The sequence below is a fragment of the Cibotium barometz genome, chromosome 12 (assembly GCF_041138505.1).
Source record: "Cibotium barometz isolate CiBa-2024 chromosome 12, ASM4113850v1, whole genome shotgun sequence".
NCBI lineage: Eukaryota > Viridiplantae > Streptophyta > Polypodiopsida > Cyatheales > Cibotiaceae > Cibotium > Cibotium barometz.
In genome coordinates, this window is record NC_141057.1 from 47,424,950 (window position 1) to 47,497,038 (window position 72,089).

The 72,089-nt window shown below is 41.4% G+C and overlaps 1 protein-coding gene across 3 annotated transcripts; it reads left to right on the plus strand.

Annotated features, from left to right (window-relative positions):
• Nucleotides 1–22,603: 22,603 nt before the first annotated feature.
• On the plus strand, nucleotides 22,604–50,458 carry LOC147633503 (uncharacterized). Of its 3 annotated transcripts, XM_086806593.1 has the most exons (19): nucleotides 22,604–22,840; nucleotides 32,582–32,623; nucleotides 32,741–32,811; nucleotides 32,989–33,054; nucleotides 33,224–33,295; nucleotides 33,394–33,466; nucleotides 33,581–33,618; nucleotides 33,720–33,836; nucleotides 34,320–34,439; nucleotides 34,574–34,654; nucleotides 34,822–34,890; nucleotides 34,975–35,052; nucleotides 35,151–35,297; nucleotides 47,057–47,155; nucleotides 47,254–47,322; nucleotides 47,893–47,958; nucleotides 48,054–48,235; nucleotides 48,322–48,647; nucleotides 50,331–50,458. In XM_086806593.1, the coding sequence occupies exons 2-18, from the start codon at nucleotides 32,599–32,601 to the stop codon at nucleotides 48,644–48,646; spliced, it is 1,698 nt and encodes a 565-aa protein (XP_086662719.1). In that variant the 5' UTR covers nucleotides 22,604–22,840; nucleotides 32,582–32,598; the 3' UTR covers nucleotide 48,647; nucleotides 50,331–50,458. The 3 variants fall into 3 exon arrangements, with proteins under 3 accessions (XP_086662719.1, XP_086662718.1, XP_086662720.1); XM_086806592.1 differs by lacking the exon at nucleotides 50,331–50,458 and having other exon boundaries at nucleotides 48,322–48,865; XM_086806594.1 differs by lacking the exons at nucleotides 22,604–22,840; nucleotides 50,331–50,458 and adding an exon at nucleotides 23,006–23,035 and having other exon boundaries at nucleotides 48,322–48,865.
• The last annotated feature ends 21,631 nt before the right edge of the window (nucleotides 50,459–72,089 follow it).

The following is a 72,089-nucleotide window of genomic DNA, read 5'->3' on the forward strand; positions in this document are numbered from 1 at the left end:
CCTATGGACCATAGATGGTCACACACCTAGTCATTGTAGATGTCAAAAGAGCAAGAGAAAAACCAAGAACATAAAGGAAAATGCCGAGATGATGTGTATACTTGAGCAGGGAAATGCATGTACACTAATAGACAATGTGTATACCTGAGCTCACAAGATACAATATTTTAGTGTAATCAATTCTTGACAATGCACGTACACCAATAGACAATGTGTATACCTGAGCTCACAAGATACAATATTTTAGTGTAATCAATTCTTGATTTTCAAGGTATGTGAAATAACCACCGTTAATTACAAGTACTAGAAAGAATTTATTATGATAATTGTCAATAAAGATAATATTGTATATAAGATATCCACCTCTATTATATATTTTTAATATATAATATAAATGGAGTATTTATTTATATATTCAATTAATAGGTATTATGTTTGTTCAATATATATAAACCTTATTAATATGTATTTACATATTTACATAAAATTAATATACTCAATATATATATCTAATTATATTTATAAATTTATGTTTTCACAATATTTATATATAATTAAATTATATTACCACAATGGAAAAATATTCAAATCTAAAATATTTAAATAACTTTATCAAGCTTGCAATTTTGTGAAGTATGTCGAGAATGATAAACGTTCAAAGGAAAAAGTGCGATCATCAAATTCAATGAAATTGGATTAAAATAGAATATGAAATAAATCTAATTACTATATAGAGATGTGGCCCCAATATACAAAATCTGAATCCTAAAAATGATGGGCAAGTAATAACACTCCAAAACACCCAAGAATGAGTGCAACAACTTTGTACCCAGTCGCCCAAGAGTTATGATGACACTACTGCGGTTGGCCAAAAATCAAGTGCACAATCTAAATGTGTTTCTATTCCTCTCTCTTTCTCTCGTTCTCTTTTCTGAAAACCTTACATTTCCTATCTCTTTCTCTCTTCCTCTTCCTCTTAGTGTTGTTGTTTTCCCTTCTCAAGAAACTCTCTCCTCCAAAGATCGAATCAGCCTGCCACTCTCTCCTCCAAAGAACGAGAGGAAGCAACCCACGATAGCTCCAAAAAAGGTTTTTCTTGCATATTGTTTTTCTTTCTGAATTGCCTTATTGCCATGGTTTTTCTTGAAGATTTTTGTTGCTTGATGAATCGCCTTCTTCGTTGTTTGCTTTATGTACTTCTTGCTATTGTTTCTTAAAAAAAAGGGGGCTAGATGCGGCCCGTGCCGGGTGCGGGCCGCTTCCAACCCCCTTTTTTTATATGTTATGCTTGTGTTGATTATGGCAAGAAGGCCATTTCTTGTGCATCATGGCTTGCAATTCTTTTAAAAAAAAAGGGGGCTAGAAGCATCCCGCGCTGCACAGGCCGCTTCTAGCCCCCTTTTTTTATATGTTATGGTTGTGTTAGTTATGGCAAGAAGGCCATTTCTTGTGCATCATGGACTGCAATTCTTTTTTAAAAAAGGGGGGCTGGAAGTGTCCCGCAGCACCGACGCGGGCTGCTTCCAGCCCCCTTTTTAAAAAAAAGAATTGTAGGCCATGATGCATAAGAAATGGCCTTCTTGCCATAACCAACACAACCATAACATAAAAAAAAGGGGGCTGGAAGCAGCCCGCGCCATTTCTTGTGCATCATGGCCATGGTTCTTTAAAAGAAAGGGGGATTGGAAGCTAGAAGCGGCCCACACTGGGGCAGCCCCTTTTTTGGGTTGCTTTTGCTGGCCAAAAATCTCAGAGGTTGTGTTTATTATGATGATGTTGATTATGATTATGATTATGTTGATTATAATGCTCAGAGAAATGTCGTGGGTGATTACGTTGATTATGCATCATGTAAGGTTGTGTTGATTATGATTGCCTTAGCAAGAAGGATGTTTATCATCATGCATGGTTGAGCTACGACCATTTCTTGTGTTGTGTTGATTATGGCAAGAAGGCCATTTCTTGTGCATCATGGCCATGGTTCTTTAAAAAAAGGGGGACTAGAAGCGTCCTCGCACCGTTGGCACAGGCCGCTTCCAACCCCCTTTTTTATGTTGCTCCGAAATGGCCATGGGTCAATGGTGATTGTATGGTTGTGTTGTGTTGGTTGTGATGTTGCCTTTCCTTACCTTGGCCATGATTCTAAAAAAAAGGGGGCTAGAAGTGGCAAGGTAATAAAGGCAACATCACAACCATACGATCACCATTGACCCACGGCCATTTCTGAGCATGGCCAAGGTAATGAAGGCTTCTCTCAAAGGAGGTCATTTTCATGGCCAAGGTAATGAAGGCTTCTCTCAAAGGAGGTCATTTTCATGGCCAAGGTAATGAAGGCTTCTCTCAAAGGAGGTCATTTTCATGGCCATGATGGCCATGTAACCTTTAAAAAAAGGGGCAATGAGCACATTGTTTGAGGTTACATGGCCATGGCAAACAATGAGCCCCTTTTTTTAGGTTACATGGCCACCATCATGGCTAAGGTAATGAAGGCTTATCTTAAAGGAGGTCATTGCCATGTCCATGTAACCTTTAAAAAAAGGGGTTGGAAGCAACCCGCGCCGACGTGGGCCTCTTCGAACACCTTGTTTTAGATTACATGGCCATGGCAATGACCTCCTTTAAGATAAGCCTTCATTACCTTGGCCATCATGGCCATGGCAATGACCACATTGTCTCTGAGGCAATGACCACATTGTCTATGAGTCAATGTTAATCATGAGTGTGTAAGAAATGCATTGGATGTCTTTGCAGGGCAATGGTGTCCAAGAGGAGAAGCCCAATAGGTAGTCCACCAAAGTCTAGTAAGAGAGGAATGGGAGGGAGATCAAAGAGGGTTGAAAAGGAGAGTGGAGTAGATACACAAGAAGATAAGGGGTTGGAAATAGATGATGGGGTTGTTGATGTTCTTGGCTGACGAGGGCTATGATAGGGAGAAGAAAGATGACTTAGTTAGGAGGAAGCGTGAGATGCAGATAGTTCCATTTGTTGTGAGGCCAGATAATTTGAAGGAAGAGGATCCCGAGGATGAGAATAGTTTGTTGATGCAGCAGGGGGAAGGTATATTGCAAAAGACTAGATTGTTCTCATGTTCTATGTGTCCACCCAATCCTTTATGTAGATTGATTCCATATGCAAAAGAAAAAGGTCTTCGTGTGATGACATTTCTGGGTTGAAAGTTTCTTTTGGGCATGAGGGATATGTTGCAGAGAAGGGGGTGTTTATTCAGCAAGGGTGGGATCCGATTTGTGGCAATAAGGGAGAAATTCTCGACTGTCATGGAGAAGCATGTTCGTATACTTTCTACAGTGATTGATCCCACTGCGGTTAGTGAGATTGCACTTTTGTCATGTCTCCAAAGAATGAATTTGTAAGTGATTTATCTCATATGTTTCATTTATCACTTGTTTTGATTTGGTTCTTTCAACAATTGCTCTAAATATACCATTATGTGTGTAGTTTGAACACCCATGCTCTTGTTATGACCTCATTGAGAGATGAGTTGGTCAACACATTAAACATATGTAAGGATGATCAACAAGCCTAATTGCAAGAGCTGCCAGATGAGGATGTTAAGCTTATTTCTCATATTTGGAAGAGATCAACAAAAGGTGAAGAACCTTGGTTTCCTATAACAGAATGTACTTGGGATATTTGGTGTACAATGTGAGTTACAATCTATTTCTTCCTTGATTTCTAGCTATGTAGACTTGCCCTTCATTGTTATGTTTTACAAGAATTGTTGTGTATCGTTAATGCTCGTTGACAATAATAGGTGCAATTAACAAAAGATTTGCATAAGAATCTTGATGTCCTCTACGGGCCACTCTCTTGAAGGAGCTTAAAAAAGTTGGAGCATCCACAAAGACATAACTCATGAGAAAATATAGTGATAGGATGGGGAAGGTATGGATTACTATTGTTACAAATGATGATATTCTAGCTATGTGTGGGGATCTTATTTGATTTCTTTATCATTTTTTTAGTTGCTTAATATATCTAATCTCGCCCTTGGGGATGAGTGGTGGAAGAAGGTCTTGGCTCTAAAGTGGAATAATGATAGCTATGCCACTTGGGAGAAGTTGAACCTTATTGCAATTGCAGATGTGCATGTAGCGACAAAATTTATGTGGTTGGCACTTTTGGAGGCCAACAAGACTACCAAGTCTATGTTTGGTTTGCCAAGAGGCAGCCATGATTACCGAGGGTATGTGATCAAAACTACATAGTGGTGATAATGTTGAATGCATCCATTTGGGTGAAGCTATTGCTTGTAGTGTTTCATGCTTATTATTTTTATTTTTAAGATGGATTTCGGGTGAGGTGGTTTTGGAGAAGATCCTCCAGAGATCAGAGGAGGTTTTCAGTGACATTCTCGACATACCAGGATGCTCCTATTTTGCCTGCTAATTGTCTTTCATTAAGGAGAGGTTATGTTGGAAAAATGTAGACAACTATTTGGTATGGTGAAGTGGATAAAGAGCAAGGAAAGGAGTGAGGACTGAAAGAGCTTAGAAATCTAGATTTGTTACAGATGGCTGCCCAGGGCTGCCTAGAGAGTTGTCTTCAGGTTTGTTTTTAGCTTTGATGCCCTGTAATTTTATATGTGTTCTTTTGGTGTCTTGTTGAAAGGTTGGAGTTACTTTTTCTTTTCTTGTTCTTGTTATTTCCTTGTTATCTTGTTGATTGTTATTGGTGTTTTGAGTAGGTTTCTTGTTATGTTGAAGCACTTGGGTGTCTTTACATATTTTCCACTAATTGCTAGACAATGGCTAGTGATTGATAATATCGACACCACCATGTACCCTAATACGTGAGGTGTCTCACTAAGTGGGGATTAGACTGTTGTTCCATGGTGGATAGATATGCACAAGAGGGAGCTACTTGAGAGAGAGAAGGAGATGTATGAGGACTTTAAGAAGAGTTTTGCACGTGTTGGTGTCGAGGAGAATAGATTTCAGCTACTATCAGGTAACAATTTGTTTTATTTTGTGTTTTGTATTAATGGTGTTTCTTCTTTGGTACTTATGTTTGGTTATGGTGTTGTTTGTGCGTTAAGAATGCACTCAAAAGAAGAAGGCGTTGTTTGTGCATTAGGAATGCACTCAAAAGAAGAAGGATAAGAAGGTGATCAAGGAGATTCAGTTTATTCCTAATTATGTATGGTTTAACTTTCTTGGAATAGCTAGTTCTTTTACTTGCGTGTTGCACTTCACTCTTACATTGGGTGTTTTGTGTGGGTGTTTATATAGATGTTGGTTGAGGTGTAATCGTATAAAAAAGAACTATTTATTTTGTGTTTTTTCCTCCACCTCCCAATGGGTTAGTTGCTTGAGGTCGAGATCATAGATGTATGGTGGTTCAGGGGAGCTACATTGCCATTGGGAGGGATTTGTCTCTAGGTCTCAAGAACCCATACTACACAGAGATCCATGAACATGTTCTAAAGCATGTTGGTGCGGGTGTATGGGCAGAGAAGGAAGATAGACCTGTCTCTTGGGCAGCAGATTTAGTTTTTCTTCATCTTCCATTCGGTGGTGTACATGTTGGTGGTGCACACACTCCTCCTTGGGATATGTTGACAAAGGACCACATTAGGTATAGCTGTGCATTGGCTTCTTCTTCACTATTGGACTCTCGATGGCTCTTGATTGTTACATCTTCTTCGGGTATTGCTATTGAGAAACTATTCTTCATTTATCTTTTCTTGACTGTTTCTTGAATTGCAAATAGAGTTTGGTAGTGTTTCTTTGTTTCGCAGGTTTGGGGATTGGGTTGATTGATAGATATTGTTGAGTTTTCGGCTTGGAAATTTAGCATTGAGTAACCATGGTTCATCACTCACCTTACGGTTATGTAGATATTGTCGGCATGAGGACCGAGGTTTGTTACTTTGCCTATTTTGTAATGATTCTTTGAAATGATAAGGATATAGATTAATGCTTGTTTTGATCAAACAACCTTATGACGTGAATGAATCTTCTTTCAGTGCTCGACATCTATACTCCTCTTTGTGCATCGACTTGGTATGGATCTTCCCCTGTATGTCCCAGATCGCACACCGCTTTTTCTGAGTCTCCACGTGAGCCCTTGGATACTTTGGTGTATCATCACATGCTTGGCACAGTCAAGAGCTATGAGCACAGATGGTTTAGATTTGCGTGGTGCCTTGGAGATGAGCTCCACTTTTGTGGGGTGCTACTTGGAGCTTCTATGACGGCCTCAAGGCATAGTCTTGAAGTTGGGATGTGGGGGACTGCACCCATTCTTAGAGCATGCCTTGCTACTGGGCGGATGTGTATGGCACTTGAGAGGGTCCTGAGAGACTATGTGTCATCTATCCTTGCACATTAGGAGAGGGTGATTGGTGCTTGCCCTAGCCAACAACAATAGTAGGGCAATGATATGGTTGATCCTCTAGCTGGGGGAGAGCCCTTATGACTATTGAGCACCTTCCTTTTTTGACTTTGTATGACTGTAGTTGACCATTTGGGTTGTCTATTTTACTTTTGTGTGCTTTTGTTTATTTTGGCATTTGCGATGGACTCTGGATATGTATTTTTGGCATTTTTTGGGGCTTGCCTTGTTATGTGATGTGGCCTTGGTTTTTAAAATCATCTCTATCTCTTTTTAGCCTTCCGTGCAGTGTGCATATTAGTTAAGTTAGTGCATCTTCCATGCATTGTTGACTTGTTTCAAAAACAAATTAAAGTACTTTGCCAATGTATGCTGAGGCTATGGCTAGACAAATGATGGGGGATGCAAGATATGAGTAGCGGAGTCAAGACCATCACCAACCAACGGTCCATTTTTGTGAATGATGAGTGTAGCACTGTGTGGTAATGTAGCTTTTGTGTTTGAGAGTGTTCTTTTGCCTCTGTTGTTTTGCACATTGCAACCTATATGAACTAAACTTATCTCTCTCTCTCTCTCTCTCTCTCTCTCTCTCTCTCTCTCTCTCTCTCTCTCTCTCTCTCTCTCTCTCTCTCTCTCTCTCTCACACACACACACACACACACACACACACACACACGCACACACGCACACGCACACACATGTGCGCACGCATGTACGCACACACACACACACACACACACACACACACACACACACAAGTTCACTAATCATTTTAATATGAGATACAACGTGCCAAATGCAATGTATATTCTATTGGAAATGATGGGGTTTGCTTGGACTTTGTCTCGCTCGTTCCCACCCACTCGTTGTTTGGGGTGCCTCAGACAAACTCTCTTCCATGCAATCCAATGAGAGGGTTTCTTCACATCCCCATTCCTTCAAAAAGGTTTTAATAGGCTTTGGCCAGGATCTTGTAGATGACAACCAACATAGTTATGGGTCTACGTTGATGTGAAAACTAGTTTAATGAGACCTCTTTTGATTTTGAACTCTAAATACCCTACCTTGATAGCTTTATTAATGATAGAGGTCACATGCTTCTTTAGTTTGGCCAAAATTCAATGAAGAACTCCACTATCATGCCATACCAACCTGGGGTTTTTTGCTTTCCCATCTTTCTCTTGGTCCTTGTATTTGTAATCTAATCTATATTCTCTCCGATGGTGGACCCTTTTTATAGCCCTGTTTCTTAATGACTTTGTTTTAGGAGGATTCCATATGACTCATTCTATTAGAAAAAGACATCCTTTGGCCCCTAGTTCTATTTGTAGTCTCTAATTACTTAACCTTTAATTCTAGTTTTTGAGTAAGCAACACATACATATAACCTTAAAGGATATCCTTTGGTCCCTGGTTTTATTTGAATTTCATTCCTCAACCTTTAATTCTAGCTTTTGAGTAAGCAAATCATACATATAACCTTAGAGGGTTACATCTGTGGGATGGTCCTCGGCTCATTATTTAATTATTTGCTGATGACTGCATGCTTTCTCTTAAAACCACTAACCACAATGATTAGGAAGCTTTATATCTTATAAGCATTTTTTCTTTGGCGTATGGTTCTAAATGTAATATCTTGAAGTTTGGATTGATAAGCATTTTTGAGGATGCTTGATTTGATATTTCTAAATGGGTTTGTTGCTAAGCTATAAAAAAGGTTGGGTTTAAGATATCTTGGTTATCATGTGCTCATAGACGGTTTAATTTCTTTATAAACTCAATGGATTTGGGAAACCATTTTTTATTATCTCATAAAGTGGGATAATAGTCTTTTACCTTTTGTTCTTAACATCTACTCATGCCCTTATTTTAATAATATCATACACCTATTATTTGGTCTCCTTGCATAAACTTCAATTACTAGTAAGTGATTTTCTCTTTAGTCTCCTTGCATAAACTTCGGTTGCTAGTAAGTGTTTTTCTTAGATCTTTGTCCTAGAGGTCAAGTGTTCTTTTAGCTTGATACAAGTTATGCCAGCCTAGAAAAAAAGTTGGTTTGAACATTGTTACGATTAGATACTATGCTACAGCTCGACAAGGGAAGATGGTTAGCAAGATGCTATCACAAAATCAGCCTTGGATCATCATGATAGCTTCTTTACATTCACACTTTTACATTTACTCTATTTGGCAAGTGGAAGGAGGTAGATTGGAAGATAATATTTTTTTTCCTTGGCACCTGTTAAAGGTTTAGGTTTACCTTTCTCTTTTTACCTACTAAAGCAATGTGAGGCTTTATTTCATCTTCTAAATGGAGATGTTCACTATGTTATTCTCCTCCAGCCTTACCATATACTAAGAAAGCTATAAGACTATACAATAAAGGATTGAGGCTATTACAAGGTATTTGGGATGACATAAATACATTGCATGTATGTTCTTTCAAGAAACGGTAGAGACAGGGTGTGCTGGAAAAAGTGCACTCTTTGTCTAAAGATGTTAATTGTTCTTCTTAACGTTGGGTGGAGTTTGATTTGATAGCCCTCGTACGGTCTCACGGATTTGATTAGCTATGGTCTTCTCCTATATCCCTTTAAATGTAAGTGCTTTTTGAGAGTACATATTAGCCCTCGTACGGTCTCACTGATTTGATTAGCTATGGTCTTCTCCTATATCCCTTTAAATGTAAGTGCTTTTTGAGAGTACAGTGTTCTTTTGCTCAAACTTCAGAGGTTAAATGGATCTACATTTTATAAGATTGGTGCACTTGTAGATTTGGCCCTTTGTATTTCTTTCTATGTTTGCTCAGAGATATGGTAGACTTTGTTATGTTATTTAGAAGCATTCGATCCATTGCAATTGTGATGTTTGGATACATTCTTATCCTCAAAGTGCTTTGGGGATGTTTAGGTCTTACGAGGGCAAACATGGTTTTATAGGTTTGTTGATTTTTGAAGAATTAATTGTTATTAGAGACTATTCTTTTTCTCACAACAATAGATATGTTCTTTTTGTGTACACCATTGAGAATTATCTTCTTCTTGCTATTAGCTTCTTGGGCTCAAGAACAAGTTATATTTGAACACTTGGCTTTGTTGTTTTGTTACATGATTATTGTTGTTGGAGCAAACAGTTAAGATGCATTACTTTACGTATGGCTAGAGGAGATGACATAATTTTTTGATTATGTTGTTTGGAGATAGGACACTTAGCTTTGCTTCTCAACTATTTTTCCTCCAATGTGGGATTATTACTAATATTGGGTGAAGTTGCCTCTCTTCTACAATGTGGAGATTCATAGTAAGTTATATTATTTGGTTGATTTTACATTGGGTTCTTCTTTTGGTTCACTGCTATTGGTGTACATAGAGGATGGTAGCTGTCTCAAATTATGTTAAATTGGTTTCCATGGATTTGTTGGGTGGTTGCAAGATGAGGGTACTCACTTTCGTTCACTCTCTCTAAAATTGGGACATCCATGCATCTCGGGCGGAGTACCTCGATCGTGATAGTGCCGCGAATCAAAAGACGACACGTGCCTCCCGAGCCTAAATCGACATATCTCGATCGAGATGCCAACTAATGCCACGCTAGCAGGTCCGGGTTTCCAGGCGTCATCCATGTCACCAATACATGTCACCGCCACCACAATATCTCGATCGAGATATCTATGCCACTCGGATCCACATCAGGGCCACACTGTATCCCCGTAGGCATATTTGACTAGCACATCTCCATTGTCCACGTATCTCGAACGAGAAATGTACATCCAATCGCGACCATTCATTGTTCGAGGTAATCGGATACAATCTCCACCGTCCCCATATCTCGATCGAGATACTGAGTTCAAATCTCAGCCGTCCAAATATCTCGATCGAGATACAGAGATTCAATCTGCACCGTCCGAATATCTCGATCGAGATACGTAGATGCAATATCCACCGTCCAATTATCTCGATCGAGATACTGAAACGCAATCTATACCGTCCATTCACGTACGCTGGAAGATGCGATCTCGGCCGTTTAAATATCTCGATCGAGGTATATAATGAATCTTGACCGTCGAGATACCTTGTCGTGGTAATGCCTTTAAATCGTGGCCGTCCATTTACCTCGAACGAGATAGTAATATCAAATCTCAGCCGTCGATCCTTCCCCAACCCTAGAATTAGGTGTGTATCTTGGCCGTATGTTGCACTAACCCTAATATCCAGAGCGTTAATCTTGCAAACCCTAAATTGCATGATGTTACCGAACCTCGATCGAGGTTATAAAACCGGAAAACTTTTTTTTTTGCCTCATTTTCACAAGTCGTTTTCACTCTCTTGCTCTCTTGATTTGGATTAGTATTAGTGAGCCCATTAGCTTTGTTTTTAGCTTCATTAGTGCTACTTAGCACTAAGCATTAGACCCTTCACATTAGACCCTTCACATTGGACCCTTCACATTTGGCTTAGGTTTTAGCATGGAGGGCCACGAGGAGGGCCACGAGGAGGGCCGCTCATCTATTGCGGACCTCATCGCGGAGATAGACCGCGAGTTAGCGGCTATCCGTAGGAGTGCTAGAGACACTCCGTCTACATTACATATCGTGGCAGACTTGGAGGCGATGCTTGCGTCCCTTCGTAGCCTTCACGATATTGTTTATGTAGATGAGTGGATAGCCCACCATCGCGCTGCTCCTGTGTCACATGGCCTGACATATCGTCAGGTCTGTGATCTTGCTCCTATTAGGGATGGGGCTTTCCTAGATCTTTTCCTCGATAGTCGTGGGATGAGGCCCGGGGCGGGCAAGCCCCTCACTATTTCGCGGTGTTCGCATCCTCGTATGGCGGCACATATCTATAGTCGATATGTTGCCGCATATGGGAGGATGCCGAACAACCACCAGATTCCCATATACTTCGCAAAGCAGTTATATGCGGAGTTTGTCTTAGGGGAGGAGGTCGATTACACCAGCCATCGTCCGGGTGGTGGTGCTGGCCGAGGCCGTCTCCAGGACCAGGGTAGGCGGCCTCCACCAGCCCTTCGTGTAGCACCTACCACAGATCCTTCATTTGTGCCATTGTCGACAGTAGAGGCTCTTGGCACACAGGTCGGCATTGACGTACGGAGTACCACGGAGAGCATCCAGCACGTGGTGCGCCTATTCTCACGATCTATACCGATGACGGATGTGGAGGTATTTACATATATATTACGTCTTAAGTTTTTTTGGTCATTTATCTTCATGTTTATATGTACTTTTCTATATTTTTACATGAGCAGCATGGTTGATTGTGTCACGCAGGTTCCCACACCTACCACTCAGAGGCTCACTCAGGAGTTGGTAAAGGCGAGAGCAGAGATTGACCGCCTCCGAGCTGCATTACAGATGGCAGAGGCAGCTACTGCAGAGGCACAGCATCTGAGAGAGTCCGACATCCAGCAGGTAGGTTTCTCTTGCATGTAAAAGAGTTATAATTAAGGTCCTAAGTTACAAATTTCTTTAAGTAATACCTAATGAGACACTAATCAAATATTTTAATGCTTTACTTTTTTGCGTAGGCTCGGACCGAGGTAGAGAGCTCCAGAGCTGAGGCACAGCATCCTCAGATTATGGAGCAGATTGCCCAGCACAGGGCAGAGCAGCTGATGCTGCATGTTCGAGAGTATCGTAGATCATCGGACGTGACAGTGCCTTACCTACCGTTATATCCACGGCCTGTCACACAGAGGTTTTTCGACGACCTCTCCCGCAGGATGCACCACCCTTCCTACGTGATGCGTGCTGCTGTTTATGTATCGAGGACATTGATAGTACAGGAGGATATGCCCTAGGATGTGGACATATTTTCCACTTGTCTTGCATCACCCAGGAGCTCGTCCGGTTCTCAGCATGCCCATCCTGCTGTGCACGCGTCGACCTAGCGACGTACAGGGTATTGGGCATCGATGATCTTCACCCAGGCCTTGTACGAGTAGATGCCAGGACTGGCAGGCCTGTCGACTTTACATCAGCTATGGACTTGGGACTCGACGCCTTCGACGATAGAGCCCAGGAGCTTGAGGTGCCACCTGAGATAGAGTGGAGCTCACATGAGTTTGACGCTTACCAGAGAGTCCTACATGAGAGCCAGGTGACAGCATATGAGCGCGTGGGTGGTGCTGGCCCTAGTGGCACAGCGGGTGATGGTGCTAGCAGCAGTGCTGCTTCTCATGAGCAGCGTGTCCTTACAGCAGAGGAGCTTACACGAGCAAGGTGGCAGACACGCACCATTGCAGAATATAGATTTTGGGTTTACAGACAGAGGCGTCTTGCATTAGCACGACGTAGAGAGAGAGAGAGGGCCATAGCAGCTTTTGGGACTCGTGAGCTCCCGAGTACACCGGCACCAGCTCACGATCCTACCTTTGAGGCAGACCTCCCCGCAGACATTCGACGACCCCCGCAGCCGGCACAGCCTCCTCGACGTGCATAGCAGCCTCGACGTGCACGTCGACCGGCAGTTAGAGATGACGATTTTGATTGGGTTGCTGTTGATAGTGACTAAACTCAGACTAGCTGGGTTAGCTCACTTACATTGTACTTAGATTTTTGGGCAGTGACTAACCTCAGACTAGCTGGGGTAGCTCATTTTCATTCTGATGTACTTATTTGATGTTTATATCATTATGAGTTTTCTCATTATTGAGTATCATTACATTTTAGTTGATGTTCTTGATTTTATTATATTTTTTAACACTTTGGCTATCATATTGTTTGTTGAAAATCTCCATGCCATCGTACCCAAACATGCTCTGATGGGGACCAAACTTTGCAAGCATGGGGAGGGGACCCACCCCCACATGCTTGCAAAGTTTGGTCACAATCAGAGCATGTTTGGATTGGCAATTGGCGCCCAGTGCGGGTTTTTCAAGTCTCTTGGTGCTTAAGAGGCCATGGAAAATCCGGGCCTTCCCCATACCATCGTACCCAAACATGCTCCGATGGGGACCAAACTTTGCAAGCATGTGGGGGTGGGTCCCCCCCACATGCTTGCAAAGTTTGGTCCCCATCGAAGCATGTTTGGATTGGCAATTGGCGCCCAGTGCGGGTTTTTCAAGTCTCTTGGTGCTTAAGAGGCCATGGAAAATCCGGGCCTTCCCCATACCATCGTACCCAAACATGCTCCGATGGGGACCAAACTTTGCAAGCATGTGGGGGTGGGTCCCCCCCACATGCTTGCAAAGTTTGGTCACAATCAGAGCATGTTTGGATTGGCAATTAGCGCCCAGTGCGGGTTTTTCAAGTCTCTTGGTGCTTAAGAGGCCATGGAAAATCCGGGCCTTCCCCATACCATCGTACCCAAACATGCTCTGATGGGGACCAAACTTTGCAAGCATGGGGAGGGGACCCACCCCCACATGCTTGCAAAGTTTGGTCACAATTAGAGCATGTTTGGATTGGCAATTAGCGCCCAGTGCGGGTTTTTCAAGTCTCTTGGTTCTTAAGAGGCCATGGAAAATCCGGGCCTTCCTCATACCATCGTACCCAAACATGCTCCGATGGGGACCAAACTTTGCAAGCATGTGGGGGTGGGTCCCCCCCACATGCTTGCAAAGTTTGGTCCCCATCAGAGCATGTTTGGATTGGCAATTGGCGCCCAGTGCGGGTTTTTCAAGTCTCTTGGTGCTTAAGAGGCCATGGAAAATCCGGGCCTTCCCCATACCATCGTACCCAAACATGCTCCGATCGGGACCAAACTTTGCAAGCATGTGGGGGTGGGTCCCCCCCACATGCTTGCAAAGTTTGGTCACAATCAGAGCATGTTTGGATTGGCAATTGGCACCCAGTGCGGGTTTTTCAAGTCTCTTGGTGCTTAAGAGGCCATGGAAAATCCGGGCCTTCCCCATACCATCGTACCCAAACATGCTCTGATGGGGACCAAACTTTGCAAGCATGGGGAGGGGACCCACCCCCATATGCTTGCAAAGTTTGGTCACAATTAGAGCATGTTTGAATTGGCAATTAGCGCCCAGTGCGGGTTTTTCAAGTCTCTTGGTTCTTAAGAGGCCATGGAAAATCCGGGCCTTCCTCATACCATCGTACCCAAACATGCTCCGATGGGGACCAAACTTTGCAAGCATGTGGGGGTGGGTCCCCCCCACATGATTGCAAAGTTTGGTCCCCATCAGAGCATGTTTGGATTGGCAATTGGCGCCCAGTGCGGGTTTTTCAAGTCTCTTGGTGCTTAAGAGGCCATGGAAAATCCGGGCCTTCCCCATACCATCGTACCCAAAAATGCTCCGATGGGGACCAAACTTTGCAAGCATGTGGGGGTGGCTCCCCCCCACATTCTTGCAAAGTTTGGTCACAATCAGAGCATGTTTGGATTGGCAATTGGCGCCCAGTGCGGGTTTTTCAAGTCTCTTGGTGCTTAAGAGGCCATGGAAAATCCGGGCCTTCCCCATACCATCGTACCCAAATAGCTCCGATGGGGACCAAACTTTGCAAGCATGTGGGGGTGGGTCCCCCCCACATGCTTGCAAAGTTTGGTCACAATCAGAGCATGTTTGGATTGGCAATTGGCGCCCAGTGCGGGTTTTTCAAGTCTCTTGGTTCTTAAGAGGCCATGGAAAATCCGGGCCTTCCCCATACCATGTACCCAAACATGCTCCGCTGGGGACCAAACTTTGCAAGCATGTGGGGGTGGGTCCCCCCCACATGCTTGCAAAGTTTGGTCACAATCAGAGCATGTTTGGGTACGATGGTATGGGGAAGGCCCGGATTTTCCATGGCCTCTTAAGCACCAAGAGACTTGAAAAACCCGCACTGGGCGCCAATTGCCAATCCAAACATGCTCTGATTGTGACCAAACTTTGCAAGCATGTGGGGGGGACCCACCCCCACATGCTTGCAAAATTTGGTCCCCATCGGAGCATGTTTGGGTACGATGGTATGAGAAAGGCCCGGATTTTCCATGGCCTCTTAAGAACCAAGAGACTTGAAAAACCCGCACTGGGCGCTAATTGCCAATCCAAACATGCTCTGATTGTGACCAAACTTTGCAAGCATGTGGGGGGGACCCACCCCCACATGCTTGCAAAGTTTGGTCCCCATCAGAGCATGTTTGGGTACGATGGTATGGGGAAGGCCCGGATTTTCCATGGCCTCTTAAGCACCAAGAGACTTGAAAAACCCGGACTGGGTGCCAATTGCCAATCCAAACATGCTCTGATTGTGACCAAACTTTGCAAGCATGTGGGGGGGACCCACCCCCACATGCTTGCAAAGTTTGGTCCCGATCGGAGCATGTTTGGGTACGATGGTATGGGGAAGGCCCGGATTTTCCATGGCCTCTTAAGCACCAAGAGACTTGAAAAACCCGCACTGGGCGCCAATTGCCAATCCAAACATGCTCTGATGGGGACCAAACTTTGCAAGCATGTGGGGGGGACCCACCCCCACATGCTTGCAAAGTTTGGTCCCCATCGGAGCATGTTTGGGTACGATGGTATGAGGAAGGCCCGGATTTTCCATGGCCTCTTAAGAACCAAGAGACTTGAAAAACCCGCACTGGGCGCTAATTGCCAATCCAAACATGCTCTAATTGTGACCAAACTTTGCAAGCATGTGGGGGTGGGTCCCCTTCCCATGCCTGCAAGGTTTGGTCCCCATCGGAGCATGTTTGGGTACGATGGTATGGGGAAGGCCCGGATTTTCCATGGCCTCTTAAGCACCAAGAGACTTGAAAAACCCGCACTGGGCGCTAATTGCCAATCCAAACATGCTCCGATGGGGACCAAACTTTGTAAGCATGTGGGGGGGACCCACCCCCACATGCTTGCAAAGTTTGGTCCCCATCGGAGCATGTTTGGGTACGATGGTATGGGGAGATTTTCAACAAACAATATGATAGCCAAAGTGTTAAAAAATATAATAAAATCAAGAACATCAACTAAAATGTAATGATACTCAATAATGAGAAAACTCATAATGATATAAACATCAAATAAGTACATCAAAATGAAAATGAGCTACCCCAGCTAGTCTGAGGTTAGTCACTGCCCAAAAATCTAAGTACAATGTAAGTGAGCTAACCCAGCTAGTTTGAGTTTAGTCACTATCAAGATAGAGATCTAGTCAGCAGCACCCTCTCTAGCTCTCAACTGCTCTAGAATGCTCTCATGGTCATCCACTCGAAGCCGAAAATGAGGGTGAGAACTGTGTTTTCGGCTTTGTACTCGAACAAGAGTGAGCCTGGTAGCAACCACTAGATGAGAGAACTGAAATGCCTCTAACTCCCACTTCCACTGCTGGAACTCAAGACTCCCCCGATGAAGTCGAATCTGCTGGTAGAACCGGCCTGCCACAATCATGTTATGGGCGTCATAAGAAAACCCATGATCATCCACTGTATCCTGGTCAAGCATGCACTTTGGCCTAGTGCAACTCATCAGATAGTAGTCTACTCCCTCGCTATTTCCCTCACTGGCAATAACAGCAAATACATCACCCTCCTGTAGCAAATCTGTCAGGTCATCATAACTGACCATGAACGCAGGACCTGTGTGCTCATCAGACACCACTGGATGTGAAGGATGCTCGGGGGAGAGGAATGTCTGTATCCATGCATCTGCCCATCCTCTCGAGGCACAATGTGACCAATCGCCATCCATACATGCTCCACAGAAGCATGCAAACCGTCGTGTGTAAATCGTGGGGGCCGCCATGCACGTGCTCCTGATGGAATGTAAGCCCAAGGTGCCAGGTACTGTGTCACAATCATGGGAGGCTCTACGGTCAATCACGCCACCATCCACATGCCAAAAAAATCTCCTGACAATCCGAGCATCACGTTTGGGGTACGATGATGCTGCACTCCCACACAAATGTTGGGAGCACCACTCGACTACGTGGCCCGCATCTCTGAACCGCTGAGCATCCTGTCGCAGCTGATGACGCCTCAAGGCACGTTTCACACACGCGCCTGCACCATCATGCTCACCCTTCCCGTGACCAGTCTCAAAGAATGACCAAATCACTGGGATACTAGACTGCACATGCCACCTATAAATCCATAAAAGATAGTCTTAGTTATTGTTTTCTTTAAGATGTTCTAGTGAATTTAGTTTAATTGTAAATGTAAGAAAGCCATAAGTACAACCTGTAGAGCCAATAGAATTGACGTGATGACTTGAACTGTGCGCCACAACCATCCGACCAAACCCATCGCTGGACATGTCTGATCCCACAATCTCCTAAAAAATCGTCATGGTGGAGACGAAAACAGTGTTGCACAAAATGTGCATCATGTGAACGATCATCACTGATATAGAAATGATACTCTCGAATAATGACACGGGTCTCGGGGGTACTCGCTATCCCATCTACATGAGCCTCTGCATGTCGATAGCTAATGTGGACCAAAATAGCAACCTGGTGAGGTAAGCAATACATACGTTTAGGACACAAAAAATCAATTAAGTAATGTAGCTCAAACATAAAACAAATATTACAAAATATAACCATTACCTGCTCTGAGAAGTAATACTCAGATTGTATCTCTTGAAAAGGTGTGAAAGTGTAGTTCTCTGCAAAATCAATCACAGAGACGACCACACCAATAGGAAACTCTGCTAGGCATGCTCGGAACTGACGATCCTGCCACTTGGCACAATGACTGTGCCGTATGTAGGGGTAGATCTGCTCCCTAAATGTGGCTGTGAAGTGACAACGTGGTGTATGTTTGTCCACGAGCTGCAACTTCCTGGACTGTCCACCACTCTGGAGCTGGTGTGTCACATACTCATAACGTTGCCATGCCACTATCTCTTGGTCACTTGCATCAAGATCTACCATCTGTAGATGTGCAAGTAAACCACATGATGTGCAATTGCTCTCCACACAAGGCATCCTATGGAACTGGGCATCCTCCGTGCGTGCACACAAAAGAGAGTGGATGAAATCACGTGGACTACGAGGCAACTCTCTATGCCCACTAAGAGAACGGAACACATCATAAAAAAGTTTGAACTCAACATGGTAGCGACAACAACATGTGTCACGCTGACGTGAGTACCTCACAAACCAAGGCTTACACCCCTCAAATGACCTTTGCCCAATTTTAAGCTCTGGATACGAAGCCACAAACTGAGAATACAACTCAGTTTGGGACATTTCAAGAAAGCAAGCACGGTGCTCAATGAACACTCCTCTTGTCACTCTCTTACGCAAAGCTTTCTTGAAAACTGGCGATGCACGACAATTCTCCTCCCAAAAACTTTCTATCAAGGTTCTAGTGGTTTCATCTAGTAGGCGATCATGCCTAGCTACACGACCACTACTCGCCCACATAGCACCAACCTCATTGGCATCTAAACTTTGTCGCCTAATAGACCCAACTCTAAGTGCGTGTGGTGCTATGGAAAGGATGCGAGATGTGGCACTAACCTTACCCTTCATTTGGGAGCTACTTATGGCTGCCACAATAGCCCGTCGAGCAGCCAAAGCGTCCGCAGAGTTCCTCTTCTTGTTAACTATATAGGAATGACGAACACTTTGTAGCACCGCCATGCCAGCTCTCCTCTCTCTTCGACCTCCAATGTCGAAAAGCGCCCTGCAGTTGGCCATGTTGGACAGATCAATCAAAGCATCAAGCACACATGCCTGTGATGAAGATGTGAGGTCTTTGAAATAGGATTGGAAGATTGCATGGGCACGACGATGTGCCCCTGACTTTGATAGTTCTTTCCTATCCACACGAAGGGCGCCCAAAGGAGGGGGTGGGTTCTTGTAGAAGAGAGGACTCAAGAAGGGCGGGTTCATGTGGATTATCTAAACTAAGGGGTAGTGGGGGGGAAGAGGGCGAAGGGAGAGGAAGTGGAAGAGGAGGAGCAAGGCTTGGATCATCGCCAACGGAAGGTGTTGCTCGTTGACGTGCTCTCCACTCTCTCTTTCTCTCACGAGCTACCCTTCTCCTCTCCTCCTCTGGAACTTGGTGGATGGGGGGGAGTCTAGTCTTATCACGTTTCCGACTCCTACGACTTTGAGAACCCATTCTCAAGGAAGCTAAGAGAGAAAATATTATAAAGGCTCAATGATGGGATAGTACTACAGATAAGTGTGGGATAGTACTAGAGATGTGTGATTATATAGGAAAAATAGGTTATCCACTTCAAATCTCACTGGATTTCCTATCTAAGATTGATTGGATAACTAAGATAAACATAAAGATAATTAAAGATAAACTATTATCCACTTAAAAATAATATTATTTATAATATTTATTAACAAGTCTAAATATTTATCATTACCAGATATATAAATATATCTTTAAAGAAATCTTTTATTTTATAATTATATAACTGCTTTTTTTAAATAAAGTATTTTTTTCAAATTTTATTCAAAGGTTTATTCCACATAAAAAATTTTCAAGAAATATAAAAATAAAAAATTTATTTTTTTTAAAATTAATAATATGATCTTTAATAATATTTTTTTTGATCTAATCCCAAAATATAATCCTTTAAAATTAGTGATTTTAAATTCTTTTATTTAATAAGTTATATATATTTTATTATTTAAATTTCTATATTCTATTTCTCTAAATTACTAAATTAACTTTTCCAAAAATATGTTTTTGAAAAAAGAGGGGAGGTGGGAAGGAGATGCCACGTGTCACAAGCGTGCATGACACGTGGCATTCTCTTGACATGTGGCACTATTATGGTTGATGTGGCAATTCCATGATGTGGCATGCCATGTCACCATGTGCGAGGTGGCATGCAAAGGTGGCAAGATGATGTGGCATTAATGATGACTAGGATGATGAGGTGGGGAGTCAACTAGGTTGACCATGTTGACATGGAGGGTGGAGGTGGCAAGCTGAGGTGGCAAGCTGCTTATGTGGATCCTCTCGATGCTCACGTGGACATAAAGTGGCATGCATATATAAGGTTTAGGCCTACCCAAGCCTCACACATGGAATGAAACCTAAGCTGTGAAGTTTACCAAGCCTAGATTTCCAAACCTAACTAGGATTGGTTTTAGACTTGAAAAGGGAAGAGTGGACACAATATGGGAATTTTCACTTGGGAGGATTGAAAATGGACCTTCCCATACTCAAATCAAGCCAAATTTTTTTTAATAAATTCATGGCAACAAGAGTATTGATCCCTTGAGTTTTTAGATTGAAAGATTCAATATTTAATTTTCTAGAATTAAATTACTATTGATTTAATGGGCCTCTGACAGTCATAATAAATTTTCCAAAGTAAATCTACAAAAATCAAACCGTTAGATTTGTAATTTTATCTTATACCCACATTATACTAATCTTTCCCAATCTAATCATCACTAGATCCATACAATTTGAGCATTTTAAATGGTAGATGTGGTGGGAGGATAAAATAGTATGTTTTTTAACAATTCTAATATCTTTTAAATAATATAGAAAATAGTAGAACACATCAAAAATTACTCGATAAATCAAGTTAAGCTCTATGTTATTTGTATTTGTGATATGCAAAGTGGGAACATCGTATGAGTAATAATGTAAAAGTTATAGGCAATTTACTCACATTCACTATACCTGTCTAAACCTAGGACAGGGCCTGTATACAAACTTGGTTCCCAAAGAAAAGGGGATTTGCAATTATTGGATATTCGATCAGATTATAGTTTTAGGTGCCCAACTTTGCATATGATGTTTCATTAGAAGACCTTGAAGTGAAACTCCTTGGCTAACTATGAGAGATTGGCTATTCTTCTTGAAAAAATGCCTGTTTTTCAGCTAAAGCCAAGGGCGCCCACGACATGAAACTAGATAACCTCATCTTGCAACCACCCTGTTACTCCTAATGCAATGGAGGTGTTGTTGATACAAAAATTGGTTTTTTGCTCTTTTACACATGTCCATTTTAATCGGTTTCTTCTTGAGAATTGCTACTACCCCAATTGCACTTGTTGGGTTTAGAGATAGGGATTTTCTCTTATCTTATATAAAGGCTTTGTACCTTGCAACCTTTGTAGATTTTTATCTTTGTATGATGCACGTGGCATTGTTTCTCATATGTACTCTTATAGAAAAGGCTTTCTCTTAGTCAACTCCCTTTACTAAGAGCCTTTATGCTTGACACTATGTAAACATGTTTTTTAATATAGAAAAGGATTGCTCTTAGTTAACTTTTGTATATAGAATAATTCTTTTTCTCTCTAAAGTCTTTGTAGATTGAAATAGAACTTGATCTCATTATATATATTAGATAGATTTATTATTAGTCCAACTTTTAAAGTCATATGCATCAATAAGCATAACTAATTTTAAAATAAAAGAGATAGGATCTAAAGGGAGAGGGGGTAGTACACACTATTCCCCTGTCTTAAGCATAGAATTCTGAATGTAAGAGATTTATATTGAAGCTAAATGGAACAATGGCTAGGGTTTTAAAGTAGACACTACATGATAAGGGGGCATACAAGCTCATGCAAGAGAATTTTCGCTTGCATATGATGGAGGTGAATATGAATTTTATATAGTAAGGCCAAATCGATATGATTTGCTCCATTGGTAGGTCATATAAGGATATTGAAATGCTTATAATTTCTCAATCTTGCACCTAGGCACACTAGTATGCGTGTAGTTAGGATTTTGGGGGTCCATTTGTAGATCAATCAAAAACTAGTGGAGTCTTTGGATATTCCTTTTTTTTGGGGGTTTTATTTTGGCATGTGGGGGTTTTATTTTGGCATGTGGCACCAATGGCCAACAATTTTGACATTCCATCTTGATTTGCTCCTCCTTTGGACTCTCTGTGTGTGTGTGTGTGTGTGTGTGTGTGTGTGTGTGTGTTAGCATGCAACTTGTTGATGATAAGAGCATACTTTTTAAAAGGTTTAGAAACTAGAGTAGAAGGGCAAGAAGTAGACCAGAAGGCACTGATCACATGCTCCTACACTGGATGAAAAACTTTAAATAATAACACTAACATAGTGTATTTTGTTGGGGGCGTGGATCTAGTCCATCAGCTCAACAACCGTGTAGTTGCTAGGCATTGAACCCGGGTCCCCATCATGGAAGCCAATGGTTCTACCAACTCAACCATGTGAGTGTCCTTATGCAAGGAATCTAGATTGTTGACCCGCTAAGATGTGAGCTCCAATCTTGGCTAATCTGTATGTTGCAAATAACCATATGGAGATGAGTGATGCATTTTCCACTGAAAAACTCTTTACTGAAGGAAATCTTTTGGCAATTCATAAAGGGGATCTTGAAGTGGCACATGCAAAGATCCAAGCAATTTGTTAGGATATTCTATTTGGCAAGCTCTCATTCTTGGTTTGCAAAAAATTAAAAGAAAACCCTAAGTTGAATGGGGATGGGGAGTATTTCTGCTCCAGTGCTGGGCATTTAAATCGTCGTCTTGTTGCGCCCAGGTGAAAAGCAGAGGGGACGATCTCACATTCAACGGTTAGTCGCGCACTTTCAACGGTTCGAGGGCGGTGTCTGTTTGTGTGTGAGAGGTAAGCGGCGTATGTCTTTTTTTCATGCTATTGGGCTCACAGAAGTTCTGCAACTTTGAGCAGAGAATCGTAGCAGAATGGGTTTTCTTTTGTGGTGGGGTGGGGGGGAGGCGGCGCCAGAAACTCCAGCTCCATTTGCAGGCTTTCTGAACCTCGCGTCTCGACGATGTGCATTTTCTTTTTATGTCCCTTGAGGTAATCTGGTTGTTGAACCCTAATCATCCAGTTTCCCCCCCCCCCCCCCCCGGCCAACAGTGCCTTCACCATACCCAGCTTCAAGCCACTCTACTTCATGGTCGCCCATCAGCAATATTTCAACAATGCAGGTTGACACACCACCAGCAAAACTGCTCTTCGCTGCACCATTGCTGATGTGTTGAGAGAAGGAGGAGGGTTTGTTCCAGGATTGCTGACGTGGCCGCCTCATAACGCCCCATGACAGGTGGCCCATTGCTCCTCAGCGTATGGTTATCTTTACTGGCAGGAATGGGTGCCCATTCCCTTCTATATCACTCTCCATCGTGCAAGTGCACATTGCATGAATAGTTGTTGCTAGGAATGTGGAGAAGAGTAAACGAGACAAGCGATTTGGCATATAGAAGACTGACACATAACATAACGAGAAAACAGTTTTACCTCTAATGGTATGAGCAGATTGGGTGGGCCCTTTCAAGATTCTTCCCTTCACAGTTTTACCACTATTGGTATGAGCAGATTGGGTGGGCTCTTTCAAGATTCTTCCATTCACAGAACAGCATGTGCAAGTTTCCTTGCATATGGCTCAGGTGGTGAAGAAAAATAGCGGCTGGGCTGACCTCAAGCAAGGTTTTCTGGTAGGTTGCCTGAGTCCACACAGCATCTTAATTATGGAATCTTTGATTCAGCTTCTCTTGCCAATGCTACTGGTTGTACAAAGCAGGAGTTCTGAACTGATCTCGTTGGCTGGTTGCTTCCGGCTTAGTTTGTGCTTGCTTCTAAGTGCGGGATCTATTGTTTTGGTGCACTTAATTTCTGGGGCTAAAAGGTGGAGAAGAATGTAGGTTGTCAGCTGGGCCAGTGGACAAGCTGCAAAATGTGAGGTTTTGGGCTGCTTTGTTGTGCTCATGGCTGGCCCACATGTGGTTGGCTTCTTCTATGGTATTGTCCACCATGGAAATGTTGTAGCCAGCCTGTCAATCGAAAACTCCACTACTTGTTTTTTTCTGGTTGCCATCTTGCAACCTTGCTGCATCTGTCCCTTGCCCCCTTCTTTTTAGACGGTTTGGGTCACGTGTGGTACATCACATCCTTGGCAATGCACCCTTCAACTACACCTTGTGCCCCATGTAGCATTCTTATAGTTTCTTTCTCCTTGGTATCAGGATGCACAATTTGGTCTGGATGATTGCATCTATCTAGCCAGCAGTTTATCGTCACGTCCTAAATAAATGGGTGAGACTCAATAGTCCCATAAGTCCAGATTCCAGTCTATTGACACTTGGTGTAAACATAGTCCTCTGCCAATAAGGTGTGAGTCCACATGACCCTTGGCATAGATATAAGTTCCCTGCCAAGTAGGCCTCATGTCCACTCCACCACTTGCACTCTGTGCTGGTACTCTGACCACACACCTTGGAGGAGGGATGGCAAGTCCACTCTACCACTTACACTGTGTGTTAGTACTCTGATCACACATCTTGGAGCAAAGATGGGCTCAAGTTCACTCTACCACTTACACTTTGTGTTGGTACTTTGACCACACACCTTGGAGCAAAGGTGGGCTCAAGTGTGTAACATAAGATAAGAATCACTCATAGCATAGTCGTGGTGCTCCATGAACATTTTTGCTACACATAGTTCATAGGCATTTTGGCCACCAATAGTTTTACAAGCGTCTCAGCTGCCAGTAGAAATCCATAGAAGCATCTTTAATCCATGAGTTGTCGTGTGCTTCATGAATCCATATGATAATTATGTATACCATAGATACCCGGCTTTTCAACCATTAAAAATGTTTCCCTGAAACAACTCAAGACAAACAATTCATCCTTTTCTCCTTGTATACACATACAAGGGTAGAGCACTTATCCAAAATGCATATTTGATAAACACAAAACAAATAATAATGAAAAAGTACTTATCTCTTGTTTGTTAAGTTCCTCATGAGTCTAGAAGAGATTTCTTATGGGCTTTGATAGACTAACCCAAATACCAATAAATTGGTTGAAGCACAAAAACGAAGTATGTGCTTTGAAAAAGACTACACGAACTAATATATCCATAAGCCAAACATGCTGCTGCTCATGCTGCTCATGATGCGTGTCTTCTTTCATAATTGGACAGGCTCGCAGTGTTTCAGTACACTTAAAGGCAGTGTTTATATCCAATAGGATCGTCTTCACACAACAGTGAAATAGTCAAAGTTCTGATACCAATGTGACTCGTAGAGGAGTGGGCCGGTAAGTGTTTCTCAAAACACTTGACCATTAATGCAACTAAACACTTAAATTGGCCACAGTCTTAAACATATGCCCCTTAATTCCACAACACTGTAAAGGAGAAATGTGCACATCTGACACCACATAGAAGCTGGAATGGGATGACTCACCCCGCCTCCCTCTTGGAGTATTTTATTACCCAAGGAGAAAAATATCACGTACAAGCTGAGAGGGAGCACATGCTCCAGATTTATCCACATACAACCATTTAAGAAGACAAATGCTCAATGGCTGAAAATCATAACACAATGATTAAATACCCTTGCTTCAATATGTCTTTGTGATGGAAGCCCTTAAAATAGTCCCAGTGCATGCTTTGCGGAAAAGGCAAGTCGGAGTCTACCTTTGTTGCCTCTGACAAGGGCAAAGGCAAAGGCGGAAAAGGGAACTCCAACACCAACACCAACACCAACACCAACACCAACAACAACAACAACAACAACAACAACAACAATAGCAACAGCAACAACAAAAACAAAGGCAAAGGCAAGGGTAAACAGGAATCTAAGGAATCCAAGGTCAAAAGCAATGAATGTGATTACTGTGGCAGGTAAGGTCATACTGAGGCTCGTTGCTTTGCTCGTCGTGATGATTCTCGAGCAGCCAAAGCCAAGTATAAAGCCCAGGATTCTTCTAAAGCATCTGACAAGGACAACACCAAAGATAAATGCAAAGTTTCAGAGGAGGGGTCTGCCAAAGTTGCATACATGCTAGTCACAGATTCATCCACTTCTTCACAGGATTCATTTCTCATGGGTTGGTGATAGTGGTGCTTTTGTCCACATGACCAATCAGGCTCATATCTTGGAGGACTACCAGACTCTCTCTTCTTTAGTTCATATCGGCGAAAACTCTTCGCTTCCTGTCATCACTGGTGTTCGTAATGTTTCTTTGGGTTTTTCTGCCACCTTACATGATGTTCTACATGTACCATGGATTTTAAAAAATCTGTTTTCAGTATACAAAGCTTCTCAGAAGGGACTCGGTGAAACTTGCGGCGGGTGCCCGGGGGACTAGGGCCTTTGACACACTTGTTGATACCATCAATGCATATTAAAACATTTAAACATGGCCACAGCCTTAACACATATCCATCATCACTTTGCATAAAACATAAAGCTGGACAAAACATCCATATATGCTGAAAATGGAGCTTGCACGTGTGACACCGCATAGAGGCCGGAATGGGCCGAACCCCCCCCTTGGAGTATTTTATTACCCAAGGAGAATAATATCATGTACAAGCTTTGAGAGCCTTACTCTCCCCACGGGAGATGCCGGATTATCCATATACAAATGCCATAACACAGCCCAACACGAGGCTACCAAGCTGGAGAACAGGCTGTAGACATGCCGAGCCAACAATATAATCCATATCCCTTCGTGTGGGTACTGATTCTTTCCCAAAAACCACGGGTCTTCATGCAATAGAGTTGGTACAGCAAGTACAACTCTCCATTCAGCCGGTACAATAGGTACAATGGTTGGTACAGTAGGTATAATGGCTGGTATAGTCGGTACGGTGGTTGGTATAGCAGGTATAGCAAATACAAATGTTGGTACAACATGTATAGTGACTAGTATAGTAGGTACAGTGGTTGGTACAGTAAGTACAGAAGTTGGTACAATCAGTACAATGGGTGGTATAGCAAGTACAACAAGTATAAGGACTGGTACAGCTAGTACAATGGTTGGTACAATAGGTACAACTCTCCATTCAGCCGGTACAATAGGTACAATGGTTGGTACAGTAGGAACAATGGCTGGTATAGTCGGTACGGTGGTTGGTACAGCAGGTATAGCAAATACAAATGCTGGTACAACATGTATAGTGACTAGTATAGTAGGTATAGTGGTTGGTACAGTAAGTACAGAAGTTGGTACAATCGGTACAATGGGTGGTATAGCAAGTACAACAAGTACAAGGACTGGTACAGCTAGTACAATGGTTGGTACAACAAGTACAATGGCTAGAAATCATAATAAATGATTAAATACCCTTGCCTTCAGTATTTCTTCGCGATGGAAGCCTCCAAAACAGTCCCCAACAGTCGGTATTCTTCATGGGCAGCCTTCAAGAGAGAGAGAAAGAGAGTAGCCATCATTAGGGCAGCCTGTAACGGTAGTAGAGACTAGTGTGCAGCAAGAGAGCCTCCATTAATGAAGAGAGAGGACTTCAATTTATAGATTTGGGCCTCCCATGAGCTAAAATGGCAAGAGAAGGCTACAATGACAAGTGGAGAGCCACACAATAGCTGAAGTGACAAGTGTGAGGCCACTTGTCTCACTTTGATCCATTTTCTAAGTGTTAGGTCACTTGTCTCACTTTGGTCCACTTTCTTGCCACATGTTCCAATCTAAGAGATGGGTCCTTCCATAAACTTTATCTCTAAAAATATCCCAATTGGTAGACATTCTGTCATAGGCACTTTGCCAACTCTTGGTATCTGCTCAATTCCAGATGTAATGACGCGAACAGAATTTCCATTGGAGTCGGGCCAAAAATAGCAACTCTCCTAAATTTTAGGAGTGTGGTCCTTTGTATTCTAGGATAATCTCCCATTTCCAAAGCTTGTACTTTCCAAATATTTAGACATCCTTGAGTCCACCAGATCCCTTTCATACTGGGAAATGCCCAGGTTGGTGTTGATACCAATGAAACTTGCGGCAGGTACCCGGGGGACTAGGGCCTTTGACACACTTGTTGATACCATCAATGCATATTAAAACATTTAAACATGGCCCACAGACTTAGCACATATCCATCATCACTTTGCATAAAACATAAAGCTGGACAAAACATCCATAAATGCTGAAAATGGAGCTTGCACGTGTGACACCGCATAGAGGCCGGAATGGGCCGTGGTCGTGAGCAGCCCAGGTGCTGGTCGTGAGCATGGGCTGCTATCAGCTTGTTTTAGGCTGGCCGACCAGTAGCCTGGGGCCATATAAAATGGCTCCCTTGTCCCCACACTCCACATTGTAGATCCCAGGGTTTTCTTTGGTGTATATGGCAGAGTTACACAGCTTTTCTCTCTTTCATCTTGTCTTGCTCTCTACAACAATTGTCTTCATTTCTGTTGTGCATTCTGACAGTGACATCCCACGTAGTGGGTTGGGGTTAAATTAAGCTCTCTATATCGGGTAAAATGCCCTTGGTCTCCTCTCATCCCCCACCTTTATTGGTGGTCTCATGGGATGTTCGGGTGTGGGAAGACCTAGCCGGTAAAATGTCCTTGGTCTCCTCTCATCCCCCACCTTTATTGGTGGTCTCATGGGATGTTCTTGTGTGGGAAGACCTAGCCGGTTGATGGTTGCCTTTTGTGTGCTGTGCCTTTGTTTGCTTGGTGCTCTGTGCTTCGTGTTCTTTCATTTTTATGGTGCCCAAATGGGCTGCCCAAGGCTGTCCCTTGGCTTTCCCTTGCCCCTCCTTTGTGTTGTTTGTCTTAATAAACTATGGTTTCACACACAAACCCTAAATCTAACCTATAGACCTAGACTAATGATCTTGGCATCCAACAATGGCGTGTACAACCTTACAGCTTGCAAGTGGGTTACATTTGACTTTTGTGGGACTTGTACGTAAGTCACTTATATATCATGATCATGAGTTCACATTAGGCCGAACATCCATAAAAAGTCTCGAAAGACTGACTTTGATTGGACCCTAGACCTAGATGGTGCCTGGCGACATGTCCCTGGACAAGGGGTCACAAAATGCAAGGCTCACAGAATGTAGTGTTCATACCAAAATGAGTTGTAAGTGTACTTATTAGCTAGAATGACCAACTGGATGAAACGGAGGGTTTCAAAGTGACACTTGTTATATAGATTTAAAACTATTCTCCATGTCACCATTTTCGGCATCTCCAGAATTCATGTGTGGATGGGCTTTGGATGCCCAAAAGATCAAGAATGTACAAGCTTTGGGAATGGGGGATTATCCAGTACAAAGGACCAAGTGTTCGTAGCATGGTCCGGGCAATCAAGACGGTTTCTTGGACACAGAAATGGGCTTTGGAGCTCAAGTGTCAAGTGGAAAGTATGTATATGGCGAACTCTTGAGGATTTGGGAGAGATCGAACAATGAAACAGGTTTCTACATGGTGCTTACATGTATTTCTTATGTGGTGGAACACAAAGAGATTATCTCCTAAATTTTAGGGAAAGTTGCTATTTTTAGCAATCTCTGATGGAATTTCCGTTCGTGTCATTACCTCTGGAATTCGACAAAGATCGAGTATGGACAAAGCGCATTGTGAAATAAGCTATCATCTTGGATATTTTTAGAGCTAAAGATTGTGGAATTGTTGGCCTTCAGATTTGGGACATGTGGCAGATAAGAGGATAAAAGTAAGACAAGTGTCCTCACACTTGTCAATTCAGCTCTACACATGGCATTGTCGCATTTTCTTGCTTATTTGAACATGAGAGAGTTATCTCTTGGGCGAGTTTGAGCTTCAAGCAGGTTTTTGGAGGCTGAAAACTCTGATTTTTCTTCATTTCTCTTCATTTCTAAGCCCACCATAGCCATATCCAGCTTGGGGAAGATGATTTTCACTACTCTACACCATCTTGCACACGCTGGATGGCTGTTTTTCAGCAAAACAGTCCTAAAGCTTGCTGAAATTTCTAGTTTTATGTGATATACAAGTTGTTATACTAGTTTATGCGCTCATGGATGAGCCATATGGGCTGATTAACAGGTTTTGGCGCTCATGGATGTGACATACAGGCTGTTATACAGGTTAATGAGCTCATGAATGAGCCACATGGGCTGGTTTATAGGTTTATGAGTTCATTGATGAGCGACATGGGCTGGTTTACAGATTTATGTGCTCGTGGAAGAGCCATATGGGCTGTCATACAAGTTTATGCGTGTATGGAAGAGCCACGTGGGAGAGTAAGGCCCTCAAAGCTTGTACATGCTATATTTCTTCTTGGATAATGAAATACTCCAAAAAGGGGGGAGGGGCGGGGGTGTGTCGGCCCATTCCGGCCTCTATGCGGTGTTATATGTGCAACTTCTATTTTCAGCTTTGTGGATTGTTTAATGGCTGTGATTAAATGCCGAAATGTTTAGTTATGTTCATGGTCAAGTGATGCACACCCACTCCTGCGCTTTGTGGGCGAGTTACACTGCACCCATTGTTGATGCTTGATAGTGAAGGATGTAGTCATGTTTGAGTCCAAAGGAGACTGATTTGTTGCCGTTGAAGTCGATGCCGTGGCCGTTGGGATAGGAGTAGAAGGGTTAGTTTGATCTGCCATGGTAAAGGAAGTGAAAGGTTAAAGGAATGTAAATAGGGTGGATGAGAAGGGTAGTGCCGAGACAAGGCTTCACGGTGAGGAGGAGGAGGAGGAGGAGGAGGATGTCAAGCTATATGAACCCCTTACTTGCGAGAATACTGCTGATATGAAGGAAGAGTGCTTGTTCTAGGGGACGAAAGCTGCAGCAGTTGTGTTGTGTTAAAGAAAAGTGGGTATTGTACTTTTCTTAAAACAAAAGGCATACGGAGGCTTTTAAAGCCTTTGTCCACCAGTTTTGGTAAAAATCCACCCTATTATGCTTTTCTAAAAAGAAACAGTGTGCCCTGCCCCCCCCCCCCCCGCCCCGACCCGACGCACCTATGCGGCACATGCTGATATACGTCACTGGGCCTGGTCTTCCTCTCTCTCTAACCTTGCCCCTTCTACCGTAACCCATGTCTGCTTTTTCTCACTCTAGATGGGCTCCTTTTTTCCCCTGTGCATGGCTGCCTTTTTTGTGCACTGGCCCACGGCCACCTTGTGTATGCACGCTGGCTGGCCTATGGCCTAGCCCACAGCCACCTTCTGTATGTGTGCTAGCTGGCCTATGGCCTAGCGACAGTGTCATTTATGCGGGCTTGCCTATGGGAAGTCTCTTGTGAGCGTAGCATTTACATGTCCATGGCCGCTTGTTGCGCATGCTGGCCAGCCCATTGCCACATGGCCCAACTCGCCCGATTGCGTGGCCTTGTGGGCTTGGCTTGGGTGGGCCTAGCCACCTTGGCTGGCCCCCCCTAAAGGCAGGCTAAAGCTCTTGTCGTTGCATACCCAGGGTAAAAGGCATCACCCACCACCCCTGCATAGCTCCACCACCCATAAAGCCCTCGTCGCTGCATACCCAGGGTACAAGGCATTGCCCACCGCCCCTGCATATCTCCACCTACTGCACTTGAGCAAAGGTAGAAATCAGAGGCTTCATGGTGGTGGTGCTGTTTCCTTTCTTCTTCTTGCCATGACACAATACCTAGGTCCTATAACCTCCAATTCCTGTGAGTTCCAGAACAAATCTGATGCTAGTGTAAGGTCTCACATGACCTTCCCAAAGAAATCATCTGACGTGGAACCATAGAGAAGCGAGGCTTAAGCCTCACTTCCCATCCATAGAACCACTCCGGACTCACCCCCGAGATGGAGGATATAATAGCTACATCCTGGGCAGAGCTCCCTTGCAGTAAGACCTGGTGTCCCATACCACCAGGCCACACCCTACAGGTGTCGTCGCGGTGAGCACCCCCGATAGGCCATTCGCTGCGAGTCAGACTTGATGATCGCGATAACAACTGAGCCTAGGTTATGCGTATATAGGCCATTGGGCTCTATAACTAGCCCCAGTGCTATCATTAGCTGATAGCCCTATAATCTTTAATAACTATGCCTCCACCTATAAGCCTGCTACGGTGTGGATTGGATTATCTCCTTCTGGGTGCCTAGTATGAACCTGTCCTGGATGTAATAGGTGCACTAGCAACGGTCACGTACAGACTAAGGCTTTGGGCCAAAAAAAACTTTAATCCCCATCCCAATCCCACAACCAAATCCCCCGCCCCCCGCCCCCCACCCCTGCCTCTTCAAATATCAAGTTTTGGGGGAACGCAGGAAATTTTGCCTTGTTTCACAACAGTTTGGTATAGAAATGTTGTGTGTGTTTCGAAGGGCATGAAACACGTTTTTATGTTATCATGAACTCACGCTACCCTTCTCTGTTCCTAGCGTATCCTCACACAACCGCTTTCTCCCTTATATTGAAGCTCACGAGTCACAACTTGGATTATATGATCTCAGCTATGTAGCTTGTAGCTCATAATCAAAATCTATTACATCTGTGGAGTAATGCGTGCAACAGTTTCATTTATTGTCTTGTGAAACATCCGGGGGGCCAGAGTCATGTTTTATTTTTTAGTTCTTTCTGAAACTGTATCCTATGTGATTGTGGGCTTTGTGATTACTTGTTTAGGCTCATAGCTTGCATCAATGGAGAATGGAGTCAATAAACCAGGTATGGGTTGATTAATGCCTGGATTTTGTTTTATTCTGAGGCCATTATCGAGAAGCCGTAGTTATTTATTTTGCAGTATATACCAGTATGAATTAGAGAGATGCTTCATCTTTGCAGCTAAAGTAAAAGGGTCGGAAGTTTTTGTTGGTGGACTTCAACAGTCTGTGAAGGAGGAAATGTTACGCAAGGTAGGCCCACATGTACTTTTGATATATAGCCAATATGATGTAGGTGTTTCAGGTATTCATTGTGTGGTGATGGCTGCATCAATTATGGTTGTTCAAGCCTGTTTATGATTTGGAGTTAAGGAGTTCATAATGCTCGAGCTATTCTTTCCTGGTAACTTCTTATGGGCCGGCCTGCAGGTTTTTCATGAATTTGGGGAGATTGTCGAGGTTCGCATGATGAAAGATCAAAATGGGAACCTTAAGGTGTGGCCATTGATGCAAGAGATGGTGGTTCCAGGCACTCTGCATGTTGGACGATGTGCACGTGCTCCCTTTTCTGCATGACACTGTTGTATTAATTAGATGCTTTTAATGCAAGAACTTTTTGTGGGATCTTGTTTTTATGCCAATGTCATTGGTTGGGTGTGATTAGGGTTATGCCTTTGTGCGTTTTACAACCAAGGAAGCTGCATTGAAGGCTCAGAAGGGAAAACATGGCACGATTGTATGCTCAAATCTCAGATATTGTTGTCCTCGTCTCTTCTCTCAAGTTGGCTAATTCTCATTCTTTCTTATATTGATGACTCTCTTTTTTGATAAAAGCTGCAAGGCAAGAAGCTTCGTGTTTCTCCTTCTACAGATCAAGACAGGATCTTTATTGGAAGTTTAAAGAAAGGTTCTTGTCTTTGAGTCCTCATCTTTGTGTCTCTTTGGAAAGGGGTACAAGTTTGTGTTGTTGGTCTCTTTCTGTAATACATCTAATGTACTAATTGTCAATTGAATCATTCAGAGTGGACACAGGAGGATCTAGAGCCCATGATCCGGCAGGTAATCAGATTAGTTTATGCAATGATCTATGTAGGCAAGGTGTTAGGTTACCATGCCGGGGAATATTTTATTGCTCTGAGATGTGCCACTCTTATCTACAGGCTTTTCAGGATGTTGTATCTGTGGAACTTGCAGTCATTCCAGCTCCAGAAGGAACTCCTGCTGGCAAGAAAAGGCAGAATAGAGGGTTTGGTTTCATCACCTTCAAAGACCACTCAGTATGTGTTTCCAATTCCAAATTCCACTTCGTACACTGGTCAAACTGCCAATGTTTGTTTGACTTTGGGGGCACTGTTGTCAATTTATGTAGTGTCTAGGTTACTATGTCTCAGTTACTGTTCACAAACTGTCAATCGGGAACATAGTCCTGTGCTATTGGGCAAGAACATTGTGCTAATCTACAAAATTGATCTATGGCCCTCCTAGTTCCTTTATGGAGAGAGGGGCATATGAGGTTTTTGTAAAGCTTTTGGGTTGCAAGGTTGAGGTGTCGCGAGGCAATATCCCTTACCTAGAAAATGGCCCAATGTCTCGCCCAGGTATTGGGCCCTACATGTTGGCCTTTCTTCAGCAGCTTCACTGTCTTCCTATGAAGCCTCCATTAGAGATGTTAGATTCCCTTCTCTCATGCATGCCTTATCTTTTTAAAACTCTGAACTCTTCTATCTTGCTGAATTTTCCTTAAAATGATTACATTCCAGGCTGCAGCACGTGCTTATCGGGTTGGGAACAAGGCAGATTTCACTTTGGAAGGTACATGGCACCCCATTGTTGATTGGGCTCAAAGTGAGATGGAGGTTGATCCAGATGAAATGGCTAAGGTAATTTGTCTGTTTTGACATGCGACTCTAGTTTTGCTTCAGGGAAAGCACATTACCTGCTTGATTAACCACCTACTTATCTAAATTGATCTTCAAACCTAGCAAGTTACCAATGGTCTGGCAGCTGGTTTCAGGTCAAAGTGGGGTTTGTTACCAATCTTCCAAGCAATGTGAAGGAGGATTTTTTGAGAAAACTTTTTGAGCCACATGGAAAGGTATGAAACTCTAAACTAAAGGTTAACACGAGGGGCATTCTTTCGTTGTTCTTTTGGTTTTCTTGATCACCATTTAGTGTATTGCATCATGTTTTTATTGCTAGAACTCTCTTCTAGATCTTCAAATCTTGAAGAGCTGTTCGCTGTATTTTGTATGCCTTGTGCAGATTGAAAGGGTAGCAATATCCAGAAAGGGGAATATTCCTGTTGGATTTGTACATTTTATAAACCGTTCTGTAAGTAAAAAAGCCTTTTATTCATGAGTGTGCATGCACCTCTTTTCAAATACCTTCGATAATTGTACATGCATCTACCTGTAGGACCTTGAGTCAGCAATCAAAGAGCTTGATGGCAAGACAGTTGACGGGCCTGAGAAAGGCCATAATTTCAAGCTACAGGTTTGATCACTAGTGTTTAGACAGTCATTGTTCATTCAAATTTCTGGCAATTTGCCATGCAGACTGATTCTGTAGCTGTTTGGATATATTAAGTGCAGGTTGCAGTTTCCAAACCAGTAGATAAATCTAAAAAAAGAAGTAGAGAAGAATTGGAGAGTACAGGAACTAAGAAGGGTGGAGTGCAGAAGAATTTGGTTTCTGGTGGAGCGTATCCAGTTACTAGTGCACTTGTGGGGCCTCGCCTTGTAAGAGAAAATGAATCCCCAGCAATATTTGTTTTTTGATAAAAGTTCATTATGGGAGATCTGTTTTTTGATGGAAGTTCATTATGGATCTGGTCTGTGTGTACGATCAGCTGGTTGGTCATGTTGTCCCAGAAACATTTTTGCTATTTCTTGAGAGAGAGAGAGAGAGAGGGAGAGGGAGAGAGTTTTTATTAACGTATACTAAAGACCCGAAGGGTCTATCAGACCCAAAAGGTGTTACATATGATTGGATGTTAGAACACCAAAACCATCAACACCTTATTTTGGGGACTGAGATGGGCCATTCTCCCCTCTTTGAGTAATGGATATTATCAAGGAGTATTTGTAAGTACAAGCTTGGGTTGATCCCATATCACCAAGTTACCAATACGACAAATTGTAGATGAATACAATATGGAAAACAATAATCCAATCCAATGCATGGTTGTCGAAGAAGAGTATTTACAGCTTTTTCTCTCTTGTAGTGGTAGAACAAGAGATTCAAACCAGCACCCTAGCTTCCCAAGCACTTGAGACAGCTTGCTGGTATCCCTTGAGCCAAAAACCACCTACAAGTAGGGTCTTCAACAAGAATTACCTCCCGTGGGCAGTTTAGGACGGGACAGCCAGTCTTATTTAACCCCCAGCAGGAACACAGCTTTGGCAGAAGAAAAGTGAAACCCAGATTAGGTAATGTCTCTCTACTGTGTATAAGAAGAGGCAGTTTGTTGTGCATGGGTTTAAGTCTCTGATTAGGTGCTAATTGCAATCAATCAATCATAAAAATGCTTCCGCAAGAACCCATATATTACATTGGTATCACAGTGTTAGGTTTTGAAGGAAGAAGGGCTGTAATTTCTCTCTCTCATAAGGGCGTGGAGATCCATTGCGAAGAACCCTATCATCATCAGCATTTTTACTCAGGTTTGCATTTTTAAAAAATGAAGGCTGCATATCTCTATTGAGCATTGTATATATGTCATGTTAGTAGTACACGGTAGATTAGGTAATCTCTAGTAGTTTGTTGTGCATGGGTTTAAGTCTCTGAGTAGGCAATAATCACAATCCATCATAAACACACTGCAAGCACCCTTGTTACATTGGTACAAAGGGTTGCAATTTTTCTCTCTCATAAGGGCGTGGAGATCCATTGCGAAGAACCCCGTCGTTGTCAGTGTTTTCACTCGGGTTTGCATTTTTTCATGAAGGCTGTGTTTTGCAAATTCTATACCAGATAGCTTTTGTGTGTGTGAGGGGCGCTTAGCCAAAGGGCAATATAGGGAGCCCAACAACACCAAGTAGAGGTTGGATAGAGCAAGCAAGCGAGGCGGCGTGATGGTGTTTCAAAAGCAACCAGACGGGGGTGGAAGAAGGCGCATCAGGGGGGTTTGGCACTCAAAGGCCAGATCTGGGAGAGCATAAGGATGGCCAGATTCAGCAAAAATGCAGCCCTATTCAGGGTGCAGGACAACACACGGTAGGTGGCCTTCCACAGCAACAAAACACATCAGCAGGGTGCCTCCAAGGGGGTGCCATAGGCTGGCCAATTTGTAGACGGAGGGGGCATATAGGGTGTAGCGTTTACATATTTGAGTATATGCAGCTTCCCTGCTCGAGCTACACCCACCCACCCTTCATTGCACAAGGAAGAAACCTTTACCTAGTCCTTGACCACAAGGGTGTGTATGTTTCAGCAGATGTCAGAGAGCTCTTTTGTTTCTTGGAAGAAAACATGGTCCACCAACATCAATCTCTACAAAAGCATAGCCGAATCATTTAGGATAGAGAGGGGTGAGGAGATTGTCTAGCAATTGGAGGGCCAATTGGCAGCTTGCCTACAAGAGATTTGGAAGATCCCTCCAAGATCTCCCTAAACACAAGCAACAAGATTAGTACTATATAGGAGGGGTGCAGGCGAGGTCACTTCCCAACCATAGGTTTGCGATTGCAAACCACGTTCGAGCTAGATGCAGTAGCTTGTAGAGTCTCTAGTCTAAGCTCAAACTCACTGTATACAATTGTCAACAACATTAATGATACCCACAAGTCACTTGTGTAGTGATTACAACTGCTATAAATAACCAACTAGTCATAAATAGCCAGTAACTATGGTTTTACGAATAATCCACCTTTGCCACTCAGATCAACTTGCTTTTTCTAATCCCAGGGCGCTCCTAACCTTGTCAAATTAGGTCACTAATTCCAAGGATTAGCGTTAGGTAAATAACATAATTTTCCCTCTAAGACATTTCCATTGTTGGGAATAAACAGGGGAAACTCAAAACTACATTTAACAATTGCCTCCATAATTTGGTTCACGTGTGTCTAATCTTTCTACTCATAGGAATTGGCTAAATCTGCAGTAATGGTTCCAACAACTAACAACAATTCTAAAGACGGCAAACCTAAACCAGAGTCGTGAGGACTAAAGACGGACCAAACTTGAACTAGAGTCATGAGGAATACAATAATCCCTCAATCCAACTCTCGAGGATTGGAAAATGTGACATCATACAGACAATTGTCGTAGCCAATTATATTACCTATCCTCACTAGAATTGGGCAATTCTTGTTCTTGTACCTAGGGGATGGATCCATCTCCTCCTAGAACGCCTCAGTCTGAAAATCAAACAGGTTGCAAAGTTCATTCCCTCCATGCGGATCGAGGAGAAGAATAGATGTCGATTGCTTTCAAACTTTTTTGGCAGAAAAGGGCATAAATCATCAATGCACAATGCCATACTCTCCTCAGCAAAATGGTGTTGCTGAGAGAAAGAATAGGTCACTGATGGAAATGGCTAGATGCATGGTCAAAGGCAGAGACTTTTCTCACAAATTCTGGATGGAGGCTATCATGTGTGCTACACATGTTTTGAATAGATGCCCTACCAAAGCATTGAAAACCATAACGCCATACGAGGCTTGGCACGCGAGAAAACCTAAAGTTGATCACTTTAGAGTTTTCGGATGTATTGCTTATGCACCTGTATCTTAGCTATTGCAAAGTAAGCTTGATGACAAAGCTAATAAGTGCATATTTGTAGGTTACAGCAGTAGCATTGTAAAGGGTTTTGTCTCTATAATCCTACCACACAAAGGATTATGAGACGTGTTTGCTGAAAATTCAGACCAGCCATTGGCTGAATTTTATGGACAGTCACCTAAAGGCCCACATGACATGTTTGAAGGACTACTCCCATTAGGAATTGATTGTTGGCTGTCCGGTACCTTACAGGAGAACAAGCTTTCAGCTCCACTTGGTAGCTGGACACGGGTTGGTTCACGTAATGCAAGAGAAAATGCAAATGTTGCTTGCATGAGTACTCTTTGTGATTGTAACCGTTCCCTACAGGAGGCCTACAAATCGGAAATACACATTTTTACATCACTTAACTAATACAAACAATGGACAATACTTGCAACATTAAAACTGGAAATAACAAAGAACACTTGACCCTATCACTAGGGTCGGAAAGCAGCCCCCCCCTCCCCCCCCCAATACAGTTTGTATTTCTTGGAGTATTTATATGTACAAGTGTTCACGGGTCCCAAGGTGAGATTTCTCTATAACATGAAGTGAATACAACTGAAAAACAATAAGATTTTTGTCGATGAAGAATCAGTTGTCGGAGTAGACCTAATCACAGGCAGTCTCCCACCTTCATTGGGTGAACACCCGCCCCTCACTGGTCTTCCGGGACCGTGCACCAACAGGTACGCCCCTACTAATGCCTAGCAGGGTGAAGCACCACGGAGGGAGTGATACCTGGTGTTCCAAAGTAAGCTTTGCCTCTAGTTTTCCTCATACCTCGATGACCTTCACTGGCTCCTCTGAATGTGAGGGCGCGGTCAGGGTACTCACGAGAAAGATCACCATTCTCGTGGCCTTCCATGGTCAAAAGGCAACTGGTGGTGATGCTTGCCTACACAAGACAACATTTAAATTTAATATTTTTTGAATTTGAAATACAGAAACAAGTACTTGATAAAGATTCAAATTGGGATGTAAGGTGAGGAGATTGTCCCCCCTCCAATGTAGTCCTGGTCGGTGCAAACAGCAGGTATAGGTATGGCAGCCAGTAGGTATAGATGAGGCAGCCAGCAAGTAGTCGTGGCAGCCAGCAGATACAGTAGGCGGGTATAGGACAACAGCAAGTAGGTATAGACGGGTACTGATGCAGCCGGTAGGTGTTGTAGTCGGGTACAAGGTAGCAACCACAGGTATAATAGGCGGGTACAGATGTAGCCGGCAAGTGCTGTAGTTGGGTACAAGGTAGCAGCCAGCTACAGGTACTGTAGGCGGGTACAGAGGGCAGCAGCAGCCACGCGAGCTGGAGGCGGATACAGAGCTGGCAGTCGGTGGGTATTGAAGATAGTAGCAGGCAGGTACAAAGTTGGCAGCTAGGCGGGTGTGAGAAGGTAGGTACAAAGCATCACAGAGGCGGGTACAAGAGTTGCACACAGGCAGGTACAGGGGCAACTGGCGGACTGGAGAAAACCAATTTCCCGTCTCCATACAACAATCGCCTTCTTTTTCCATCAACCACCTCCCACATACCATCCACGTGTGAAGTGGATTCTTCCCATGCAATACTTAATCTTAAGTATGATTAGGTCTTAATCAAAGGTTAACTCTTGGGCACCCACATTGAAAGGTGTCCAGCCATTATTTAAATGTGTGAACACCCAACCTTATAAATATTAAGGTTTAGACTACTTCTCCCACACTAGAGAAAGGAAAAAAAGGCATACTTACCACCTGTTCACACGCCACGCCAGCTCGTCAGCAAACAACACACCCACGGTACACTGGGGGCGTTCCCGTCTAGTGTACTGGCACGTCATAGCAGGCTAACACACGAAAACAAATCATGCGAAAACAACTTTATGCATGCAAACATGAATGCATGTGCACATGTAATGGACGAAATCTCCCTTTCATGAAACTTGTACAAGAATTTCTTGTCGGACACAAAACTGGCGCGACATAAATGTAAAGTCTTGGTCTTCCTATGGAGTGACAGTTCCATAGGCAAAACACAAATCCTGGCACGAGCCTTCCTATGGAGTGACAATCCCATAGACAAAGCTCGGCACAAATATCAGTCCTACCATGGAGTGACAGTCCCATGGGCAAGACGCAATCCTGGTCATACACGGGTTGCAGCAAACAGGCTCCCGTTCATATGGCACAATACTGGTCACACACGAGTGGCACAAAATTGTTCTCGTCCATGTGACACAAGATGACTGACCTTTTCACATGGGACACTGGCTTGGCCACATGTGAACATGGGATAAATCTGGCCGCTCTATGGAGTGACAGTCCCATAGAAGTGGCTCCAGAAACGGAGACGGACCAAATGTAGACATCCCCTCCCCCCCAGCTTCTAAACAGTTGACCTCAACTGAAAAGCCTCAAGATATGCCTACAAAAGCTGCGGGTAATTAGTAAAATAATCCTCATCTATCCACTTTGCATTAATGGGTAAGTAATTTTTAAACTTCACAAGGTATCTTTTGGAAAGCTTCCCATGTGGTAGCTTTCTCTCCTTGTGAAATAATACAATCTGCTCTAGCTAGAGGATCTCCTCAAGCTCATCATTCTCGAGCGGATCTTCTGTGGTGACAGGCTCGTCCAGATTTGGCCCCACATACTTCCGCAAAAGACTCATGTGAAAAGCATTGTGAACCTTCCAATGACTGGGTAAAGCAAGCCTGTAGGACACTTCAATGATCTTTTCAATCACTTTGAAGGGTCCATAACATCGAGTAGAAAGCTTGGGATATGACCCCTCTCGTCCTGGCCTCTTTCGAAGCCTAGCTTTCTCAAATTTCAGTAATACCCAATCACCTTCCTTGACTTCCATGTCCCTTCTATGCTTGTAGGCAGCCCTCTTATGCTTGTCTTGAGAGCGTGCAATGGCTGTCCGCACCTGAGCAAAGGCTACATCCAAGTCACGCACATACTCATCGGTTGCAAAAATCTCATCCTTTCTACGAAGGATGGGTGGCAAGATCACTCTGCCATAAATAATCTCAAACGGGGCCTTTCCCGTGGAGGCATATACCATGTTATTGTAGGCAAACTCTACAAGTGGAAGATACTTTTCTCAGGCACTCTTTTGATATGTCACATAACACTTCAACAAATCCAACACAGCAGAATTTGCAGCCTCACTTTGACCATCTGTTTGGGGGTAATAAGTAGAAGAGAACTCAAGCTTAGTGCCCATGTTGTCAAATGGAGCCCTCCAAAAGAGGTTCGTAGTCCTGGGATCTCTATCCCCAACAATGAACTTAGACATACCATGATGCTTGAATATGTGAGCAAAGAAAAGCTTCACCATATGATCGGCTTTTATGGTTTTCTTGATGGACAAAAAGTGAGCTTGCTACTAAACCTGTCAACGATGGCCCAAATAGCATCATTCCCATGCTGGGGTCTAGGTAAATCCATAATGAAGTCCATAGTAATGCTTTCCCATGGCTGCAAGGGAATAGGCAAAGGCTAAAGCAAACCTGGAGGCTTTTGCCTATCAAATTTCACCTTTTGGTAAGTAATACATGTGCGTACATAAGCCTCGATGTCTTTACGCATGCTTGGCCAAAAGAAATATCTTTCTATCATGCGTGTTGCAGGTAAAATACCTCTTGATCAGCATAAGGTGGGGCGTGACATTCCTCCATAACCTTTGGACGCATATCCTTCACCACACATAAGCAGTTATCCTTCATAAGATAACCCTATTTGATCACATAAGAGGCATGCGAGTGGCCAGCCATCAAATCAGTCCATATATGGAAAAAATCAGCATCCAAATGATACAAAATCACGCATGGCAGTCAAGTCCCCATGCAAGGCCACTGAAACGGCAGCTGCATATGGCTTCCTGGACAAGGCATCTTCCACTACATTCATCTTTCCAGGAGTATGTATGATCTGAAAATGGAACATAGAAAGAAAGTTTGCCATTCTCATTTGTTTCTCCAAGAGCTTTATTTGAGATAAAAAGTACCTCAAGCTTTGATGATTTGTCTGGACTACAAATTTAGCCCCAAGAAGATAATGCTTCCATATTTTTAAGGCATGAATTACAGCCAAGAGCTCTTTTTCATAAATGTCCATATGAATCTCGGCATCATGCAATTGATGGCTATCATAAGCAACTGCATGACCCTCTTGATTTAGGACAGTCCCTATACAATTCCCACATGCATCACATTCCACCGTGAATGGCTTTTGCAAGTCGGGAACAATCAACACGGGTCCACAAATGATAGCATTTTTGAGTTGCAAGAAGGTATCTTGCTCATTGGAAGTCCATTTAAAGGTGGCTTTCTTCTTTGTAAGATCATGTAATGGCAAGGCAATCTTAGCGAAATGCCTTATGAATCGCCTATAGTATGAACATAATTCAAGAAAGTTATGAACTTCATGTACATTTTGCAACTCTGGCCAATTTTGAATGGTTTCAATCAGCAGGATCCATTCTTACACCATATTTGGATACAATGTGCCCCCAATAGTATATCTCTGAGAGAAAGGACTCACTTTTCTTAGCATTTATGAAGAGTTTATGCTTTCGCAACTCTTCAAACACTGTAGCTAAATAAGTCTTATGCTCCTCCTCATTCTTGGAGAAAACCAAGACATCATCAAAGAATACACCTGTGAATTTACGATGGGGTCGAATAATCCTGTCCATCATATGGTTGAATGTTGCCGGGGCATTGGTAAGGCCAAAAGGCATCACCAAAAACTCATACAATCCAAAAACTGTCCTAAATGCGGTTTTATGGAAATCGTGGGGTACCACACAAATTTGGTGATAGCCACTCTTTAGGTCTATACAGCTGAAACAAGCTGAGCCATCAAGCTTATCTAAGATGTCATCTATGCGTGGGATTGGAAATCGGTTCTTGATGGTGAGCTTGTTTAGAGCTCGATAATCCACACACATGCGGAATGATCCATCCTTCTTTTGCACAAGAAGCACATGAGAACAAAAGGGTGAAGAGCTTGGTTGAACCAAACTCTTCTCCAAAAGCTCATTGGGTACTGAAGACAGCAGCAGCCAGGTACAAAGCTGGCAGCTAGGCGGGTGTGAGAAGGCATGTACAAAGCAGCACAGAGGCGGGTACAAGAGCTGCACACAGGCGGGTACAGGGGTAGCCGGCGGGCTGGAGAAAAACCATTCCCCCTCTCCATACAACAGTCGCCTCCTTTTTCCATCAACCACCCCCCACATACCATCCACGTGTGGAAAGGATTCTTCCCATGCAATCCTTAATCTTAAAAAAAAAAAACAGAAAGAGACTTCTATTAAGTATGAAAAAGACATACAACAATCACAGCTATAAGCTGGAAAAGAATAGAATCATCCCAATATGTAAGGTGATTTCAACCACTGAGGAGAAAGATTGTGGTACTAGAGGAAAAGAAGATGCCATGGTGCCACTCCCGTATAAATATCACTCGCTTTGCCTGCGCAAAACGAGAGGGTCCTTGAATACGAGCCCAAGTAGCCATAAGAGTATGGATGATATCACCCCATATAGTACTAATGCACTGAGATCCAAAAATCTGGACACCTCAATAGCCTCCGTGCATCTAGCTCTCCAGATATGTTATGTTGTAATGCTGGCAACAATCTCCCAACTGGTGTCAATCCTCTGTCTGGGGGGTATATAATCAGAGTGAGAGCCATCCTGCAATAAACCATGCTGGGCAATATGGCTACGAATGAAAATAGTAGAATCTGTACCACTGTCCTCATAAAAAAGCTACGGACCGGACAGGGAGAGCCAAGCAACTGGCCCCCAAGTCACATGCATGGCTTGGCCACTCAATTTGCCCATAAGTTGGGCTACAGAACCCCAAATCTGCTGTGCAGTGCTACATCCCCATAAACAATGTTGTATAGTCTCAGAATTTGCCGCACACCTAGGGTAGGAAGGTGCTACACCGAAAACGGATCTCCATTGATTGGTGGGGAGACCACCATGTAAGAATAACCAAAAGAAATGAGAGATGTGGCTCCTCCTATACGAGTGCCAAGCAATCCTTCATCTTAAGTATGATTAGGTCTTAATCAAAGGTTAACTCTTGGGCATCCACATTGAAAGGTGTCCAGCCATTATTTTAATGGCACGAGAGGAAACCTAAAGTTGATCACAACAGAGAGCACCTAATATGTGAAAGAGGATCACGACACTTTTATTATGCTCATTCTATATGTGGATGACATGTTGATAATTGGGAATGATAAGGAGAAAATTTCAGCCTTCAAAGCTGAATTGCAAACCTCATTTGAGATGGCAGATTTAGGATTGTTGCATTATTATTTGGGCATACAATTTGTGCAAACAGATGTTGGGAGTTATGTATAGCAATCAAAGGAAATTCAAAAGCTGTTGCACAAGTTTGGGTTTCAAGATTGTAAGCCCATCTCTACTTTGATGCAACGAGGGTTCAAATTGAGCATGTATGATGTTGGAGAGCCTTTTGATATGAGTGTTTACAGCCAAGCAGTGCGCTACCTCATATACTTATGCAACACACGCCTGGATATTTAGTTTGGGGTTTCCCAGTGTAGCAAATTTATGCACAGAACATGTGCAAAGCATTGGCAAGCAGTGAACCGCTATCTTCAGGGCATCTTGGATCTTGCTTTGGTATATCCCAGGGCCACACATTCCAATGCAATCCTATGGTTTGCAACAATCTCCATTTCTCACCATCTTTGTGTGATCTGTGTGTTGTGTGTGTGATTTGTGTGTTGTTGGAGAGCCTTTTGATACGAGTGTTTGCCACTAAGTAGTGGGCTATGTGATCTATGTGCTGTGTGTGATTTGTTTGTTGTTGGAGAGTCTTTTGATACGAGTTTACAGCCAAACAGTGGGCTGCCTCATATACTTATGCAACACACGCGTGGATATTCAGTTTGGGGTTTCCCAGTGTAGCAAATTTATGCACAGCCCAGGTACAAAGCATTGGCAAGCAGTGAATCGCTATCTTCAGGGTACCTTGGATCTTGATTTGGTATATCCCAGGGCCACTCATTCCAATGCAATCCTATGGTTTACAGCCAAACAGTGGGCTGCAACACACTCCCGGATATTCAATTTGGGGTTTCCCAGTGTAGCAAATTTATGCACAGCCCAGGTACAAAGCATTGGCAAGCAATGAACCGCTATCTTCAGGGCACCTTGGATCTTGATTTGGTATATCCCAGGGCCATACATTCCAATGCAATCCTATGGTTCGCATCAATCTCCATTTCTCATCATCTGTGTGTGATGTGTGTGTGATATGTGTGTAGCTGCAGCTGCCCTCTTGGGCCAATAGCATATAGCATGCATTTATAGCCATTTGCATTGGTGCAAGCAGTCAAGTCAGTCTGTTTGTGTGCTTTTGACATAAGCATTGATGTCATTGGGGGTACCTTTGTAACCTATAAAGCTGCATGTACTTAATTTCACATCATTGAGTTGTGTACTCCACTCTCTCTCTCTCGCTTTGTTCTCTTTTTTCTTTGTATATCTTTTTGAACACACACTCCTATGTCATGAAGATCTTTCAACCTCCATAGCTTAGGACATTCAGCAAGAAGAAGAAGAGCAGTGAGTTAGATGTTTGAAGAAGTTGGATAGCATGTTGGCAGCTTTCACGAGGCTGAGTACAAGCGATGTAGTAGTGTTGGCACAAGCAGTAAGAGTGGACAAGAGGGCTGCAGTTGAATTCCAAGGACAAGGGAAAACCAACGACACACAAGGGACAATCTGGGTTCCATAGATTAAGGTCAATCAAGAGGTGCAAGAGTCCGAATTTGCAAAGTCTACTCCAGTTCTAGAGCCAATGGCCAAGATCCAATAGCTCATCGAGGTGGCAACACCTAAGGTTTAGGCATTTCTCTTCAAATCCATCGAGGAGGAGGATGAGTTGAGTGCTTCAACAGTTCTTCGGTTCATGAGGCTTGTGTGGAGTGTACCGCACCAATAGAGCAACTAGAGGCAAAGAGGCTAGTTCTAGTGCTTGCAGTTCATGAGGAGGCAATTGTGGAGACAGCATGTTGGAGGTTGCACCCACATTTGGACCGAAATCAGGTCGTGCTTGCAGTTCATGAGGAGGCAATTGTGGAGACAGCATGTTGGAGGTTGCACCCACATTTGGACGGAAATCAGGTTGGAGCATAGGAGCATCATGTGCGCTCCTGCTCCAAGTTACCAGGAGGGGATGTCAGGTGCACACATTCCAACGGTGTGACATGGACACACCCTTACAATTTAGCCACTTTAGAGGTGTGTTTATGGTGGAGTCTTGGCCAATTTTGGGACTTTTCAGCCATTAGTGAGCTTGGAGATGAGGGAAGCCCGTGGTTGCCCGAAATATACTGATCTTACTTCAGCAAGTGCCATCATCATCATCATCAGGGAGCCCCTGGTTCCCCGAAATACCGTGAGCTTACTTCAGCAAGTGCCATCATCAACATTATCAGCAGGGAAGTGTCCCTATCATCAAGTCTCCCGCTGTTGGTTAGCATGTTACCGTGGGATAAGTATTAAATTTGCGGAAGTCCACAAACCAGTAGCAAACTCATCTTTCGTGCGACCTAGCTTCATTGATTAAGGCTCTCAATGTCAAGATGTGACATGTGTTTGTGTGTGTGAGTGTGATGGGAGGGTATGAATTGTTATGCGTATGTAGTTAGAGCATAGTTTGGCTATGTTATCGATCTTTTGTTTTGTGCATGCAGATTGTTGACCCCTATGAGCTAGCTGTGCTTGGCTTGCATCCGAATGTTACCGAGAAGTTATTACAGATTTTTCAGCTAGGGATAGTTAGTCAACACGAGGTAAGGCTTGTGCCTTCATTTTCTGGACTGGCTCCTTATTTGCTTCTACTTCATGTTGCATATTTCATCTTAAGAATCTAAATTTTGTTCTTTTGTAGTTGGACATTCATGTTCTTGAAAGCCTCAGGGAGCTGCCAGAATCATCTGCAGTAGCAGTGTTGGACAAGGTACTTCCGTCCTGATGCTGTCTGCAACATCCCATACTGCTCCTCAGTTGATGGTAGGGCTTGATGATCGGGATGCTAGGATTATGCGATGGCTACACGAGTGGCTAGACCTCTTGGAAATGAACATGCTCTCTCGATTTGTTTTTTTGTCTTTGGATTAAATCCAGTGTCATGAATGTGAGCTCCTTGATTTGTGGCTTAATCTAGATTGTATGATTGTAAATGAAGTGCAAATGCATCAATACACAAGAAATTAACCCCATGCCTTGGAATGGATAATCATTCTCACTACCATCTGCCACAAAAAAAGAGTGGTGGTGACTCTCTCTCTCTCTCTCTCTCTCTCAGAGTCTCTCTCTCTCCTTCTCTCGTGAGTTCTTAGGCAAGGACCAAATAAACAAACAACCCTTGAATGGACAACTATTCCCACCACCCGTCATGGAGGTATGGTGAAAATTCCTCACCAAGCTCTCAAAAGAGCAAATGAACTCTCATGTGGATGTATTTTGTGCGAATCAGCAGGGTGGTTCTAATCGTTAATTATTTTGTTTGTTCATTTCTTTTTTGCAGTTTGCATCGACGAACTTGATGGAGATCAGAAGTAAGGGAGGATATTTGGCAAGCTTGATCAATAAGGTACTCCTGATCTCAAAAGTTCTGTTTTGTGGAACTCCATCAAATAGGCATATGAGATTTATAGGTTTGTATATATAACCTCAAGAGTCATGCAGGGACGGAAAGAGGCTCGTGATACAGGGAGCAACAAGAAAGGTTCAAGGAAGGTCTCCTTAGGGCCAATTGGAAAGTCTTTGCAAGAGGGATCACTTGGTAGTTTAGGAGTTGCACATTCTCGGATCTCAGCTTTGGATGGCTACAACCTGGCACATGTTCCAACCAATTCTGACTTGCTTGGGTAAGCTGAGATGAGCTAATACTGCTGATTTGTTTATACTCGGAAGTTTTCTCTCCTCATGCCTGGTGTGTGTTCTTGCCTCTCAGATATGGTGGATACAGCTCTTTGTCGTCATTGAGCATGGTTCCTAATCTGACTGATGGGCTAACAACAGACACCCTTCTGTCAAGGGTGCCTACAAGATTGGGAGATGTCCAGTCATTACCCTTCAGTGGCCTGAGTGGCCTGGGTAGTCTGGGTGGCTTCAGTGGCCTTGATACCGTTGGTGGCCATGAAGTTGCTCCTACTGAACACAGGCCCTTTAAGTTTGATCCTTTCACAGGAGAGGCTTTCAAGTTTGATCCGTTCACAGGAGAGCCTTTACAACCCCCTCACATTCCATCAACCCGGCTGGGCACCAAATTCTTTTAAGGTTTTTTTATTGCAATCATTATGTTGGCGTGGTGGCAACATGAAAATAGAATCTATCCTTATGATTTTGGGAGAAATTTGAGGTCTTTCGCTTATGTACATTTGCTTGAAAATTTTGTGCACCCTTGTGCTTGCATTATGCAAGCAATTCTTGCAATTGATATTGTATCCTTGATGTAGTAAATGTCCAAGTATACATGCGAAGGCACCCTTGCATCACACCAGCCATGACAGGGTTTACATTTACTTAAGAGTAGAGGTTGACATGACTGTCCACCCTACAATTGATTCATTGTACACGTGTTGACCAACGTAATCTAGGTAGTGTACATGCTTATATCCCAAGAGATTGGATTAGGTAACTTAGTACACCTCAGGAGTAGCCCTCACCTAGTTTTTTGCCATGAAAGGCTAAGAATTGGATACAGTAGATGGGATGAGAGTACATGTACATTCATTAAATCAAAAAATAGCTATTTGCATAACATTCCATGAGACTCTAGATCCATGCACGAAGGCTGGTAGGTTGGGGCAGGATTACGGTCATGCAATAGCCAAACGTCTAGCTCCCTGGTGTTCTGCATTATAATGAAGTCCTAACCAAATACTTTGTGATGAATGCATGCTGAAAGAACACTTGCTGAAGGATTTTTGCTAATGCAACTTGCCCGCAGGACCTTTTAGTACCAGAGATGAAAAACATCTCTACACATCAATATGTAAAAGAAGGGAGGAGAGATTGAATAAAGTATGTTCACATTTAGATAAAATGATTAGCCACCTTCTCATTATAGCAAAGTAGGGGGCAACTTGGTGGCTGGGAATCTATATCTGTACTGCAAGTGGTCCTAGCAAGTGGGATTCAAACTGTTCCGATAACAAATCAGAGATAAGCTTAGGCATGCTAGTGGAAGGTGAGTGGGGGGGTAAGTTGGCATCCTCATATTTCCCATTCTCACTAGCACTCTATAATTTGTTTTCCAAGCAAGAGCTAGTCTCAAAAGCACGCGTGCACGCACATGTGGGCGCGCGCACAGTCTCTCTCTCTCTCTCTCCACAGGGTAGATGATTTTTTTTTTCATTTTCACGTTTTTAATGTATATACAACCAGTTCACATGTATCACCTTTTAGTCTCATAGACCCTTTTATTGGGGAGCTAGGCATGCATGTTAAGAATTAAAAAAATAGGTAATCAGAAGTGAGCCATGCTGACATCAGCCAAAAAACCAATCAAGATGATCTAGTTAAAAAAACTAATGATTCAATGGATGATGTAACTACTCCAAAGAGTCATGGAGGAGGGGAATGTATATAAGTAGATTTCAAGCGCATTGTCTCTACATGGTGATGGCACTTTCATTCTCTTCTATTACAACTAGGTATAGCCTTATTTGTTTTATGGTCTATGGGTCTAGTGGAATCACTAACTTTGAAGAATCAGTCAAGACGTTCATTGGATAGATTTTGAGACACTTTATTGTTTTCATAGATCTAGCAGTCAAGACTTTCATTGGATAGATTTTGAGATACTTTATGGCTTTCATAGATCTATCAGCACTTGGTGCCCATGATGATCCTAATGATTCTTGATAATTATATTTTGAGATTAGTCATGTAATACAATTGCAAACAAATTTGTAGATGAATTAGCAAATGATTTGTTTTTACATTTGTTCTTTGCAGCAATGCCATAAGTGAGAACAATTCTTTCTTCTATGGCAAAAGTATATGCATTTTTAAAGCTCTTTGGAGAATCCTTGCTAAGCTTTATCCTAAAAAATAGCAAGGGAAGAAAGCAAGGACAAGAAAAGGTAAAGGTTTTGGTTGGGGCTTGTTATTTTTTCTCCAAAGTTTTGACTATCTTTAGTGGAATCCTCACTAGTTATCCTTGCTGTCTTGTAATCATTAGTGGAATCCTCACTAGTTATCCTTGTTGTCTTGTAATCATTTGCCCATTATTATTTTGGCATGCTGATTATTTTTCCTCCAAAGTTTCACAATCTTTAATCCTCACTAGTTAGCCTCTTGCTGCCTTATAATCACTTTATAGTAGTAGGTGTGACGACATGTTTAAAGGAAATAGAACTCAATTGTACTAAAAATTTTCTTCATATGCAATTGTAGGTGTGATGAAGTGTTTAAAGGAAATAGAACAATGTACTAAAAATTTTCTTCCTATGTTTGGGAGAGTGATTCAGTGAATGCCATCTTCGCCACAATGTCAAGATTTTATAGATGGTGGATTATGTGTCAATGTCATCATCGAATTGTTCGTCGATATGAAGTGAAAAAGTTTGTCTTGAATTGATTTGACATATGACCAAATTAGAAAATCAAGTGAGGTCCAACCACTTGGTGGACTTATAAATGTGCCAATTATAGTGTGGAATTTGGTTCTCATTGTGGTAATGTGAAGACAAGTAACACATCATCACTTGAGTTTATCCATTAAAAACCATGATTATGAAAAGAGCTAACATGACAAAGGAGCCATGTGACACACACCTGCACACACACATAAGGAGAAACCAGTGAAAGTAGATCCACCACATGGGAGGCGACTCTTACAATGGTATAGGATATAGAGTTGTAATCAACTATCTTGAAGTAGAGAAGCAAGGTTAACCATGCACAAAAGCTAGAGTGAACTTGACCACTAATGAAATGGGCAATGATTAGGAAGAAAAAATACAAGTGGAAGTAAATATTCATTGCTAAAAGTATGAGAGCTTGCTTAAGAGATTTTAAACAGTGTGTTCTACGTGTATAGATGCATTTGGTTAATCTTATTGTAAGATTTGTATAAGCCTAGTAATCTAAATGTGCTCAATTAGCACATGTGATCCAAATGTAAGCTTTCTTTATTATCTAGCCGACCATATGAAATAGGCCCTCATTTGAATAAGGGAATGAAAACTCAGGTAGTCATCTCTTCACCTTAGACTATGAATGGTTCCTCACATTGAAATGAGAGAAGGGGTAGCTTGGTATATCTCCATGCTTCCTGCTTACACAAAGCGCCACCATTCCTTCTTACACAAAGGGCCACCATCAAGGAGGAAAAGGCAAAACTTCAGCCTATTAAATCTAACTTTTTAGTATGAAAGGTGCATAACCTCTTGAATATATATCCATATACATATACATATAAATATACATACATAAATATAAATATAAATGTAATATTTTGTAGACAAAGAAGAAGACTTACCTCCAAACCCAACCTAGGCTAGAATGAGATTGCAACCATCATTGTGGACTTACTTGTTACCGATTCTGAGAAAACCTCCAAAGAACCACTTTTGTTTGGTTAATTTTCTCTCTACATGCTCCCGGTGTGTTATCACTTACCATGATTGTTTTGCACACAAGATGGCTCTCTCTCTCTCTCTCTCTCTCTCTCTCTCTCTCTCTCTTTTACACACACACACACACACACACACACACACACACAGCAGGAGAGCAAGAGGCACGATGCTCCAAAGCACCACTTTTGTGGACTTACTTGTTACCCATTCTGAGCGAAGCTCCAAAGCACCACTTTTGTTTGGTTGCTTTTCTCCACATGCTCCTTGTTGTCACTCACCATGATTGTTTTGTACACAAGATGGCGCTCTCTCTCTCTCTCTCTCTCAATTAAGCTCTCTCTTGCACACACATGATTCTTTTGCACACAAGATGGCTCTGTCTCTCAACACACACACACACACACACATGCACACAACAAGAGAACAAGAGGCATGATGCACAATCCAATCCACTCTCTATACACACACACACACACACACACACACACACACACACACACACATGAGTTAGCTAAGAGATTTTCAATTCTGCATGAAAGTTATCTCTATACAAAGAGAAAATTCACTTATGTACCTAGCCATCAAGTTCATACTTGGCTAATGAACATAAAATAACAACTTGCTCCCAAGTCAAAGACATTCCTAGTCTTGGAAATAAACAAGGGAAACTCAAACTACATCTGACAAGTGGCTCCATAATTTGGTTCATCATTCATGTACTTTCCACTCGTGCCATAGAAATTGACTAAATCTGTAGCCACTATCCCTACAACTATCTCAATGGAACTAAAAGCATACCAACTCAAACCAGAGTCGTGAGGAACACAACAATCCCTCAATCCAACTCTAGAGGAATTGGATTACTTGACATCATAGAGACAATTGTCGTACTCAATCAAATTACCTATCCTATCATGATTGGTAATTCCTCGTACCTCGGGGATAAAAATACCTTCCCTCTTTGAGAACCGCAAAACTATCAGATACCTGAACCCTTTCGTCATAAATGATCTTTGAAATTGTTCGTATCAAGAACGTGTCCAAACTAGAATACCCATGATATAACTCTCCTATTGCACCATATCCTATGCCAAATGCACAACTGTGAAATTGGCTATACAACATGTCAATTGTTTCTAGAACTACACGTAGAACTACATCTCCAAAACCTAATTCTCGTTGTTGGAGGATTGATTCTATGGTTGGTTTGAAGATTGTTGTCTATGCCCCAACAATCACACCCTTGATGCTTTCAAATATGGATCCTTACCTTTGAGCATGCTAGACATCACATGGAGCATCTTACAAAATATTATGGGTGTTGTGAAGCCAGCTAGTGAGCAACTTCTAGAATGCACATACATGCAAAATGAGCATGAGAAGAAATTGGGATATCAACAAGAAGTCATAAATGACATCAATTTCTTCAAGAAGCATGTTGGAGAGAGCAACCCAAATGCGGATAGAGAATTCTTCGATAGTTTTGGAGGTACATTGTTGAGGACATAGATTATATTCTAGGGACCAAAATTAATAAAATCATAATTTATCAAGATAATCTACGTATCAATGTCTTTGTTGATGATCTCGATCGATGCAATACAGACAAATACATTACCTTTGTTGATGATCTCGATCGATGCAATACAAACAAATACATTGTCTTTGTTGATGATCTGGATTCGATGCAATATAGACAAATACATTGCCTTTGTTGATGATCTCGATCGATGCAATACAGATAAATACATTGCCTTCATTGATGATCTCGATCGATGTAATACAACACACAAATACATTATGGCTTAGGATTAAACCTAAAGAAATTAATGCCAATCATGGATCTTCAATCCACTAAGTGTATTGACTTTTGTGAATGCAATTTTAAACATAATGCATGTGACATATTGGTGTCCAAAATCATGTAATTTCCCTCTTTCCTCTTTTTTTTTTCTCTCTTAGTTAGAATCCAAGTTGTAATGATTTCAATACATATCTCCCATAAAGTTTTCATCTGGCCATCCAAGTTGTAATGATTTCAATACATATCTCCCATAAAGTTTTCACCTGGCCATCCTTCAAATCTTCCCTAGCACCCTTACTATCTTTGGAACCAGCTAAGTTATTCTAAATGGCATTTGCCACCGTTATATATGCATGAGATCCAAGAGATGGTTAATGAGTTAGTAATCCCAATAGGGGAGTTCATAGAACCTTTTCATCCTAGGTGGCGTTTGGTTTCCATTTGACTCCTATGACTCTAAAGAGTTGCCTTCAAAGATGGTGGTTTTCTACCAATGTTATCTCCTCACTCATAAGGGATGTCCTTTTGGAAAGTAACAAACATGGCCTTGATACACCATCTTTTTAAGATGTTCAGAGTGGCGTACATCCAAACGTGGTCCACAAATTGGGCATACATGATAACCACTAGTTGATAAACCTATATAAGAAACTTACGATATTTTTTTGAGAAGGAAATGCTTGAAATATGCAGATTAAACTTCAAAGGCTAGAAGTATTCCATCCTTGCAACATCCATCTTGGCAACAATGTACCTGAGTAGCATCGACCAAGACTTGGAGACTGGTCCACACCAAGTAGCCTTGTGTTCACATCACCTAGTTGATTTCTATGAGATCAACATATCTTGCACATGAATGCCTTGCCACAAGGTTTGAATATCTTTAATTTTAATGGTGGCATGTATACGTCCATGTTCTTTACTTTATATTTCCTTGATATAAGAACATTTCCCTTCTTGATATACTCATCCATGGTGGAATATTATAATTCACTAAAAAACCACTAGCAATGTCGTTTTGGTGGAATATTATATTTCACTAAAACCACCGGCCATGTGGACCATGTTTTGGAATGTAATCCGAATGTATTTACACCATCCGTTAGGTGCCAATGCTGAGGTGACTCCTTAAACTCTTGACTTTTCTTCTCTATGTGTTTCCAAGCTGTTTCTCCTCTATATGTTTTCATGCTACACACTCAAATGGAATCCTTATGATACCATCTCTAGAGCAGTTTATGGATGCCTACACTTCAAATAGGGCTTAAACTTGGTATCCAAGGAATGCCACGTTCCATTAGACTTGATATGGACTTGCACTTAAACATGTGTTGTATCCAAGGAAAGATTTAAAAACATCTCAATACTTTTGCAAGAATTTTGTTTCCTAGTAAGTCTTATCGATATCGACGAGCACCATATTTTGACCAAGTTACATCATTTACAAAGTCATGACGATGGAATAATTATAGTAGTCAATATCTTCTTTGCTTCATCTTGTGCCATCTCAGGGATGGTATTGTCAATGTCAAGTAGTGCCATAAATTCATGAGAAAAAGTAGAATGGAATTATTCTATTAGCTCCCAAACAATGCATCTATCATCTTATCCAATGGTTCCTCATGCAATGAAGATAAATCCACATCACTAGGTATCTGTTCCTCTGATACTGCACCTCCACATCCTGTGTCCCTTTTCAGTTCTTAGAGCATGTACACCTCCACCTTGTAGATTTCACATGCTTATCTTGGTTGCACTCACAAATACTCTTCAATTCTAGCTGACTCTTCATGCTATGAAAAGAATATGCAAGATTGGCTCTCTTAAATCTGAAAATGAATATATAGATGATCTCTTGTAATTAAAAGAAAAATATAGATGGCAAAAAGAGTATTTGTAGTTTTAAAGTACTAAAAAATGTGTCATTAAACATACCAATGATTGATGCTCTTTGAATTCCAACAATTTGACTTGTCAAACTTTTAAAAATTATGTATGTGGATCCCATACACATGTTTTCTATGATGATGAAGAACTACTAGCCTCCTCCATCTTTAGTAGATTAGATTCGATGATTAGTGAGGGGATTGGGCCACCCTTTTATAGTGTGGGATTGCACCATTGTCAAGGTGAACTATATAATCATGTCGATGTAAGGCTAAATGAGGATAAAAAACACGGTATAGGCCTCTGCATTAACCTTAGCATAAACCTTGGTAGTATTGATAAATATTGAGTCTTACTTTCAAGGCTATTATTGAACCCATAACTTTTCTCTAAAATTCTTTTGGCTAAGTCTAGAAATAACATCTAAAAATAGCCTCAGTGTTGGGCCAACCTCTTGTAGTATGCACATTTTGGATTTGTGTATGATATTTAAAATAAAATTTAGCTATGTGAATAACATGCAAAACATCAATGGACTCTTAAATATAAGAGATTTACATATGTAAGTTGAATCTCCGTAATAGTTATCGTACTCGAGATAATGGAGGTCAAAGTTATCATTTTTTATGAGAGTACATTTTTTTATTTTGGCTTTTTCATTATTACAAAGGTGCTAAGTAAATATAAACCATCACATTCATTTTTGAGATCATGAGCAGTTTCTTTAGAAGATTAAGAACAATAAGTGTTGTTCTTGTTTGTGTCTTAATGTATAGAGTAAAGGGTGCTCCATGTTAACTACAAAGACCTTGTAAATCATGGATGCATGTTTATGCTATGAAAATATCACATGACCTCTATTTTTTTTTGAAATGTTGAACTTCAAAAGTTAATAAATATTTTGTCATTTGTGAATGGGCCAACTAGTCAACTAACAAAATTATTAGGAAAAATTTAAACTCAAATTGGGCCCTTTAAGGATTGCTACACATTCTCTCTCTACAAAAATGAACGCATAGTGAAATTTTGGCAAATCAACTCAGAATGAAGTGGAGTTTGGACATTTAGAATCTACTCTTCAAAACTTTTCTAATGGTATATTGCTTGATGGGAAATTTTGCATATTCAAGAAGTCCCCAAATTTGGTGTTGATGTGGTATGTTATATGTCACGTCATCACCAAATTTGGGGACTTCTTGAATATGCAAAATTGCCCATGATGCTGTATATCATTAGAAAGGTCTTGAAAAGTAGATTCCAAATGTCCAAACTCTGCTAGTTGATTTGCAAAAAATTCACTATGTAGCCATTTTTGTAGAGAGAGAATGTGTAGCAATCCTTAAAGGGCCCAATTTGAGTCTAAATTTTTCCTAATGCAAGGTTTAAAACAATAAGCGTTTGAATGATTGCATGGTGACTAGAGAATTGAAAGAGGACGAGTGGAGAGGTTTCTTGTGAGCCATATGCCGTTGAGCTCCATAACATGTAAGGTCTTCTATTGAACCTAAGTCATTATAATGAACTAGTAGCTTTTGGTCATGCTATGTGTCAAAAGCTTCCACAAGCAACCACGCAATAGGAGGTGTATTCCTTTAATGGACATCAAATACGTGACAATGTAGGCATACTAGATACATGTCAATGGAAGGACTATTGGGAGATGCAAGGACGCAAGTAGAATTGCAATAAAAATTGCAACCCTAAGTATGAGGCCACATTTGTAGCGAAGGGATTCAGAAAGAATTGTGGGATGGTCTTTAGAATGGTAGCTCTGAAACTAGTAACATGAGCTCAGTGATGTTTTCACACTTGGAGCTCATTATGTGGCCTATGTGGAAAATTGATATAAAATATGCATTTTTCAATGGAGATTTGGAAAACGGGGTAAACGTGGAACAACCTAAACAGCCAAAGGATTTGGCATCTAGAGAAAAACCAGAAGTCTCATGTGCCACAAAAGATTTCCCTCCATGAGTGGATTATGTCTCATGCTAAAATGCTTTCATGTGCCACATAAGATTTCCCTTCATGTGTGGGGGCACATGCTAAAATGCCACTCATGAGTGACTAGTTTTCATGGTGGGCACAATATGCTCCTCACTAGTACATATACCATTTGACTTTGTTGTCTGGTGTTGGGTGTTATTTTGCAAGTTTGGATATTGTAAATGGGGGGGTGAGTATGCTCTTGCAACCTCTAGTATGTATATACCTCATTTTTTTATCTACTCTCAAAATTGCTCTGCTTAATTCTTTGTTCGATCCAATCCTTGCATTAGCAGTGACAAGAAATCTAACATAAGTTGTGTGAGATGGTAATCTTTGCACAATTTGAAATGACTAAATCTGTGAATTTTTTTACTTTTCAAAGCAAGACAAGCTAGCAAGCGAGACAAGCTACACTTGAGGCTTTTTTTTTGGCTTTTTTTTTCAGTTCGATGTGTTTAGCTTGCATTGTACTGAAGGGAATGGTGAGAGACAAGCTACAGTGCCCCGGAGTTCTCAACAATACAAACGAAAATTCAAGCTAAAGAGGAAATCGTCGGTGTCGGAGAGGGGTACGTTGATGAAGACAAAGCCTCGTGCAAGCCGGAAACGGCCGGTGCCGTCGAGGACAGCCAGCTCTCAGCGCCAGTGTCTTCAGGCTTAAGAAGCCGCTTGCCTGCCCAAGAGGCTTTAGGTAGATTTCGGGGTGCCTCAATATGTGGCACCCCATTTGACCGGGCCCACAGTCGGTAGTCGGCCCCTGGGGAGGAGGGGGGGCTCTTTTTGAACGCACGTGCGCTCGAGGGTGTAGGCGCCTATGTATAGACATCGGGATGTATACATGTGCAAACATGGGTTTGTCAACGGTTGTGCCATAGTGGAGTTGGTATGGCACCCGCTTGGGATGAGGGAGGTACTGGGTTCCAATTCTACCTCCCACATGTCTATACACGTGACGTCTAGACATGTGTCTAGACATATGTTCGTACCATTTTGCACGGACCAATGTTTGGACATGGCACTGGGACTTAGAAAAATGTCCCAAAGCCGGATGACCAGCTACTGGGGTCACGTGTTGAGGCACCCCAAAATCTAGCCTGCCCATGATTGCCAGGGTGCCTTGGAGCCGTGAGGACGTGGATGGATACGTAGCTATAGTCGGAGACGGGCGGGCGGCGTGTAGGTGGAGAGCGCCTGCAGGCTGCCTAGCACCCGGGACGTGTTGGACGGGCCCAACGTGATGGGCAGCTTAATCAGCTGTGGACTGGGCGTGGTGGAGTTAGCCTCCGTCTGCACATTCCTCTCTTCAGCTGCGCCGCCGCCGCCCGGCCAGCATGGTGGCAAAAAGCGCAGGTGCGCCACAAGCCCGCTGCTGCGAGGACATAATTAAGAGATTATGCTTTAGCTTGCCCCCGCCTTACGCTTTGCTTTATATGTGCTCATGCACGTGCCTCCGCCGCGCACGAGCGCTGTTACGAGGCGCCTCAAGTCAGCGTGGGTGAGGCTCCCACGTGTGAAGCATGTGATGTGCACGATTAACTAAATTGGAATACCTCTTATTTCTCCATTCTTACACACACACACACACACACACACACACACACACACACACACACACACACATTCTTACCAATAAAGTGGAACTCTCCCATATATTAGATAACGCCCAAGTGATTATCCCTAACAAGGGAAATTTGAAGTAAATCCAGAACATATATTATAGACTTGCGAGAGAAGCCTCTTTGGAATAGACTTCTCTGAGAAATTTTGGTAAAGTGAAAACACTTGCCACTAGAGGATGCTACTTGGGAAAAGGCTGATGATAATCGTCATGCCTATCCCCATTTTTCGAGTTGAGGACAACTTGTTCTTTTTAGAGGGGAAGTATGTAAGGTCTCTCTCTCTCTAGTAACTAACGACCTTAGTCATTTTTTTAACTGTACTCCCTGGTTATAAAATTTGAACTTGTGAATTCTACGCCAATATAGCTCGCTAGGAAAGTTCTCAAGGTGCTCTTTAAGAGATATAAAATTACTTTTTGATTCGGAGACTCACAGATAATAAGAATCGATATTTTATAAATTTTTACAGGATAACAATGTAGTAAATATTAGACGAGAATTTTTACTAGGTAAAGAGCTAAAAAATTGTTAATAAGCTAGCCATTATCGAGAGTTATGTTGATAGATTTTGATTTCAAGATGGGCATGGTACAGTAGCAAGAAATCAAAGAAAAATATCTAAAATATTTTAACAAATTAGAAATAAATTATTTTTGGTGATTTTTGTAAATTGGTCTAATGTAAGTGACCATTTGGACACCTAAGTTGTGCAGATTATAACCTTAGTTAATTAGACCTTATTAATAAGGGGCATTCTTGGGAAGCCTGCTCAAGGGGCTTGCATGTCCATCCTCTAGCCATGTGTCCATCATACCTCCTTTTGGAAAGGACAGGATACCTTTCACCTTACCAGTCAACATCTTCTTTTCATGTGTGGCCATACCCACTCTCTTGGTGCCCATACAAAAACCACTTCAACCATCAATATTTGTAGTGCATGCAGCACATCAGATCTCAGACCACTTCATATCTATAGAGTAATAAGATGCTGGAACGGTGTTAACCACAATGGTTAACATTATTTTAATCGTGGTTACGCTTCATGTAATCCATTTTTATGCAAAACCACCCTAAATGCTTCATGTAAAAGATATATGGTATGATCGAGGTTACTACATGTGTAATGCCGGCCATGAGCAATAAGCCTAGGTGTACATAGAGCTAGAGATCCAATTTTGGGCCCCCAATTGTAAAATGGGTGGTGGGCCATTGTAAAAAGAGAGCTCATGTATATAACTGACTTATGAAATATGAAATGGATATAGAATCCCATTATCACAATTGAGTTTTTCTCTCTCTCCCTCTTACTCTCTTGTGGCTATGGTGGTGAGCTTGTGTGTATGCATGCTTGCTTACTTGATTGTATGTGTGTGCATGTAGGTGATGCTCGTTTGGCTTGCGTATTCTTCTTCTTCTTCTCTCTCTCTCTCTCTCTCTCTCTCTCACACACACACACACACACACACACACACACACACACGAAGGCATTGAGTAGGAGTTGAGCCCTCCATAGCTCCTTCTCTAATTGCTCTTCACCTAGCTTAAGGAAAGCTCCACTTGGGTGACACAAGTGGTGGTGGAATGAGCCCCTAGCAGCTTCACATCAAGGAGTTAACCTTTATTAGGGTTGGCTAAGTGTGTGTTCCTGAACCAACCCTTGCATTGTCTCTTTTCTCTTCTCTTGTTCCTCTCTCATGCAAGAAAGTATGCTCATTTAAGTGAAGATCTTTGGCACCGTTGTTAGGGATAACACTTAGCTTAGGGTCCTCTACATTTAATTCATAACTAGAGTCGTGATTTGCCCGGATGGAATGCAAATCTATCGTAGGAGTTGGTTATGAGATGTATGTTTGATTGGTTTGATTTTGTTTTTCTTCATACAATGGAGCAATTGGAGCATGAGGAGCTTGAAGTCTACACTAAAAGCGAGAGCTACAAGTAAGTGCCCTAATCTTGCTCTTGATTCCATTAATTTTGGGTTTTTCTTCAATTAGTTAAAAACTACATATTAGCTTAATCTCATAATTAATCTTAGGATATTAGGATTGATTAGGCATTCTACGTGTAAGATTCCTCCCTCCAGCTTTTGAAGTGTGCAGGTGTAAGAACCTTCTCTTCTGATCTTATAAGTATTCCTCTCTCTGAAATAAAAGAAAGATCCTATTTTACCCTGTTTTGGCCTGGAGAGAGAAAATGTCTAGAGGGAGGTAATTCAAAATTGAGATATTTTTGGATATAAAAATCTTCCTAGTGTCTAAAATGGGTTCCCTTGACACACAGAAATTCAAAAAGAACTTCCAATGTGCAATTGGAATTAATTGAAAATAGGTATAAAAGGACCTTAGCCTAAGGGTCCAGATTTTTGAAATTTTTGGATTATGGTCCAATTTAAGGTTCCTATGGGCCAATAGGATCAATCCAAGTGTAGGGAGGAGATAAATTGAAGAATAAAAGAAAAACTCCCCAAAAATGAGTAAATGCTCACATAAGATGAAGAGTGGACTAAGGACCAAAGAAAAGAATTAAAAAATTAAAATTTGACACCTCAGTGTGTGGGAATCTTCCCTCATGAAGTAGGCGCTTTTTTCTCATCATACTCCCAATTTTTAATCAATAAAATGAGATATTTTCATCTCTCCTCTCCTATTTCAAAACTAGATCCAAAAAGTAAGCTGAACTGACCCAAAAATGGTTAAAATTTGACCAAACTGATTTGGAAACTTCTAGAATCAGTTTGCTTGGTTAGAGGCTCACTTTTTCCTATAAATAGAAGCCTCTCTCTTTGTAAAAGCTTAATGGTGTTTATGCACTGTTACTCTACTCCTGTCGTCCTGAGCCATCTACATTGAATTTTTTAATAATTCAATTGTTTTTGGCCTAATCCTCTCCAAAGTGAATTGGTGGCCACTATTGCTTCAAACAATACTAGAACCCTCAATCCCTCAAGCCAAAGGAGAGCTTACAAGCTCCATGTAAGCTAATTTTCTTACTTTGTTTATGAATTTTAATGAAAAATCTACGGTTTTCTTGATTTTTATGTTTTGCAAATGATTGAATTAAATTCAAATGCTATGCCTTTGATGAAAAGGCCACCCCCTTCTCTTCTTTACATTCTAGCCTTTCTTAATCCTAGAAAGATTAACTACGTAATTAATTAAACTCTTCTTATTGTTTACTCTCTTGAATTTAGAAAATTATGTAGATTAGAGTTTTATAATTCTAAATTGGGTTAATTAAGTTAGATAAAGAAAGATAAAAATGAGAAATGGTCAGTCATACAAAGGAGGTTATGGCAAAATTTTCTAGAATTTTGTGAAAAAGAAAGTTTGTTTTTATGTTATTCCAAAAGAGAAATTTTCACCATTTTTGCATCTAAAAGAAATATTCTAATCACTGATATTAATTATTAAATTTTATTTCTATGCATAGAAAGATGGATAAAGAAATTTTTTTAATTATAAAAGTGTTATTCTTATTAAATTTGATTTCTATGCATAGAAAGATGCATAATTGATTTTTTTATTACAAAAGTTTTATTCTTATTAAATTTGATTTTTATGCATAGAAAGATGCATAAAGGAATTTTTTAATTACAAAAGTGTTATTCTTATTAAAATTGAATTTTATGCATAGAAAGATGCATAAAGAAAATTTTTATTATTATAAAAGTGTTATTCTTATTAAATTTGATTTCTATGCATAAAAGATTTTTTATTATAAAAGTGTTATTCTTATTAAGATTGATTTCTATGCATAGAAAGATGCATAAAGGAAATTTTTTTATTACAAAAGTGTTATTCTTATTAAATTTGATTTTTATGCATAGAAAGATGTAAAGGATTTTTTTTAAATTATAAAAGTGTTATTCTTATTAAATTTGATTTCTATGCATAGAAAGATGCATAAAAGAATTTTTAATTATAAAAGTGTTATTTTTATTAAAATTGATTTTTATGCATAGAAAGATGCATAAAGGAATTTTTTTAATTACAAAAGTGTTATTTTTATTAAATTTGATTTTTATGCATAGAATGATGCATAAAGGAAATTTTTTTATTATAAAAGTGTTATTCTTATTAAATTTGATTTCTTTGCATAGAAAGATGCATAAAGGAAATTTTTTAATTATAAAAGTGTTATTCTTAATAAATTTGATTTCTATGCATAGAAAGATGCATAAAGGAATTTTTTAATTATAAAAGTGTTATTCTTAATAAATTTGATTTCTATGCATAGAAAGATGCATAATGGATTTTTTTAAATTATAAAAGTGTTATTCTTATTAAATTTGATTTCTATGCATAGAAAGATGCATAAAATAATTTTTTATTATAAAAGTGTTATTCTTATTAAAATTTATTTCTATGCATAGAAAGATGCATAAAGGAATTTTTTTATTACAAAAGTGATATTCTTATTAAATTTGATTTTTGTGTATAGAAAGATGCATAAAGGAAATTTTTTTATTATAAAAGTGTTATTCTTATTAAATTTGATTTCTATGCAAAGAAAGATGCATAAAGGAAATTTTTTTATTATAAAAGTGTTATTCTTATTAAATTTGATTTCTATGCATAGAAAGATGCATAAAGTAAATTTTTTATTACAAAAGTGTTATTCTTATTAAATTTGATTTTTATGCATAGAAAGATGCATAAAGGAATTTTCTTATTATAAAAGTGTTATTCTTATTAAAATTGATTTCTATGCATAGAAAGATGCATAAAGGAAATTTTTTATTACAAAAGTGTTATTCTTATTAAATTTGATTTTTATGCATATAAAGATGCATAAAGAAAATTTTTTAATTATAAAAGTGTCATTCTTATTAAATTTAATTTCTATGCATAAAAAGATGCATAAAGAAAATTTTTTATTATAAAAGTGTCATTCTTATTAAATTTGATTTCTATGCATAGAAAGATGCATAAAGGAATTTTTATTATTATAAAAGTGTCATTCTTATTAAATTTGATTTCTATGCATAGAAAGATGCATAATGGAATTTTTTTATTACAAAAGTGTTATTCTTATTAAATTTGATTTTCATGCATAGAAAGATGCATAAAGGAATTTTTTATTATAAAAGTGTTATTCTTATTAAAATTGATTTCTTTGCATAGAAAGATGCATAAAGGAAATTTTTTTATTACAAAAGTGTTATTTTTATTAAATTTGATTTTTATGCATAGAAAGATGTATAAAGGAATTTTTTAATTATAAAAGTTTTATTCTTATTAAATTTGATTTCTATGCATAGAAAGATGCATAAAGGAATTTTTTTATTACAAAAGTGTTATTCTTATTAAATTTGATTTTTATGCATAGAAAGATGCATAAAGGAATTTTCTTATTTTAAAAGTGTTATTCCTATTGAAATTGATTTTATGCATAAAAGAATTTTTTTAAAATATAAAAGTGTTATTCCCATTGAAGTTGATTTTTATGCATAAACAGATGCATAAAGAATTTTTATATCAAAATTAGAATTCTCTTAAATTCTATGTTTAAATTATATGAGTATTTAATAAATGAATAATTAAATACTCTAAGAGAGAAATTTCTATCGTTTTATATTCACACCGATTGAAAAAAGAAAATTCAAGAAATCTATCGAGATCGAAATATTCAGATAAATGATTAATTTACTTCTCATTGGAATTCGTAACTAATTTAGAAATCAGTTAAGTGAATATTCAAAGAAAGAAATTCAGTAAAATAGTAACTAAATTATCAAACCTTTTCGAGAAAGATAGTTCAGGAAAAATCTTATCCGACTCGAACCTTGAATCAGACTATGACCAAGACCAAACTCTTTCGTCAGTTTACGAGGAAAGAAGGTGTGACCAGTTTAGAAAAATACACTCAAAACTCCCGCCAAATCTGAAACTAAGTTTGAGACCCTTCGAATTCATATGTGGATCAAGGTTATAGAATTTGAGGAATTCTGGTATGAAATTCACAATTTCGATCAAGAAGTTTTGGGGATACTGATTCAAGAAATACTCCTTGTATTCAAAAGAAAATCAAACTGAAAACTTGCATAGAAACCCTGTTTTCTTAAAGGACTGTCTTACGCTAGAATACTAGAGGGAGCATTTGGTATATGCTTTTCTAAGGGAAGTTCGGTTGCAATCAGCTGGCGGGGAGTGTTCAAAGGACGGCTCACGCGGCAAAGCCTGCCCAAGTCCTGACCAGCCTCGATATGGTTGATAAATGGTGAGCTTCCGGTACGATGGGCGAGAGCCGACGAAGCGATCCCTGAGTGAATAGATGGAATGAGATGTGATGTGAATCAGATAGATGTGAATGAATGGATGAGATGTGATGTCATGTGAATCGGGATGTAAATGAATGATATGGGATGTGAATGGATGTGTATGTGATGAAAATGGATGTGAATGTGTATGTGAAGAATGGATGTGGATGTGTATGTGAAGAATGGATGTGGATGTGGATGTATGTGAAAGAATGGATATGGATGTGAAGAATGGATGTGTATATGAAGAATGGATGTGGATGTGGATGTGAAGACTGGATGTGGATGTGTATGTGAAGAATGGATGTGAATGTGTATGCGAAGAATGGATGTGGATGTGTATGTGAAGAATGGATGTGGATGTATGTGAAAGATGTGATGTAGAGAGATGTGATGTGACATAAATATATGTGGATGTGAAGTGATAGATATGAATGTATGGATAGATGTGGGTAGTCGTACATGTGAACGATTGGATGGATGTGGATGAATGAGATGAGATGTGTATGAATGAGATATGATGTGGATAGATGTGATGTGATGTGATGTTATGTGGATAGAATGTATGTAATGGGATGGTGATGAGAATGAATGTGATGTGATGGATGTGAATGTATGGAGGTGATGTGATGTGAAATGGATAGATGTGAGTGAATGAGATGTGATGTGAATCGGGATGTGAATGAATGAGATGTGATGTGAAATGGATGTGATGTAAACTGGGATAGATGTGAATGGATGATATGTGATGTGAATGAATGTGATACAGGATAGATGTGAATGAATGAGATGTGATGTGAATGGATGTGATGTGAATGGATGTGATGTGGATCGGGGTAGATATGAATGGATGAGATGTGAATGAATGTGATGTGATGAGATGTGGATATGGGTAGATGCGAGTGGCTGAGATCTGATGAGGATAAATGAGGAAAGATGTGATGAGATGAAAATGATGTGATTGGATGAGAATGGGAATACATATGAAATTGATGTGGAACAATGTGGAAAGACGAGAGTTCGTTATAGAAACTATATTTATGACCTGTTTTTAAATGATTGTTTTATGTCAAGAATGCCGGGGAAGCATTTTGACCGTCTTGTGAATGAGGTCGTGGAGACCTAACTGATAAAGTTGCAATAGCTGACGGAGAGTCAATGGAGGACGTCTCACGTAGTAGCAAGGTCGGCCGAGGTCTTAACCAGCCTCGATTTTAAATGGTGAGCTTCCGGTACGGTGGATGAGGGACCAAGGAAGCGGCCTATGAGTGAAGCGCTCGGTGACTTGTGAAGGATCCTAGAGGGGTGTTGACCATATGGTGCTCGGGCTCTGGGTCGCCGAAGATACCCACACGTGCGTTGGGGAAGATATTGGAGCAATGAGTAAGAGTTGTTTTCTGAATTCGGGCATGGATCTGGTTGATTGACCTTGCTGGTCCTCAAACGGATGAGTCCATGGCTCTTTTATATGGATCTGTTGGTTGATCTTGCTGATCTTCAACGGAGAATTTGGTTGCCAATGATGCCATAGGTACACCGATGAAGGAAAAATTGAAAATTAGGATTCAACCGGATATTTTGGAGGATTATGATCTGTGATACTGTAGTTTCATTAAAATATTAGTTTAAAGACAGCTGAATCTGTGAAAAAGGCAATTTCATATTGGGTGTGTAAGTGGTGTGACTAGTTTTAAGTTTGCATAAATATCCGGCTAGGGGGCCTGGAAAGTCTTTTCCCTGGTACCCGAGACAAAACCTAACCAAATTCCTAATTGGATCCCATCACTATAGTGGTTGGGCAGTTGGCTAACCCACGGGACTGGATGGGGTTAGGCTGGACTGATGGATCCCTAAAATGAGATTCAATTTTGTTATGGTACGATAGATGATATAAATCCCAGATAAAAATTGTTCTATGGAAAAGAATCAACGACTGTGCCTCTCAATAAGGAAAAAATCGTTGGTCTCTATGATCCAAGAACACCATATTAGTGAATTTGGGAATTTCCCAATTCCCATTTTTGAATACTTAAAAAAGGGGACATGGATAACATGTTTGTAAGTTTCTCAAAACCCTATCATATGACCTATCGTTGGAAAGCGCTTGAAAAATGGAATCTAAAGAGCTATAAAGCGCTCATTTTGGATTAGTGGCGTTCAAGTTATGGTTAATCCAAACTTTTGACCACGTGTCCCAAACTTGTGGGAAATTCCCATATTCCCCAATATGGTGTTCAAGTGCAAGTCTTTTCCTTGATTTGACTTTGGGACTTACGCGTTTGGTCAGATCAGTTCAGTTAGTTAAGCCTCTTGACTACGTTAGAGTAAAAATATCCTGGAGGAATCGCCTGTGCTTTTCGGGCGAGGGAAAATTTTCTGGGTTCGGTTTTGGAAGAAGCGAGGGATTAGTCTCTTGTCCGGATATACGTGGACGAGGCCCTGAGTGAGGGACCCTGCCCCGCACAAGAAGTGCTACTTCCGCTGCTAGCACCCCAGAATTCGTTACGTGGAGGGGACATGGATCTTTCACTATGCATCATTGGGCAGCTTAGGACTAGCCTAAGCCATCCATAAAAAAGAAAAACCCAAAAAATCATTATTGAGGGGGTGAAATTGGTGGAAAAAGAGAGAAAAAATGGGCGTAGTTCAGTCTCGGCTTGCTTCTCTAAGAAGTAAATGGGTATAGCCGCACTTGAGAAGTGAATGGTTGTTCACTTCATAGAGATAGGACTATATCTTCTTAAGGCATGCCCGTTCATATTTAATCCAGATTGATCCAACAATCTGGGGAGACATGTCAACTACCGTATGGGAGATTCATACTAGGATCGTAAGCCAACACTAAGTGTAGGTCAAGAGCCAACTCACCAATGTCTAGAGACATCTCACCAAGGAGAAAGAGTCCACCATGGCACCCACGTACAATCACTACTTGCCTCACGGAGTGTATCCCAGATACCATACGGATCCTTACGAAGTGCACACCGGCCCACCACTGAGGCACGGTCCATAGATGGGATACTATCCTTTAGGCCTACCTCCCCCACCTATCATACCCCAACTTGCATCAATCCCAACTATGGTAGGACCGACACTGGAATGTTGAGGATAGCCATGAAAATAGGGAGGGGGTAGCTTGAGGAATTGTACCACCAGCACCCGCACAACTAGTGTAATGGCCAAGATCGAAAAGGAATAAACCACCCCACATCTCCAAACTTATCACCAAGTTTGATGGGTCCGAAGACCCCATACCTCATCTGGAGATGTTTAACTAGATCTGTGAGGCATTTGGCCATGTGGACGATTAGGTTAAGGTGAGCGCCTTCGATCTCACCCTTGATGGAAAAGTTGGACAATGATTTCAATCATTGAAAGTAGAAGACAAGGCATGCCTTGAAAGAGGCTTTCAAAGTAGGATATTCAAGACAAGGAATTCGATGGAGTCCAATTGAACAACTGCATAATGCAAGATAGAAAGAGGGAGAATCCATCCAGGACTATATCAACCGGGTGAGATATCTTCACTCTCGTTGTAATGATAAGGACAAGTTCTCTGATGAAAGACTGATTGATCGATTCCTAGAGGGACTTGAAGATGTAGCCCTGCACAACTCCCTATATGCTCTAGGGCATACCTCCTTTGAGAAATGCTGCAGAAGTGCCATGGATTTTGAAGACAATTTCAAGGGAGCTCATTCCCAAGAATTGCATGAGGGCACTTTTGAAGCTTCCTTCAAAACCACAAGCATGATATTAGAAGGAAACAAAAAAGTGTCCTCTTCAGGACAACATGTGGAGCAGCTGCATTAATGCAATAAATGACCCAACAATGGAGAGTAGGCCAAGGCCTTGATGAAGTTAGGCAACCTCATCTTTACCCCAAGAGAGAACTAGTATGGTACCCAATTTGTCGAGCAAACCACACTAGTATAGAGTGTCCACATTTGAGACCTTGACCCACTCTCTACTGTGCTTAATGCCAAAGGTGGGGCAATCACGAAACCTCAAACTACTACCACCAAAAAGCTACGTAAGAAAGGGCTCTACCACAGGCCTTACCACCTAAACCGACATAACTAGTGGCCTTGCCAGCCCCAGCACAACATAATTCACCTCAACTTGGCCTCGTGTGAGGAATCCTTAGAGTACCTGAAGTACCCTTGCCACCCCTAGTTCTCCCACCACAACCACCATTACCTCAAGTGACCCCTATTCACCAATCGACCCTAACGGAAATCTTTGAAGAAGGTGAGGAGAGAGAAGCTATCATCAATACCATCTTCGAGCCCACAAGTAGCCCACCCCTGCAAAATCCTAAGTCACTACGTGATGGAAGGTGAGCATATGTACCTCATATATCTAGTAGCCCCGCGACTAGATACCATGGGAACGAGACTTGAATATCATGCCTAAACAACTGCCTATGCAGTGTTATCACTGTGCTGGACCTCATTGAATAGCTGAGTGTCTGGTCAAGAAAGGGATGGCTAGTACCCTTGTGATGAGTACTCCCATCTTAACTCCCTTATGCACAGGCTGTGGGATAGACCATATATACAAGGATTGTCCATTGACAACGGGTACAATGGGGAATGGAAATGAAACTAAACCTAGTACCAATATTGACTTATTGAGTATACGGTATGGCTTCATCCACACGTGCCTTTAAATGTAGTCTCACTCAAATGCAAAGTAGAAGGAGAGTCATGGCCCATGTTGCTACCGAAGGTGTACTTTGCAAAAGCAGGAAGCCTCAGAACACACAAGGATCTTATCTTCTAAAGAGGTTCCTCAACAAGCATGAGCAACTAGGCTCTTTGGAAAGAAAAAGGCCACAAAGATTGGCAAGGGAGGTAGTAGTGTCATCATAAAAGTGGTTCCGACGAGGGGACAACTACCAATGTGTCATCTTCCTCTTTTGATGAAGAGAAGATATTACCATCCACCCCTTAAGTAGGAGAGAAAATAGACCCCAATCGGCTGCCCAAGAAGTTAGTCGAATATCCAAAACCGATCAAGGAAAAGGCAAGACTCCAGGCTGTTGAGGAGTTGGTCAAGGATTGTCAATCTTAATTGAAGGAGAAACCTCAAGAAGTTCAAATTTTTATGGCCTCAATGTATTTTAGCCATTGAGCATCCATGGGTCTTCTTCTAAGAATGTCACTGCTCTCTGCGATTAGCACAAGAACGCTTCTTCTTCATCCATCTTTGAAACTTTAGCCTTGCAATTGAATCCAAAGCCTCTTTCCCGACTCTTACACTTCCAGCAAACTTTCCCATGATTCCTCCATCACAAATGGTCTCATCATGCACATTGTGGTGTGACTATCATTCCATCCTCCTAATCTAGATCCACAAACTTTGTTCTAGTCTTTCCATGACATCTATTGTGGCTAGTACATGCATCCAATTTTCACAAAAATCATCTTTCAAAAGAGAGGCATACAAGATGTCCCCTTGTGATTCTTCGGGTTGTACATAATTATAGTGAGGTTGTCCTTTTCGTGGTCTCATAATCATTTCCAAACAACCCTCCATCCATGGGATGAGTCTTCTATGTGTGCACGTCTACCCTCAAGATTTGTGAGTCCTTTCGTAGATATATGTGATCTATAGCCTAGTTTGTGAACTAGCTTAACACTCCTCATAAAAGGTATACCAAGTATCACATCATACGAATTTGCATGTCCAATAAATTTCATAACTACAAACACATGGCAGTCGCAAAATGGAAAGACTTTCATCTTCAGGTTCTCCAAAACCCCTATAGGTGGTGACATGGTACCATCATCCATTTTTACAATGAGGTTTGTTTGCTCTAAGGCTTAAGCCGTGCAAAGTTAATCCTATCATCTAGCTTAGGCGTGATTTGTACTATTGCTACGCTTTCCCTTTTACTATAAGGGAGAATGAAAATATTATCATTTGGTCGCTAATATGACCACAAGTTTTGCACATCAATACAAATATCTCAAGGTATTATATGGCATCGCCATCAGCTGAGAATTTATGCATTAATCTTGCCACATGGTTGGGCTTAACTAGTGTTACTCTTTGTGGTACCTAACTCCTTAGCAACCCCCTTCCTTTTTCTTTAGCCATTCTTAATAGGTCGGCAGGTGTTGTGACTCATGCGACCAAGTCTTCCTTGTGTCTCAATGCACTGAGGCTAGAATACTCTTCCATGTGCATTGTCGTGTCAAAGACACGTCTCTCAGCCAATTCCTCTTGCAAAGATCTAGACTTACTTTCTCTTATTCTAGCCTCCTAAGTTAGGCTTGGACTTTCCCTATTCTTTCTTTTTTTCCAACTCCCTGAAAGTAGGAAAATACATTGCACCCATACTTTGGACACTTATAGAATCCCTTCTAGTTCTAGGAGTAAGTTGTATCACGAGTTGAGGGATGCTCTCCCTTGGTAACCATTCATCTACCAATTGATACCCTATGTTCCCGTGTCTTCCTGTCTACTTTCCTTTTTGAGCTCAATGGCTATCGTTTTGGTAGCTTGTGGAGCTTCTCTTTTAGGATAATAATTGTATCCTAGGATTCCTCAAGCTAAGCCCACCAGATA

Coding starts and splice junctions, on each gene's coding strand:
- LOC147633503 (XM_086806593.1), top strand. CDS start 32,599: ATGGAGAATGGAGTCAATAAACCAG. Junction 33,837..34,319: donor TCACCTTCAAAGACCACTCA/GTATGTGTTTCC, acceptor ATTACATTCCAG/GCTGCAGCACGTGCTTATCG. Junction 48,236..48,321: donor ACCAATTCTGACTTGCTTGG/GTAAGCTGAGAT, acceptor CTTGCCTCTCAG/ATATGGTGGATACAGCTCTT.